Genomic DNA, 72,089 nt, shown 5'->3' on the forward strand with positions numbered 1-72,089 from the left:
AATTAAAAAAAAAGAAACCTCTAGGCTATTTCTCATTTCCAAAACTTAGTTTTAGTAAATAAATGTTATGATTAAAATCAGATTGACCTCCCGGTCAATCTAAACAAGTTTTTGAAAGGGCATGCTTCTCATTTGCAGGGAGCCAGAAAATAGTTCTTTGTAATTGCTTCACAGCAAAAATTAGTTTCTTTTTTTCTTCCAATAAGTTATTTCATCGTTCATAGGAATTGTAATGTAAGGGTAACAAATCTAAACAAAATTATTGCAATATATGTATGCTTTGCTGTACAGTAAATATCATCTGCACTGGTTTAGATTTACCAGTGATTATATGATCATCTCTTTCACTTTACATATAAATTTTAATACTAAATAAATCATTAGAAAATTTGGTATCATATAAAACTGTTATAGAGATCTATATGCTCCATGCACAATATGTACAATGACAATTGAGTGAGCACTTTCAAGAAAATTTTATACATGAACACACGGCTGTACAGAGTTGTGACAGAACCATCTGTAAGAGGTGATTATTGAGTAAAGTGAATCAAGGAGGTATGAAAGATTTATTTTCCAGTACTTACTCTTATTGAAGGACTTACAGGAAGAGGAAACGTATGCTGAACATTGTAAAACATGATTGTTCAAAATGCCATTGGAACTAGCAATACAACAAATTCTACTCCATTGAGAAATTCATCAATTTTATAAAATATTCTGCAGCTTCCTTTTGTTTTCTTTTGATGCTTCTGTATGTGAATTTAGATCCTCACATTTACTTGACAAGTTCTCTACCACTTTCCCTTAATAGGTATGTGTTCAGTCACGACTTCAGCCTCTTTTTCCACTGGTTGTTTTTGAGGTAGATCTCACTCTATACTTTCCTACTTATTTTTGAGAGGATTCTGTTTGCTATCCAAGCACACACGTAGAGACTACAATTTTATATTTTATGGGCATCCTTTTGTGGCTGGGATGACAGGCACAGGTCATCACTTCCAGTTTCCCTTGGTCAAGACAGTGTTTCAAGGACATTTCTGTCTGGAAAGGCATTGAACTTTGATTCTTCCATTCTATGCCTTCAATCAAACTTGAATTATAGGTAACAGTCAGGGGTATTCAGTTATAACTTTGGGGTAACAATCTCTTCATTTCATATGCCAGGTTCATCTTGAACTTTTCCAGTAGCCCAGATTCACTTAAACCCAATATTCTCCTCCCTAATTCCCAAAAGCTGCGATTATAGAAATCACCACTATGCCTCGTTTCTTAATATTTGTTGTTGTTATTTTAACTTTCACATAACATATCTTTGTATGCCATCATCATCTGGATCTGGATCTCCTTGCTTCTTTTCTTTCTTCCTAACTAATTCCTCCTTTAATTGCGTCCGTCCTTACTTTCTTCTTTCTTTCCTCCCTCCCTCCCTCGCTCCCTCCTTCCCTGCATTCCTTCCTTCCTTCCTTCCTTCCTTCCTTCCTTCCTTCCTTCCTTCCTTCCTTCCTTCCTTCCTTCCTCCCTTCCTTCCTTCTTTCCTTCCTTCCTTCCACCTTCTAACTTTTGATATACTCCAGTCTGTCTCTGAACTTGCAAGCCTCCTGTCACAGCCTGTTTCAGCTAGTGGCAAGGTAACCCATTATACACACCACACTATACAAAAAAATCTGATGTACAAATAGAGTTGCTGAGTATAATTAGCCAAGTACAAATCCCTGTTTCAATTATATGTATATATATAAACATATATATTATAAAAAATCTGTACAGAGAGGTTACGGTTACATGAGTAATGTAATAAGTACACTTCCTATTGACCGTTGTTACCTCCTCCTTGGTTTTCCCCATACAATTCCTCCCTCCCACCACTTGCACAACTCCTTCCTTCTCCCTGAAATTGGAAAGTCCCTTTCAACAGAGTTTCTGTACATCTCATTGTTACAATGGATCAATATGTATCCTTATTGAAGGGAATTGTTATTTGCTTTCTCCGCCCCAAATTATATATATATATATATATATATATATATATATATATATATACATATATATACACATATATATAAAGTTGCAGGGCACCTGCATCAAATTCACTGAAAACTGGACTTATACGCCAGGGGAAGAATATACAAAAGACACAAAAAATCACATAGTATATTATAAATCTATTAGAAAATAGCAAGAAACATTTAAGCATCTTTGTCCCTCTTTTGGGGTTCACTTCTTAACATCATCCTATATTTTCATATGTACTTAGCTTTTGAGATTTTTTTGCATGTCCTAGACATACTGGCTATTGAAAACAAAGGACACCATGGGACCTATGTTTCTTTGTTCCTGGTATAATATAATTTTTTCCCAAGAATTTCCATTTTCTAAGAAATGGAGCATTGCCATTCCTTCTAATAAAGGCAGAAATACATTTTGAGTGTGTGTGTGTGTGTGTGTGTGTGTGTGTAATGTATATTATATATATATATATGTATATACATATACATATATACATATATATATATGTGTATACATATATATATATATATATATATATATATATATATATATAACATTTGCTTGATTGATTCATTTACTTAGGGGAATCTAGGTTGGTTCCATTTCTTAGGTATGGTAAATAGTACTGTGATAACGTAATTTTGTATGCTTAAGTATATCATTGTTTGGGTGCATTTGGTTAAATATCCAAAAGTGTGATTTCAGGGTCATACGGGAACTCTATGTTTAATCTGTTGAGAAATCTCAATAATGTTTTCGTAAGTGGTTGTACAAGCTTACTCAAAACAATAATGCAGTAGGATTCGCTTTTGGCCACATCCCCTCCCGTACCTGTTGTTATTAGACTTTTTTTTTAATTTTTAGAATAACTTACAGAAGAGTTACAATTACATGGGCAAGATAATGAGCATATTTCTTTTTAAGTATTGTTCTCTCCTCTTTGTTTCCCCTTCGCATCCCTTCACATAATCTCCCACTACCCCCACCAGATCCTCCCCCTCCACCAAAGTTGTAAAGTTTGTTTTTCTACATAACGACTTGCACATCTCATTTTGGTAATGGCTCCATCTGTATCCCTAGTTAAATATTTTTTTCCCTTCCCCTCCACAAATGATACTGACATTAAATGGAGTGAAACCATAGGTTATAAAATGTGGGAGGGACATACAAAGCAACCTAGAAATCACCTTTTAAATATATTAGAACGAATTGCATAAGAGTAAAGAAAATACAAAAAACATTTGAATACTTATCTTGGGGTTCATTCCTCTAACATCAACTTATCTGAACTTTTCTGCTTGACTCAGACATATACTAGTTATTGCAAATAAGGGAAACCATGGGACCTATGTTTTCATTGGGTCTGGCTTACTTTACTTATTAAAATTTGTTCAAAATCATTCCATTTCCTAACAAAAGGAGAAATGTCATTTTTCCTGATGGAGGCATAGAATTCCATTGTGTATATATACTACATTTTCTTGATCCATTCAAATACTGAAGGGCATCTGGTTGGTTCTATATATTAGCTATGGTAAGTAATGCTGCAATAAATATAGTTGTGTTGGTAGCTTTAGTATGATCTAGTTTGTGATCATTTGGCCCAAAAGTGGCATTGCTGGGTCATAGGGGAGCTCTATGTGGATTCTTTTGAGAAACCTCCATACAGCTTTCCAAAGTGGTTGAACAAGTTTACACTCCCACCAACAATGTAGTAAGGTTCCTTCTGGCCATATTCCCTCAAGCATCTGTTGTTATTTATGTTCTTGATTATAGCCATTCTAATTGGGGTGAGGTGTTATCTCAATGTTGTTTTGTTTTGCATTTCTTTTATGTCTAGAGAGGTTGAGCATTGCTTCATGTGTCTACTGGCCATCCTTCTTTCCTTTTCAGAGAAGTTTTTCTTTAAGTCTTTAGCCCCCTTATTTATTGGGCAGTTGCTTTTTGAATCTTTGTTTTTGGGGGATTTATTTTTTTAAGTTCCATTATATTTTAGATATGAGACCCTTGTCTGTTGTATGGCTAGTGAAAATCTTCTCCCAATCCGTGGGCTTTCTATTGACCTTGCAATCCCATGCAATTTCATGTAATCCCATTTGTCCAAACTTTGTTTGATTTGTTGTATTTCTGGGTCTCTATTAAGAAAATTTAACCCTGTGTCAAGGAGACCTAGGGTTTCTCTGTTCCATCCTGTAATGTTTTAAGAGAGACTGCTTTGACCCCGAGGTCTTTGATCCATTTGGAGTTGCTTCTGGTGCAAGGGAATATATAAGGATTTAGTTTTAGTGTTCTATAAGTAGTTAACCAATTTTGACAGCACCATTTACTGAAGAGGTTGTCTGTCTTCGATTCTATTCTTTTAGCTCCCTTATTGAAGATTAGATGGGTATATGTTGAATTCTATTCCATTGGTCCTGAGGTCTGTTCTTGTGCCATTACCAAGCTGTTTTGAATACTATGGCTTTATATTAGACTTTGAAATTTGATATTGATCTTCCTCCAGCACTGTTCTTTCTGTTAAGGAACTCTTTTGCTATTCGGGGTCTTTTATTTTTCCATGTGAAGTTTTGCATTGCCTCTTCTATTTCCTTGAAAAATGAGGTTGGAATATTAATAGGATCACATTGAACATGTAGATACCTTGGGAAGTATTGCCATTTTCACCAAGTTATTCTTTCCAATCCAGGAGCATGGGAGTTTTCTCCACTTTCTAAGTTCTGTTTTAATTTTCTTTTTCAGGTTTTTAAAGTTTTCATCATAGAGGTCCTTCACTTCTTTGTTTAAGTTAATTCTTAGGTATTTGATTTTTTGTGAGGCTATTAGGAATGGAGTTGCTTTCCTAATTTCAACCACTCTTTTCTCATTGTAGGCATACAGAAAAGCCATTGATTTTGGGGGATTAATTTTATACCCTGCTATTTTGCCAAAGTTTTGAACTGCCTTGAGTAATTTGGGAGCTGAGTCCATGGGATTCTTTAAATACAAGATCATGCCATCTGCAAAGAGGAAGAGTTTTAATTCTTCTTTCCCTCTTTGGATCCCTTTTATGTTTGTATATTGTGTTATTGCTGTAGCTAGGCATTCTAATACTACATTGAAGAGCAGTGTTGAGGGTGGGCATCCGTGTCTCATTACTGAGTTAAGGGGGAAGGGCTTTAATTTGTCACCATTGAGAATAATGCTGGCTATAGTTTTTTCATATACAGCCTTTACTGTATTGAGGAAGGTTCCATAGATTTCTTGGTTATAGAAAGTCTATGTAGGATGAGGTGAATTCTTAATTTTGTCTTGATTTGTATTTCTTTTATAGTTAGAGAATTTGAGCATTTATTCCTCTATCTATTGGACATTCTTATTTCTGTTTTAGAGATTCTTCTCTTTCAGACTTTACTCCACTTTTTTATTGAGCAGTTGTTTCTTTGAGGATATTCTTTTGGGGTTTTAATTTTCTGAATTCTAATATATTTCATTTATTTCTGAATTTTTTAATTTGTCGTCAAGAGTCTTAATCTCTAGGCTTGGACTCTATCTCTGCCCTTTTCAGCTCAAGGTGGGCTGCATGAGCCACAGGGCCACTGCCGGGTTTTATACTGTTTTTTGAGATGAAAATCACACAGACTTTGTTGTCCAGGCTGGCTTTGAGCTGTGATCCTAAAATCACAGCCTCCTAAGTAGATAGGATTAAAGGCTGAGTCATGGACGCCTGGCTTTGAGACACCTGTCCGTTGTATAGCTAGTGAAGATCTTCCAGTTAGTGGGCTTTCTATTGGTCTTTCTATGTCCTTGGCATTGCAGAAGCTCTGTAGTTTCATGTCCAAACTTCCTTTGAGGTTTTGAGTTACTGGGTTTTTATTAAAAAACATTTCGACCTGTGGCAAAGAGCCCTGGAGTTTCTCCTAGTCCTTACTCCAATGTTTTCAGAGTATTTGCTTTGACTTCGAGGTCTTTGACAATTTGCAGTTGTTTCCATTACTGGATGATATATGGGCATCTATCTTTAGTTCTCTACAGGTGATTTGTCAGCACCATTTACAGAAGAGACTGTCTTTCTTCTATTCTATTTTTTCTCCCTTAGGGAAATTTAGTTGGAAATAGATCTCTGAGTTTATTTCTGGGTCTTTAGGTCTATTGCATTTGCCCGAGGTTGGTCCTTGTGCCAGTACCACGCTGTTTTCATTACTATGGCATTGTGGTAAAGTTTGAAATTTGGTGTTATTATTCCTCTAGCACTGTTGTTTCTTCTAAGGAGTGTTTTTGTTATTCAGCATCTTTTATTATTCCACATATGAATTTTTGGGTTGCTTCTTCTATTTCATTGAAGAATGAAGTGAAGTTGGAACATTGAGCAGTATTGCATTTAACTTGTAAATAGCCTTTGACAATATTGTCATTTCACATTAACCTTCACAATCCTGGGACATGGGAGGCTTTTTTCCACTTCCTTACTTCTGTTTAATTTTCTTTTTCAGTTTTTAAAGTTTTTATCATAGAGGTCCTTCACTACATTTAACTCAACACCTTTGTACTTTATTTTTATGGGGCTCCTCAAAAGGAGTTTTTTTTAATCCTGATTTCAGCCGGATTCTTCTCATTGTTGCATATGGAAAGGTCATTGATTTTGAGGGTTAATTTTGTATCCTGCTACTTTGCCAAAACTTCTGATCAGCTCAAGTAATTTCTGAGTAGATACTAGAGAATTCTTTAAATACAAGATCATGTAATCGGGCTGGGAAGGTGGCTAAGTGGTAGAGCACTTGCCTTGCATGCTCGAGACCCTGGGGTCGATTCCTCAGCACCACATAAGCAAAAAGAAAAAAGCCGGAAGTGGCGCTGTAACTCAAGTGGTTGAGTGCTAGCCTTGAGCTGAAGAGCTGAGGGACAGCGCCCAGGCCCAGAGTTCAGGCCACAGGACCGGACCCCCCCCCCCGCCAAAAAAAAGATCATGTCATCTGGAAAGAATGAGAGTGTTTCCTCATTTATCCCTGCATAGATCCCTTTTATACTTCCATCTTTCTATGCCTTGTAATTAAAGAGAAGTGGAGCACATCCTTGTCTCATTTGTGAGTGTACAGGAAATTAACTTTTTGTTATTAAGTATAATCATTGCTGTAGGTAATCATACACAGGCTTTATTATATTGAGGAATGTTCAATGAATTCCTAGTTTTTCCAGAACTTTCATCATAAAGAAGTGTTGGACTGTGTCAAATGCTTTTCTGCATCCATTGACATAATCCATTTGTTCTTATATTTTCTCTTGTTATTTGATGTATTACATTAATTATTTTGCATATATTGAACCAGCTTTGGATCCCTGAAATTAATCCTGTTGATAGTTGTGTATTATCATTCTTGGATGAATTGTAGAAGCCGATTATCCAAAATTTTGTTGAGGAATTTGTCACCGATAGACATCAAAGTAATGGTTCTATATTTCTTTTTCTTTGTTGAGTCCGTGCTTGGTTTGGGGATGAGGTTTTTGATGGTTTCATATAGTTTGGCGCTGAACTTTCACTTTCAATATCATTGAACAGTTGGAGTATTCATGTGAGTTATATTTTGAAGGCATTGTAAATTCATCTGGTCCAGTGCTTTCCTTGGGTGGGAGGACTGTTACTGCTCTTTCTACTTCAATGCTTGTTATGAGTCGATTATGTTGGTTTAAATAAACTTGTTGAGTTGGGTCAGGTCAATATTAGGTACAAATGTGTTCATTTCATCCAGATTCCCAAACTTATTAGCATAAAGTTATAAGAAGTATTTCTTATAATATTCTGAATCTTGGTTCTTTAGGTGTTGATGTTTCCATTTTCATCTCTGAATATGTTTACATGACTGTATTCTCTTCTGTTTCTGATAAGATTTGCTAAGGGTCTCAATTTTGTTAATTTTTTTCAAAGGACCAACTCTTTGCTGTCTTGATTCTTTCTAGGGTATTTTTGGAATTGAATATATTTAATTCGAATTAAATTTTAATAATTTCTTTCCATCTAGTGGATTGGAGTTTAGCTTGTTGCTCTTTTTCAAAAAGCTTTATGTGCCTCGTTAAATTGTTGATTTCAGGTCTCTCCAGTTTGTTGATGTAGAAACTCACAGCTATATACTTGCTTCTGACTAATGCCTTTGATGTATTCCAGAGGACCTTATGATTTTTGTATTCATTTTTGTTAAATATCCTGAATATTTGAATTTACTTTCTTATCTCTACCATGACCCACTTGTGGTTCAAGAGTGTGTTGTTCTGCTTCCATCTTTTCTGCTTCCGTATTTTCTTTGGAGTTATTTGGTGTTGAGTTCTAATTTTGTTCCCTTGTGGTCTGGGAGAATGCAGGGCATAAATTCAATGTTTCTGAATTTGAATAAATTTGCTTTGTGACCTAAAATGTGGGTTATTATTGAGCATGTTCCATGTGCTACTGAGAAGAATGTGTATTCTGGTGCTGCTGGGTGAATTATGTGGTAGATATGTATTGTCTATTTGATCTATGCAGTTGTGTAGATATGAGATTTCTCAGTTGACTTTTGCTGGGCTGATCTATCCAGTAGGGATTGTGATGTGTTAAATTCTTCAGGAATTAATGTCTTTGGAGCTATATGAGACTTGAGGGAAAGTAGAGTTTCTCAGATTAATTTCGGTACTCTGTTTTTTGGTCAAGAGATATTAAGAATTGTAATATCCCTCTGAAGGGCTGATTCATTAATTCTTTGTCACTTCTTGCTTATTTTAATTTGAAATCTATTTTATCTGCTATTTAGTATTGCAACTCTGTCCTTTTTATTCCAGTCTTTTACTTTCTGAATATGTCCGTTTTTGTGGAAGGGAGTGTCTCTTGAAGGCAGCAGATAGAAGTATCTTGTTTTTTGATCTAACTAGACAATCGATGTTCTTACTTTGACAGTTCAGTCACTAATATTGAGAATTAGAACTGGGAGGTTTTTGGTAGTTCCTGCCATGTTATTCATTGTCTTGTGACCTGTGCCAACTGGGGCCTTCTTATGATTTTTAGATGCCCTCTTTCGAAGCTATTTCATTCCTTTATCCTGTTCTTCTTGGATTTCTAGATGTGGGATATTTCAAGTATCGTTTGTAGGGCTGGATTGGTAGAAATATATTGTTTGAATGTTTCTTTGCAGTGGAAGATAGTTTATTTGACCTTTTCTTTGAAGGAGACTTAGTTGGATCCAGTATTCCTGGTTCATAGATGTTGGTTTGTAGGATATTACATATATCATTCCAGACTCTTCTTGCTTTAATTAACTCTGGCTAGAAATCTGAAGTTATTCTTATTGATTTCCCTTTATAGTGATTAATCTTTATTCTTTAACAGCTTTATGGATCGTTTCCTGGGTCTCATTTGATCCTGATCCTGTGCATATTATAATGTGATATCAGGATGGTCTGTTCTGGACCAGTCTCTATTTGTGATTCTAAAAGCTTCTTGTATTAGATTGGCCCTATGTTTTAGCAAATTTGGGAAGTTCACTGTAAAAGTTCTGTTAAATAAACTTCCTAGACCTTTCACTTTTTTTATAAACATTTGTTTATACATATAAGCCATAAATAAGATCTTTTGATGCTGTCTTCTCAATATGAAATAGATCTATCACTTTTCTTGGATTTGTCTTGAATAGTTGTCACTTTGTAATGGCTAGGCTCTTTCAATCCCAGAAATCCGGTCTTTTGCATTAGCTAACCTACTGAAAAGGCTTTTTCTTTTTATTTATTTATGTTTTAATTTTCATTCCTTGTAAACGTTCTGATTCTGTCATTTTATTTCTTTGCTGGAGCATTGTTTAAGATTTTTTTTTATTCCTTTATTTGAGTTTTAGTGTTCATTCTCCAATTCCTTAGTTCAGTTCTTATAGTTTCATTGGACTTCCTTTCCTTCTATTGGACATCATTCAGCATTCCCTTTGTGGCCTCTATGGATTTCCCCTGCCTTCTGTTTGTGGATTCCAGGAATGCCTCTATTAATCTTTGCTTATTCTCATCCTTCTCATGCAATTCCTGTATTTATCTGAAATTCATTTATTAATATTTAGGTAGACATCACGCTCCCATAATTCCTGTAATAATCTATGGGTAAGCCCATTATGCTCAGATTCTGTCCAAGCTTTCATTCCTTTCATTCAGCATGTTTACCAGTAGAGTTTGTAGAGCATTTTTGGAACTCTTGTCTGGATGACTCATTTACACTTCTGTTGCTGATTATCATGAGGGGAGGTGAGTTCCTGGATGATATTTTCCTTGTGTTCCTCTGAGTCGTTCTTCATCTTTGGGTATGAAAAGAAAATCAATTCGGTGCTAGTACACTATTTTAAGACAAGTATAAACCATAGACCTGTAGTTGCCCAGATTTTTTGTGTAGTCAATGTAAGTATACATATAATGTAGTTCAACACATACAATCTAGTTCAACAAAAAGCAAGCTAGCAAATAAACAAACCTGAATAAATTATCTAAGTCAAAAAGCAAGTCAAAAAAGGAATCAGAAGATCAGAAATGAATAGGTGTATGGAGAATTAAGGTGAGAAAGTAAAATTTGAGGTATGTGGGAGGGAAAAGGAGTGAGAGATTCAGAGAGCAGAAAGCATATAAGGAAAGGAAGAGTAAAAGAATAAAGGAAACCAAAAATAAAAAAATAAAAATGAGACAGCTAAAAATTATATAAGTATAAAGTAATAATAGTATAATTAAAGAAGTTAAATCAGAGTTTGTGAATTGAGGGATTTATATCTGAATTAAGGAAAAACACAATAAAGGATTTCATTTCTGGACAAAGTCAGTGTACTCGCATGGCACACTTGTTATGACTCTGTAGACTTGGACTTTTCACTAGAAACCTTAACCTACTTTCTATGCGAGAGCTTGTTAATCCCCAGCTGATCATCCAACATCTTCCTCCACACCTGTAATTTCATGATTTTTCTCCTCACTTTTCAAACCAGAATGTATTTGACAAGAATTTTTTCTGACACTAATAAGTCATTGTAGATATCACTTAACATGTGGTAAACATTAAAATTTTATTTCAGTTTAATTGCTGTTCACTTTTCTGCATGAATCAATGCAAGTCCAGCCTTCACACAAGAAAAATGGTGAAAATTCTTTAACACAGTGTGTTTGATTTAGCATTTAGGAAGTATCACTGGCTAATTTCCAATGGCATAGTCTGTATATCGACCTGTACATCCTGCTCTCATTTTAGTACTTAAGGCAGCAAATAATTTTCAATGGAAAATTGTTATTATATGATAAATCTATATCTACCATCTACAGAATTATCAGACATGTGTACACAATTGTCAGTTCTTATAGGTCATTTACTAAAAAGGAACAATCACATAAAACTTAGAGGAGAGATGGACATGATTTTATAACTTCCTACTTGAGTTATACTTGAAGGGTTAAAACTTGCCTCAAGAAACATGTTCAGCAGATCCTGCTGAAGCATAGTTACTGCATATAAATTTACTACCTGCCCAGATACAACCGTCATGCAATTTTCTTGAAGACAGTAAGTCACTCATTTTGATATATTTTCATATCATTTCTTTCCTGTATGTTGGATGAATAATATTGAAGACATGAAATTTCACTTAATATGTTTGATTCAAAACCAAATGACTAAAAGGACACAAATATTGCTTGAATGATTGATAGTAGTTTGAGGTAATGAATTCTACAGTGTAAAAACAGGCATGAATTTGAATTGAAAGATATTTATTAATAGTTGAAATTCTTCCTTCAAATATTCTTTGTTATGCTTAATTTCAGATGACAGTTATCATGACCAATATTTTGAGATTTTCACCCATAGTAATGAGAGTATGAAAAATGAATGGTAATTGCCAACAAACAAAATACACAAAATATGAAGACGAAAGGTCATAAAGGAAGGCTCTGTAACTTTCTAATTCTTTCACACAGCAAAGGGAACCATAAACATTTGTCGTAGCTTTAAGATCAGTGTAATGATAGTTCTTTAAAAATGCTCCTTCATGATAATTTTAGAATTATGTTTTTGATCTTTCTACCCTGTGTCAAAGACAAATTACAATCTTCTAATATACAATTGGGATAAATGGTAAGAATTCTATTAATGCACATTTTGAAAGTACTGATGTGGCATAAGCACTTCCCAATTAATTTCCAATTAATCGATTTTACAAATGAGGGAAGTCATAAATTCTTGTGTTTTTCCCATAAAGTATTTCATTGCTCATACATACCAGTGTTATGCATATGTTTTTTTCTGAAAATACAATTCATTTCTAGCCTGTATTGCACAGGAAGGAATAATACACTGTAAACATTCAGGCTGCTGCATATACTGGTTAATGGGTAAAATTTCTGAAGATCTAACGTGTGAAAGAAAGTTGGGAAGTATAATTGCAATATAAGTTAGACCTTTGAATTCAGAATGTGACCATCAGATACGATCGTTTATGATCGTTTATGTTTATGATGATGTGCATATATAGGCAGTGGTATTTTTGCTGTTGAATTCTATAAAATATTCGGTGTAAACTTGCAGAAATATTTGAACATGATTACAATTCTTGAGGTTAAGTCAACACTAATATTTACATGAAATCCCAGACACGAAGAAACATGGAGTGGTCCTAAGAATTTTCTATACCTGCTGGATTATGTAGAGTTTATAGGAGCCTTAATGAAACAATGAAAGGAGAAACCTGTCACATGGCATATTAAAAGGGAAATATGTGACTATATAAAGATTGATTATTTCTACCTTCCAGACAGCGACCTACACAAATAAAGAACATATCTTTCGTTTCAACTTTGAATTTTTCCATAAGTGTTCATGTTTGGAAAATAGAATCTTGGATGTGGTGAGTAGAGCAATTATAAATAACATTTTATCAAAGTGCTAGGCTTTTTTCTAGGAACAAACTAATGGACAAGACACTGAAAGTCAGTATAATTACTGAGAAATATATGTACTAATAGATTTTTGAGAGTTCATGAATTTTCTATTGCAAATCAATACTTACTTCAGAAAACTGATTGGTGAGAATCCATTTTCAGACATATTCAGCTAGTTTCCTGTCCTTTTGACTCTATTATTTCCACAAAAGCAAAGGTTCATTACATCAATTTTTCTGTCATTAACCCTGTGTGCACATTTTGCTCAAATTTTCTTAGCACATATTTTAAATGTTCATAAATCGTTGAAGGTCACTGTCTAGAATACAACTCAGTGATTTTTTTTTCTGTTTCTTCATGACTCACCCTGTCATATCAAGTACTAATTTTCCAATGCATACAACGTGCACTATTTGTAGTTGTCGTTATCACTAGGCAGCAACTATGAAGAAAAGCAATTGAAGTATCTGGCCTATGTGCTTAATTCTTTCAAACCTGGTATCTATATTTATCTCTATTATTGAAATATGTTGTTAATAAAAGTCATTTGCATGCCATAGAATACTGGAAAACAATGCAAGAAATAGAAAACGCCAGTGGTTTAACAGGAAGGATGGGAATAAGGATGAAGTTGCATGTTGTTCAGTAACAGGGAATACCATCTAGAGATCAAATGTACTGAATTCTAGTAAACTTGAAATGAAATATAGTTCATTTAAATTTAGTTAGTTGGATACTGTCCTCCAGTTTGACTTAATTGAGAGAAAAAAAATTTGGGCTGAAAGTCCGAAGATTATGATTGTTACAAGAGCTCTATTTGTGCAATCAAAGAAATGATGATCACTCTCACACAAGACCTGATCATTGCTTCTGAGAAGCCTTCTGATGGCCATCATTTGTGTGTACTGCATAAAGGGTTCCAGCTCTGCTTTGGTGTGTCTGATTAACTTCTTGAGACATCAAATACTCCCATAACATCCTCTCTTTTTCTCATTACCTAAGTGTCCAAATTCTTTGTAAGACTGAGATGTTGTCAGTTTTTCCATTCATAGACAATTCATGGCTTCTAATTCTTCACTCCCATGTTAGTCTTGTTAAAATTGTCTCAAAACATGTCTGCTTTTTCTACCCAGAGCATTATTGTGTGCTTCAACTCGTCCTTAATACTAACAAGGGAAATTTGAGAACTCACCTTTCCTTCACCTTATGAATGTGATATCTCCTTATTAATGTGATATCCCATACGTTGTTCATATGCATGAGATATTTCAACAAAGCAACTTCCACTGAATATTACACAAATCCAATCTCAATATTGAAATCTCCATACACCCAAAGATGCTTCTATAAGTTTCTATAAATTACCCTTACGTGTGAATTAGAGATGTCAATGTATTTCCATTCTTGTGTCTACGTACAAAAAAAGTTAGAGATTAATATGTTCTACATGGTTGCTTTTCTTTTCATTGGAAAAATCACAACATTTAAGATGTCTAATTTTGAAATGCTTAATAATCTTTTCTCTAAGAAAGTTTTTCTCCAAACAGGAATACTGACATTTACTTGCCTGTCACAAGGAAAAGAAATACACATATTTCCATCTTTGTTTTGAGAAATTATTTCAACTGGTCTTATTTCATATTGACAAGAGCACTTGTTTCTGTTGTTCTGGTGGTGGTGGTGGTATATGTTTTTCAGTCCTAAAATCTGGGACTGGTGCTTTCTTAAGCCAGGGCTTAAGAGTCACAGAGACTCTTATCTCCATTAGCAAATAAAAAGGTATAAGATGTAGTAGGGCCAAATTCTTAGAAGACTAGCCCACAGAAAAACTATGCACAAGCACTGAACACAAACTCCTGTATCACTCTTACATTGGTCAATCTTCCTGTTTTTTTTTTTTTAATCCATGTATAAGGTTATTGCCACTCTAATCTAGCACATCAACCAAGCATGTATTTCTCCCTTTGTCAAAATCTTTAGAACATCCTAACCTAAGTTTTGTTTGGGACACAATCAAACCTCTGGCAACATGTAAAGAAATGCTGTTTTCCAATGACATGTTATTATCTTTCAAAATTGAAAGTAAAAAATATGATACATGAACAACCAAATTTCTGGTCTACATAACCATATATGTTGCCCACTACAAAGGAGGGTTGGAATGGCTTTCTGACCTAGCAACACTGATTGGTGTGGCTTCACTTGGTAAAAATAAGAAACTTCCTCACCCAAAATATGTCAAATTAGAATTATCTTATCTGAATGTTCTCATTCTCTTATTCTCAATTTCAATTCTGGGAAGGAATAAATGACACTGTTATTTTGGATAAAAATGTTTATGCCCATTTCATCATTTCACATTCACTCATCTCATAAATAGTGAAATGTGAATTGAAGAATCTTTCCCTGGTAATTGATCAATATATACACTTGCGATGGGTACCATCATTCTCAAAGTGGTTAATGAAATATTGCATATATAACTAGTTGGCTGAATTCTATCATGGCATTTTTATAAAAATATTTGATGAAGCCAGGCACTGTTGGCTCCTGCCTGTAATCCTACCTACTCAGGCTTTCGAACTGAGGATCACGGTTCAAAGACAGCATGGGCAAGAATATCTATGAGATTCTGACCTCCAATTAACACTAGAAAACCGGAAGTGGTACTATGGATCAAGTGATACTGTGCTCGCCTTGCGTTGAAGAGAATAGGGACAGTGACAAAGTCCAGAATTCAAGCCCCACACCAGCAAAAACAAAATATTTGGTGAAATAAATCTTTGACTATCTCCATTAATGAAATGCATTTAGAGTTATATTTAACCAGCTATACATACATAGATTGCAATTTACACATTTCTGAATGAAATATGAAATGCATTTAATTAGATGAAGATAGAAAATTCTAAAGAAGATATAAAACTGCAAAAATTACTGCATCTCAATTAGAGTACTTAGGAAATTATTCAAAGGATTGTAATTGCAATAATGTACATGTACATCTAGGCTCACAAAATTAATTGTACTTTTTAGTTAATGCAATGACCAAACAAAAGTCTCTCTTACTGAAATAGGAAGATGGCAAATACAACAACAATGAACAGCAAATTGGACTTCCTAGGAATTTCTTGTAAGCATTTACACCATTTGTAATCATGAAATTTGTGTTGCTTGTCAATATTGCCCTCAACTTTCTTCTGAGCAAGACAACCCATTCTAGATTCATTTATTATTCATTCAATTATTTTCTTTTCAGATCAATGCTGAAAACCACAAGCTTTTTCTACTTCAGACTATGATGTACTTATGTTAGACTGTCGCTGCAATGGGCTTGATGTATACTCTCCCTGAAAAGTAATATACATACTAGAAAAATTGAATTCAATTCTCTGTTTCATGTCAAAAGTATTTCAATGCTATGTGAATGATGAATTTTCCATTTATATAATGAAGAATGTGCTTACTGAGGAGGACTAATGGGAATGGGAACATCACCTTTCCATCCTATAACTAATTTTCTCATTCATGAAGATGATAAGGATGACTAAAACTCATACTGCTTTCAAATTATAAGGTCAATACAAAATTCAATCAATATTATATGTTTATCCCTGTGGTTAGGAGTTTCTCAACCTCCATGCAGAAGAAAATGAATAGGACATGGGATTTTTGAGTTTGAAAACCCCACTTGAGCCAGGCCAGATGATCTTGATGGTAATCCTAGTATCTCAAGCATTTAACCTCTGAGGATCTACATACAGATTCATAAACTGGAGGTTTTTCTCTGAAATTCATTTCTAGAATGAATCCCCACAAAATTCAACACTATACAGTCTTATCCTTGAGAAAAATCATAGATACATCATAGAACTGTGGTGTGGATGAATGTCCTAAAAAACAAACACAAAAATCTATCAACACACCAAGGAAAAACAGAAAGAAAAGCCTAGTGCGGGTGGCTTAGAAACCTGCAATCCTACCAACTCAGGAGGCTGAGGTCTGAGGATCAGGTTTCAAGGAAGCCCGGCAGGAGTCTCTATGAGTCCCTCATGGCCAATTAAGAACCTCAGAATTCAAAGTGGCCCTGTTCGTCAAGTGGTAGAGAATTATACTTCAGCTGAAGAACTCAGGGACTGCACCAACCTCTGAGATTTAGGCCAATGACCAAAACAACTGGAAAAATAGTCGCAAAAACAGTGTAATGTTCATCAACAATGCACAATACTCACTGGTATACTTACTTTAGAAAAAGTGTCTCAATTATTTCTGCCCACAAAGAGGCTTTAAGATGTTATTCCCTCCCTATATGGAACTTCTTGCATTTTCTCTTTGACATCTACAGAGTAATGTGATATGTGATATTTCCCTAATTCCAAAAGTTGTTAAATCACTTAATAAGACCCCATGGTGATATGAATCCTGATCCCTTTTGCTAATATGTCTTACTTATGAAATCATGATATTCTGTCTTCTAAGTAGAGGATGGTACTAGTGAACTTGTGAATTGATTAGATAATTGTGGCACACTCTAACCTTTCCTGATTTGTCTCTTATATTTGGCTAATATTTTGCAAAACGTATCTTTATCATTATACATATGTGAGCAGTTTTGTATGTCTATATTTCTGTTATCAATCCATTTGTGGAGGCAATAATTGTTTGTGTGTGTGTGAACAAACTGAAATTATGTTACAATTTTTCCCTACTCTGTTTCAACATCCATACAGTGCGTCAGGGCACATTACTATGTTTTTCGATTCAAAATTGAGGTAATTTTTTGCCTTTCTTAAATTCCTGATTTAAATCAATTTTGATAATTTTTTATCACTGGTTTTTCAGGATTTTATTTCTTAGAATTTTTTTCCTTGGTCAGGAGGGTTGATACCATGATGGTGCCATTCGTATTCGAGCCTTTTAGGCTGGGCTTCATCTCAGTCATGTTCCCAATGTTGGTAGGCCTATTGAACAGAATTCTCCAAGGCATGTATATTTGTGAAATTAGTATTAACAAAGAAATTCTACCTACATTAATGGTAATCTTTTCAATGTTGCTATCAAAATCCAATATTTCAGTGTTTATACAGAGAGTGACATGCATGTATCTTAAATGTTAATTTTATTTCCTGATCCCTGAATATATTGACTAGATATCACTTCATAATGTAATTGTCACTTCATTATGGCATTTGTTTTGTCCACACTTAAGAATGGATAAGCAGTTTTTTTTTGTAGCTTATGCACATAAAGGGTCATGGCACATTCTTCTTAATTGTACCTATCCCTTCAACCCTTTTTCATGCATAATATTATGCATGTATCCTTTAGTAGGATACCTCTCATGACATAATCAATGGTTGTGTCTTGCTTTGATGCATCCTTTCACAAACTGAAATGGAGATTAAAACTATGTTCTTTTATGTTAATAACAATAACATGTAGTAAATCCGTTATAGTTTTTTTTTTTTTTAAATAACCACGTGAAAAATATCTTTTTTATTTTCCTGGATATATATAGCTATATATCTATATACCTATATATAGGTTTATCTATAGTTATATATGTATATCTATGTATACATAGATATACGTATATATGTATATAGATATATGTATAGATATATACCTATATATAGATATATATTTATATAGAGATAGATAGATAGATAGATATCCATGAATATTGTGTAATACATTATGGTTTGAATAATAGGGCCATTATCCTTAAATTAATAGAGTGACTAGGGTAAGATTTCAAATGTTCAATGCATTTAATGTGATGAGAGTGTCCAAGCATAATTTGTGAAAAGGTCTGTAGACAATCAGCAAGGTTCAATGGATGATAAAGTCGAAGCAGGAATGAAATTTCTTCAAAATTTCTTGCCATAGCTAATATTAATTTTTGATTATCTCTTGGGCAACCAGTAAAGTTTCTTGTTGATCATAGGCAGAATTCAGAAATATAGTTCCACATCTTTTCCACAATATATACATATATATACTATTGTTTCCTCTTATTTCTTTACAGGAGCCATTCAGGCGTCACAACATTTGTTCAAAGTATTTGTCATCATTTCAATTATATCTTACATTAATAAATACATTGTGACATTGGCTAAACCAAATGAATTTATTTTTATTTCTACTGTCAAACGATCCTATCTGATTTTATTATGTTATACATGGTTTTCTTTGAATGCAGAAATAAACTCATGTTTTATATCTTTGTTGGAATTCACCATGTACTTTTCCATATACATGTAGTAAGTTGGAGTATAGAAACCTCAATCATCAAATCGAAATGTACTTATATTTCCCTATAGAGAACCAATCACACTACATATATCATTGTACTAGTCTTCCTGTGAATATCATATTCCATTTCATTTCTTCTTATATTTGTAGAGCGTAATAAATGTGTAACAAAAGTGCAATGATATTGGATTCCTAACAAATTTTACATCAACTTATTTGTTCCATAAAGAATGGCCATGCAAATTTTGATGGTTTGTTTCAACCAAAGATTCTGATCTATGTTTCATACTAAGCAAGTTTCTCACCCATCTCAATAATGTTCATGTGTAACCTCATCTGTCTAAGGACACTGACTTCTTTGCTACACTGCTGGCAGGGAAATAACAGGTTTTGTATGTAGAAAGAAAATAGTATCAAAAAGTATTTTTGGAAAACATGCACTTTGTGAAGACAGCATAGTTTTCTCCTGAGAATCTGATATTTATAGGGTAAGAGGATATGCATCGTTTAATAACTTCTCAGTGTCTATTCTGTAATGTTTAAAGAAGAGTGTACTGTAACTGTCAAGTGTAACAAAACACACTTTCAGGAAATTATATTAGATTATTCTATCTTTGTTTACGGTTGTGTGTAATTTGCCTCACATATAAATGCCCCACATATTAATAGTTGATTTGGCAATGTGGTGCACAATAATCCTAATGAAAATTGGAAAAGGCTTTGAAGCATATTTGACATAAATCCAACATATCCAAAATTATTGGTAAAATTTCTAAGCATTCAAATATTTTGAATTATTTGGGTACAGGTGAGGAAGTTAAGGATGTGAGAATGTTACTCATATTTATTAATAGTGTATATATATCCATATATATGTGTGTATATATACATATATATATACATATATATACATATATATATATATATATATAGGGAAGATTAGGCTAAGCAAAAAGAACTCAAAGATATAGAAACAATAGGCATCTCCTTGTTGCTTCTTTTTAAAATATGCTATGTGAAGCTCTTCCTTGTGTTTTTCCTTTATTTTCCCATGGCGTATGCCTGGTTGTCACTGTATTTGATTTTCTTATCTGGTGTATTAAATGTACATTAATCTAAGTTAGGGAAGGGAAAAGAATAACAATATCTCAGAAAAAGGACCAAGATTCAACCAATGCAACTTCAATCCTCACAAAACAACCTCTTGTAATAAACTTTATACCTTGTGGAGGGGATGGAAATTTGAGGCAGAAGAAAAAAATATGAGGAAATGAGGAGTGGGTAAGAACATATGACCAGAAATGTACTCACAGCCTTTCATATGTAACTAATCCCTTTATGCATCATATTGATAATAAGATTCTATAAATAAGAAGAGGATTCATAAATATACTCTCTGAAAGTATGTTTTTCACAATGATATTATGTTGATGGGTTTGTAGTACTTATACTGACCTGTGTATATAATTCTCTTTTCTTTACATCCCTACATCAATCGAAAGACACAGATTTTCTTCAGTCTCCAGGTTCCAAGCCATCATTTATAAATCAATGTTGAAATCATTTTTTTCAGATATTTTTGTCGAATTCTTCACAATGAATGAAATTATAAAATAGGAAAATCTTTGTGCCCAAATATGTCCAAAATTAGAAACCCTCAGCTTTCCACACCTATCCTAAATATGAGCAAGATTCTCACTTGTGAAACTTCCTTTTCTTTGGTCAAATACTTCAACTCGACTGTTTAAATTGGAATACAGACCTCTAATGTAGTTTTTGCAAAGTGTATTTTTGTAAAATATCCTGCAAAAACTATCTTATTTAGAGTAGGAATGTTGTAGACAAGGAATGTAAAATCATCCAAAAAATGACATTTCATGACTTAAATATGTGTGGTAAATTACACACAAGTTGAAAACAACATTAGATTCATTGGATATGGTTTCATGAAGTGTTATAAATTATAGTCAAAAATTACAGCTTAATCTTCTTTGAACATTTCAGAAATATAATGGGAAATTCTGAAATGATGCATGTGTTCTTGCCTTATAAATGGCAGATTCTCTGTGTAAAAGTATGATGTCTCCCTAATGTGTATATTTACCTGCCAAACTAATAAATTTTGGCTGATATTTGAGGGATACATGAAAGAGACTATTTTTTGCCATGCCACAGACCTTGTGAAAAAGTCACAGAACGCTTCTGCAAATTAGATAACATATGAAAAATATTGAGATATATTAGCCTCTTCTAGTTTGAAAAATACGTCACAAAATTATTTGATTTACACAACCCAAAAAATTTTCCTCTCTATTCTTCTGTTTGGAACATAGAAGTTGATAGGAAATTTATATGAGGGTAAAGCATCACTATATTTTTCTCATATTTTATTATGTTCTGCAGAAATAATAAATAATAAGGAAGATATTATTCCCAGGCAAATGTACCTTTTTTGATGGGCCCACTTACACTTAGAAATATCCTTTTCCTCAGTTTTCTTTTTTCTTTGAGCAACCTAGGCCTGTTAGGAATGGATACTAAGTATTTTCAGAAGAGAGAGATTTTCTGAGTCCATCTGCGAGTCTCAATATTCACAAAGATTTCTTTGTGCTATAGTAAATATCTGTGGTCAGTAAGTCATTCATGGAAGTCTCTTGATAATATATTGCAAACTGGTTAGAATCTAGATATATGTAGGCAAAGGACATTGATTTCACACATTCTCCTTCATAGGGCAACAAATCTGTGATATGTCTTTGGAAATTTTTGAAGGAAAATATTGAATTGATTGATTTTGAACTCTAACTGGGTATAACTATATGATGCCGTCAAGAAATGGCTTCTCATCATAAGCCAGTGAGTATGTTGAAGCATTTATGCCTAATACAAAGTTTGTAGACTTTCAATGTTACAGAGAAATATGGTGAATGCTTTATTCTTGCTATTTTTATTCATAACATGCCTGTCATAGGGTTTGTCTTCTGGGTTTGGAGGCTGTCCTTTCCTCTTCAGGTCAAAGTCTGAACTTTGCCAAATGAGTCACAGGGCTACTTTCAGCTATTTGGTTTTGAGGATCATTTGGACATAAGACTCCCATGTACTTTCCTGCTCAGGTTGGCTTTGAATCACAATCCTCAGATCTCAGCCTCCTGAGTAGCTAGGATTACAGGCAAACGCCACCAGCCATCAACACTTGGCTCTTCTTACTTTGAAAATATAATACCAAATAGAAAGTTTAAAATCATGCTGAAGTGTTTAAATAATATTGAAGTAATTTTGCATCATTTCCAAAGAGAAGACTTTCATGGAAGTTTTCCTTCCAACTTTCATGTTGCTTCCACCTGAAGAGCAAACGCAGATATCAGTTAGGAAGGGAAATGAAAATTTTCAGAAATCCATAGAGCAAAAATTCATGTAGAAAATTCTTCCTTTGTATTGGATCGGATTCATTCATGGAAGTAAGATTGTTTTCTAAGTCAGTAATATTCTTTTTTAATGATTGCATTAAAAGAACCTCTAAATTTATTTACCTGTAACTGTATGGTATCATTTGCCTCTTTTTTATTAGGTTAAACACACTTTCTACTTTGTACAGTTTCCTTTGTACACTGTAAAATATTTCTGAACTAATATTCTCTTTTTGAAGATAATTTCTTGTAAGCATGTACTTTTACTCACGGCGTCTGGAAAACTTACTAATTCAGATCATTTCTTCAATAGGCAGTTGTGAATATTGAAAGGTCATTTGAGGAAGGTTCTTCTACTGCCCTAGAATCACCCTGATTGAAACCTAATATATAATGTCCAGATTTATGATTTCTATTTATATGAACACTGGTATCAAAAAGAATGGAAAGTTCACATGAAATGAGTGTACCTATCGAACTTAGATGATGGTTAGGCAAGGGTAAATAAATATAAGTAGTAGGATATTTTTATATGTGAGTTAAAAAGGGTAAGAATTCCACCCAGAGTTCAATTCTACTGAACCACAGCACAACTCTCAGCAAGTCTGAAAGGGCAAAGTTAGGGCGTGCTGTGGTATCTTCGCTTTTGAAATTAGTTCTTTTTGGTAGTCATTCACATGCCATAATGTTGGGTGTCGTTCAATAAATTGAGTAATGTTGACAAAGAAATTATGGTTATGGAGGCAGAGATTGGAAGGGATGGGAATGGGAAAGAAAGGAGTCAAAAATGCTTGATAAGGAATGTACTCATTAACTTGTCAATATAATTGTAACCCCTCCGTCTGGTATTTTCAAAATAGAAAAAGAAATTATGATTATATAAATAATAGAATACATAGATCCCCATCCCCAAGGCACACTGGAAGAAAGGGACAACAGCAGTTAACATAATTTCTTAATGTACGCTTCTTTCTTTAGAGGGTAAGATGTTTGCTCTCGTTGGTGAAACTGGTTTATATTGTCACATGTATGATAGGTTCAGTTAATTTTCAATCTTGTAGCATGTACTAGTTTATTTTCTTCACTTCTCTCTTAGCTCTAAATAACATACATTTTCCTTCGTTTCTCTAAATTTTAGTGGTTTGGCTTTTGACAAATTAATTGTCCTAAACTTTACTGTATTTATTGTAACTCCAAGCAACTATATAAGCAAGTACATACTTGTTAAGATATTTCTACCTCTGCAAGTGAAGTTGAAATCTTGTAACATGAGCCTCTATATTTCCTCACTTTCCTCATATTTTTATATTAAATCTTTCTTAAGGACTTGTTAAGTTATATTTACGAGCTGTTAACCAAGTTGCAAGACCATGGTGTATTTTCATTAAATGACATGGAACTGGTAAAGGAATCTTTATAGTTTATAGGTCTACTGGGCCACAGTGGGTTATTGATAACTTTGTGGTAATTTTCAATTCTTTAATGCTCATATCCATATTCTAGAAATATTCTACAATGTTCATTCAGAATATAAAATGCTCATAAGAGATCTTCCAGCTAAGAAAAGTCCAAGACCAGATGGTTTTACAGCGGAATTCTACAAGGCCTTCAAAGCAGAGCTCACACCAATACTCCTCCAACTCTTCAATGAAATTGAAAGAGAAAGTTCACTACCGAACACATTCTATGAAGCCATCATAACCCCCATCCCAAAACCAGGCAGGTACTCATCAAAGAAAGAGAACTATAGACTCATTTCTTTGATGAACATTGATGCAAAACTTCTCAACAAAATATTGGCAAACCGACTTCAACAATTCATCCAAAAAATCATACACCATGATCAAACAGGATTCATTTCAGGGATGCAAAGCTGGTTTAATATACGCAAATCAATTAATATTATTCATCACATCAACAGGAGCAAGAATAAGAATCACATGGTTATCTCAATAGATGCAGAAAAAGCATTCGACAAGATCCAACACCCCTGTATGATGAAGATTTTGGAAAAATTAGGAATCCATGGAACATTCCTCAATACAATAAAGGCTGTATATGACAAACCTACAGCCAGCATTATACTTAAGGGTGAAAAACTAAAGCCATTTCCTCTTAACTCAGGAACAAGACAAGTATGTCCACTCTCTCCACTTCTCTTCAATCTAGTATTAGAATGCCTAGCTACAGCAATAAGACAAGATGCAGACATAAAGGGGATCCAAATAGGGAAAGAAGAAATAAAACACTCCCTCTTTGCAGACGACATGATCTTGTATTTAAAGAATCCCATAGACTCCACTCCCAAATTACTCAAGGTGATTCAAAACTTTGGCAAAGTAGCAGGGTATAAAATTAATCCCCAAAATCAATGGCCTTTCCGTATGCCAACAATGAGAAAAGTGTGGCTGAAATTAGGAAAGCAACTCCATTTGTAATAGCCCCACAAAAAATAAAATTCTAGGAGTTAACTTAACCAAAGAAGTGAAGGACCTCTATGGTGAAAACTTTAAAATCTTGAAAAAGGAAATCAACACAGAACTTAAAAAATGGCAAAACCTCCCATGCTCCTGGACAAGAAAGATTAACATCGTGAAAATGGCAATACTTCCCAAGGATATCTATAAATTCAATGCAATACCTATCAAAATTCCCAGCTCATTCTTCAAGGAAATAGAAGAGGCAATCCAAAAATTCATATGGAACAATAAAAGACCCTAAATAGCAAAAACGATCCTCAACGGAAATAACACTGCTGGAGGAATATCAATACCAAATTTGAAACTCTACTATAAAGCCATAGTAATCAAAACAGATTGGTATTGGAATAAGAACAGAACTCAGGACCAATGGAATAGAATTGAAAACTCAAAAATGAACCTACAGACCTATGGCCAACTAAACTTCGAGAAGGGAGCTAAAACAATAGGATGGAACAAAGACAGCCTCTTCAGTAAATGTTGCTGGCAAAATTGGTTAACTACTTGTAGAAAACTAAATCTAGATCCTTATATATCACCCTGCACCAGAATCAACTCCAAATGGATCAAAGACCTACAAGTAAAAGCAGACACTCTGAAAACATTACAGAATGGAATAGGAGAAACCCTAGGTCTCCTTGGCTCAGGCCGAAATTTTCTGAATAGAGACCCGGAAACACAAAAAAATCAAAGAAAGGTTGGACAAATGGGATTTCATAAAGTTGCAGAGCTTCTGCCTGGCAAAGGACATAGCTAGCAAGATCAATAGAAAGCCTACAGATTGGGAGAAGATCTTTACTAGCCATACAACGGACGAGGGTCTCATACCTAAAATATAATTCGAACTCAAAAAATTAAACCACCCAACAACAAATCCTCAAAGAAACAACTGCCCAATAAACAAGTGGGCGAAAGACTTAAAGAGAAACTTCTCTGAAGAAGAAAGAAGGATGGTCAATAGACACATGAAGAAATGCTCAATCTCCCTAGCCATAAAAGAAATGCAAATCAAAACAACATTGAGATACCACCTCACTCCGGTTAGAAAGGCAAAAATTAAGAACTCTAACAACAACAGATGCTGGAGGGGATGTGGACAGAAGGGAACTTTACTTCATTGTTGGTGGGAGTGTAAACTTGTTCAACCACTTTGGAAAGCAGTATGGAGGTTCCTCAAAAGACTCCACATAGAACTCCCCTATGACCCAGCAATCCCACTTTTGGGCATTTACCCAAATGTTTACAAACAAGACCACACTAAAGCTACCAGCCCAACTATGTTTATTGCAGCATTATTTACCATAGCTAAGATATGGAACCAACCCAGATGCCCCTCAGTAGATGAATGGATCAAGAAAATGTGGTATATATACACAATGGAATTCTATGCCTCCTTCAGAAAGAATGACATTGCCCCATTTGTTAGGAAATGGAAAGACTTGGAAAAAATTATATTAAGCGAAGGAAGCCAGGCCCAAAGAAACATAGGCCCCATGGTTTCCCCTATTTGCAATATCTAGTATATGTATGAGTCAAGTGGAAAAGGTCAGATAATGTGATGTTAGGAAAATGAATCCTTAGATATGTATTTTAATGTTTTTTTTTCTTTCATGCATGTGTTTCTAACGCATTTATAAGATTATTTCTTTGTTGCTTTGTATGTCCCTCCCCAACACTATAACCCCTGCTATCACTATATTTGATGTCAGTATAACTTGTGGAGGAGATGGGGAAAAACAAGTCGTTTAAGGATACAGGTGGACCTGTTGCAACAATGAGAAGTACAAATTGTAATGTCGAAAACGAGCTTTATGTGTTGGTGCGGGGGGGGGGGGGGGAAGGATTGAGACTGGGGGCGGAAGAGGGAGGCTGGGAAGGGATGTGAAGGATAAACAAAGGAGGAGGCTGCAATGCTTGGTAAGAAATGTACGCATTATCCTGCCCATGTAATTTTAACCCCTCTGTACAGTATGTTCACAAATATAATAAAATAAATTAAAAAACATAAATAAATGGAGAAGAGAAAACAAACAAACAAACAAAAAAAGGAATATAAAATGCTCAAGTATTTTTTTTTCTGTATGAGACATTGATTGCGTAGAATCAATCCTATCTTTCTGTCAATTTGGCTGTGTGTCCTCAAAATATTCATGAATGTGTTCCATGGAATCAAACCAATAAGCCTATACTAATTTTGATGGAACCAAATCTAATTAGGAAGTTGTAGCTAAGCTTCATTTCTAGCACAAGTCCTACAATAACGTCAAACTTTTAGTCCATTACTATGCTAGATGTATTATCTCTCTGATGGTGTATTCGACATTTGTGGTAACATGGCATTGTCTTTTCTCTTAGAATGACTTAGTTTAGTAAATAGAACTCCTATAGTTTTGCATTCTATCAGGCATAATTCTATCATCAATGATGACACCTTTTTTTGTCATGTTTATACACCAAATAATTTGGTCAATCCTTTCTTCTTTTTAAGTGCAAATCTTTAAAATCCTATCTATCCTTTTACATGAATTATGGCAATTGAACTGACCTGAACAAAACATGTCAAAAAGTGGCATAATTACTTTCTCCTTGAGGCTGCACAACCACTTATGTAATTCTTTTTATTTGTTAATTGTTTTATGGAAATAGATTAGTGTCTTCAATATACTTCCTTATACCTGGCTCAAAGTAATATATGCTGTCCTAGGGCCTATACTCAAATCTCATCTTTCACCTAAAATGAATATCTGTATTTCTCCTAGTAATTATGATTGAGAATATATTAGCCCCCAAATTTGTGGACACAATCAAGTACTGTCATAACAGGCAACAGAAAATACCGTTTTCATTTGGAACTCATTTACTTATTTGAAATGAAAAAGGAAATATACAATGACTAAAAAGCGAACTTCTTCTTTCCTAAACACAAGCAATAACTTGGATTGAACTGTGACTAAATACTTGCATAAAAATCATACATGAGGTGATAATCTCTTCTCATTAATCAAATATTTTAAATAGAATGTCTAGACCACAAAATGACAATCTGTGAGAAAAGAATTTTAGTGTAATTAGTCAAGTGCTATTTACAAATTCTGGTATCCATAGCAACCCCTATGATTAACCTTGATATTTATTTCCAGATTACAGAATGTGTGTTAAGTTATTTTTCAAACATCTTTTCCTTTGTAAAAGATGCTCCAGTCCAAAGGGTACTGTTGATTTGAAACATTTCTCCTTTGCAAAACCAAGTTTTAATAGATGATGAGTAAGATCAGAAAAGTTTTATACTTATTATGCAATAAGTCTGAACAATTCTCTGAATGGGTACACTGCTTATTTTCAGGAACTCACACAATTGGTCTTCATTATTACTTTAATGCTAAAACGAAATTACTTCTGTGAAGAGCAAATGAGAGTAGTCAATAGACACTTGAAGATATGCTCAACTTCTCTGTGTTGAGAGCCCTGCAGGGAGTCTCTCTGCATGATAAGCTTGGCTATCTCGCTGGAACATCTCTCAAGGCTATTTACAGAATCTGGTCTTTGCATCCTGCCCCAAACAAAGACCAGGTTGCTGCTATTGACCACCTTTTCACATTGCCCTAAGCAAGCATCCTGCAGCTGCTACGCCCAATGAAAAAGCTTCCTTATTCTAAGCATATAAATATCCCTGTGTGAAAAATAAAATTTGGCAGCTTGATCAGAATCCTTGTCTTGCTGTCCTTCTTCGTGTCTCTTGTCCCTTCATTCCTTCTCGCTTAGGTTCATTGCCCTGGTTGAAGTCCTGCGGGTCGGGACACTCTGGCCATAAAAGAACTGTAAATCAAAACAGTATTAATATTCCACTTTTTACAAATTAGAATGGCTATAATAAATAGTCTAATAATGACAGATACTTGGGCTGGAGATGTGGCTCCAAAAGAACCCTACCATACTGTTTGTGAGAGAGTAAACTTGTTCAAACACTCTGAAAATCAGTATACATGTTCCTTAAAAGATTATGCATAGAGCTCTCATATGATTCAACAATCCTAATTTTGGACATTTAACTACATGATCACTAACAGGGCCTTCATAAAGCTACCAGCACAACTATATTTATTTCAGCAATATTCACAATAACTAAGGTATAGAACCAATCCCAATGACCCTCAATAAATGAGTTAGATGAGTGTATCAAAAATATAGTAAATATAAACATTTTTATGTACATATGTATAGAGAAGCAATTCTATGTTTCCAACAGAAAGCATGGCACTGTCCCTTTGGTTAGGAAATGGAATGACTTGGAAAAATAATATTTAGTTGGGTAACACAGTCACAAAGAATTTAGGTCCCATGATGTCCTTTATTTGCAACAATAATATACATATAAAATAATCTTGTTAGATGAACTGAAAAGATCAAAAGTGATCTATATATGATCATAAAAAATAATGCTAATTGAAATGAATTACAATACATGAAAACAAGAGATCTCTCTTTATTGTTATTGTTTCAAATATGTTCCGTGATTTTATTTTATTGTTTCCTATAGCATATCCCCTGTTGACACTGTACTTAATTTTGGTACCATGCATCTTGTATATATATTTGTCTGATCTGGGAAGGGAAAGGGTGTAATAAATCCCTGAAATAAGGACACAATGCAAGTAGGATAATGATAAGACAGTATATTAGAAATGAACATTACAACTTCGGAAGGGGTATGCGGAGGAGTGAAGATGTTGAGTTGGGAAGGGATAGTGGGCCATCAACAAGTGAAAGTGTAATATTGGTCAAAAAGAACTACTGTTCTCATTGCCTTATTCATGTAAATGGAATTCCTCTGTACAGCAACTTTACAATAAAACTTAAAAAAAATATGCTGAGTATTTTAAGATTGTGGATTTTTTTCCCTCTTGGACCTAGAAGTACATAAAATTACACTGTCTAGTTAAATTTGTGAAATCACAAATTTTAGAAAATATTCCACAACCTGTTGCCCCACCCAACACGCATTCCCCCATCCCTTCAAAGAAATGTCGTACAAAGCAAAATTGCTGACAAGTTGTTTACTGTGTTAATGTGTAAATATTCAATCCTTTCTTTTTTTTTTGGGGGGGGGGGGTGTGCGGTCCAGTCGTGGGGCCTGAACTCTGGCCCTGTGCCCTGTCTCTCAGCTCTTCAGCTCAAGGCGACCGCTCGACTATTTGAGCTACAGTGATAACTCCGGCTTTTTTCTTTTTGCTTATGTGGTGCTGAGGAATCGAACTCAGAGCCTCAGGCATGCAAGGCAAGCGCTGTACCTCTGAGCCAACTTCCTAGCCCCTTATATTCAAATCTTTCTATATGTCAGTTTCTTCATATAATTCTCTCATGCATATTTCTGAAGCCTTTGGTTGGACATGGTGCAATCTTGTTTCAACTTATGCCTCCTGGGTTGTAAAAGCAGGATTTTTGTTACATTAGTTTGGGAAGCATGCATGTTCCTGTTATTTTAATGTGATCAACCCAAACGTACATATATGCAATTTGGCACCTTGCCATAAAGTTAAAAGTAAATCATTATTTCCATGACTTCTGCCTATACTCCTCACTTCTTATCATGCAATTAGAATAACTAATAATTTCTCTAACACATAGAGAGCTTACACATATTGATATTCCCTTTCACCAGAGTTCTGATGATACGGGTAAGTTAAAAACAATTGTTAACAAGAGCCAGTCTTTAGAAACTCGTAATATTTCACTGTCCAATTGCAATACTCACATCGACAGATATTAATATATTTATGGAAATAAAACTAATTCTACATCGTTCTATATCTCTCCCTATTATCACTATGTATGTGATATTAATACTTTAAAATTTTGCATGTTTCACATGTATAATGATTAAACATAGGGGCATCGTTATGCATGACACATCTGTTGTTATTATGTTAAAGACTTTGGATCATATCACTTCACTTCAAAATTTTTTGAATATTGATATAATTCTTGATGAATTCATCTTAGTATTCTCATCCAAGTGCACAGATGGCTTCACATTGTGATGTGCAAGAGCTTAGGAAATGAGCAAATAAGTACAGTAGTCACATAAAATCATGAATAAAGTACTTCCAAAGCTAGTAAATTTATTTCTTCATCACATCCTGATTTTTGAAAGTCTGTAATTCCTGAGAATACACTCAGTTTTGTCAATGTGATGTATTTCCAAAAGTTTTATAAAACTCTGTGGAGGGTTGTGTATTCACCATGATGCTAGTGTGAAAAGTTAGACCTAAAACATAGAACTTATGTAATGACTAGTGTGAAAATAATATTGTATGACAAATAAAAACTGGGGATCCTGTGTAACAGCAATACTCACAAGACAATGTGTTGGATAGGATCTGTAATGAGAAAGGGGGTAAAAATTTTAACAAGGATTGGACTCATTACTTCTGTAACTATACCCCAATTTAGGTCACTATGAGAATAAAATTTAAATAAAAAGAAAAAATCGATGTAAATAATAGAATTGATGGAAACATTAGTGTTAGATATCACATCTTCACACTTTGATACAGATGATTATAACAATATATATATCAGTTCTTTGAATTCTAATTTTGCAATTAGCTTCTTTTGGCATATACAATATGAACAGAGGAAAAAAGAATTTTAGGCTAATTAAACAACTGTTATTTTTAGAATTTTTGTATCTATAACAATCTCTATGAATATCCTTATCAGTTATTTGCTGATTACAGAAGTCATGGTAATGTCTTTTACACATATAAAAATATGGTTTTGTTAACAGTGAATAGAAGAATACTCTGTGGAGTATTCTTTAGTACCAAATTACCCATTAAAAAATTTGAAGTTGTACAGAAATTTCATATGCATACGTATGCTCCACTCTCAATGCACACTGATAATGGAACGAGAAGTTTTAAACGTGAATAAACTTCCAGGGTTTTTACAGAATTATTCTATCCCAGTTGATCACTGAGTAAATTGTGAAAGTTGTATGATGGCTTTAGATTGCAGTAATTACTCGTAGTAAAATACTAGCTACAAATAAACTACATGTCAAATATTTTAATAAGTTGATTTGTGAAAACCTCTATTGAACCAACAATATATATATGTATATATATATATACCAAAAGGTTCTTGAATAGTTCTTTAGTCAAGTATGAATCACAATTTTAACACTATATCTGTTACTGTCACTTGAATGAATTACTGCTTATATTAAAGATGATTATATCAACTTTTGGATGAACATTCCACCCTAATCAAAGTGTATTGTTGTTGTTAGTATTATTATTGTTTTTATTTTTTTTCTTTTTGTCTTATGCCACTTTTGTTTCCAAACAACATTGTAATCTTCTCAATCATAACATTTGTTTTTTATTTCAAATCAAAATGTATTCGACAAGAAATTTTTAGGGGATTAAGTCATTCTGAATGTTAATACAGGAGAAGTTAACATATTTGACTTAATTGCTTTTCACTTTTCTTCATAAATCAAATTCCACCCTTGAGGATATAAAAAAAAATGATCATCATTCTTTAACAGAGTTTGGTCAATTTAGCATTTAGTAAGTAATATAATATAATTTCAAATAGTATAAGTATGTCAAATTTACTTCCTGCTTATATTTTCAGTATCCTTCGGGAAATGCTAATTTCCTTGGGGAACTTAAAAAGAACAAAAATCTCACAAAGCAATGATAGTCATATGTGATAAAGCTACTTCAACCTCATACAGATAATAGGGCATTTGAATACCATAATCAATTTGTTTTTTGGTTTCTGTTGCTATTTTTTTTGCCTTGTATTTTTAAAATCATTTTCTTCAAAAGAAGCTTTATAGAAAAACTACATTCATGTCAGTAATGAGTGCATTTCTTGTCAAGCACTATTATCCCTTCTTTCTTTTTTCTTCTATAATTTACTTCATTCACCTTCACAACCCTTCCTCCACCCCAAAGCTGCAAAGTTTATTTTCGATATAGTGTATTGTGAATATCTTTATTCCAATGGGTTGGTGGTTACAATTACATCGGAAAGGGAATGACTACATTTCTTATCAAACATAGTGGCCTTCTCCTTTGTTTCCTTTTCCCATCTCCCCCGCTAATCCCAACAGACACCCCCCAACACATCACCCCAACCCCTGACCAAAGAAGAAAATAAAGTTTAATTTTGCACAATGGCTTGCACCTCTCATAGATGCAAAAGGTCCACATGTATCCTTATTTAAACGATTTGTTTTTTCCCTTCCCCTCTACAAATTGTAACAAAATCAAATACAGTGAGAAGAAGGGTTATAAGGAGGGGAGCGACATACAAAGCAGCAAAGAAATCATCCTATAAATATGTTAGAAACAATTACGTGAAAGAAAAATATATTTGAATGCTTTCTTACCTTAGGGTTCATTTCACCTAACATCAACTTATCTGAACTTTTCTGCTTGTCTCAAACATATACTAGGGAAAACAAGGGACCTATGTTTCTTTGAGCCTGGCTTATTTCACTTAACACACTTTTTTCCAAGTCTTTACCTTTCTTAACAAATGGGGAAATGTCATTCTTTCTGATGGAGGCAAAGAAATCCATTGTATTTATACACCACATTTTCTTGACCCATTCATCCACTGAGGGGCATCTGGGATGATTCCATATCTTAGCTATGGTATATAATGCTGGGATAAACATAGTTGTTCTGGTAGCTTTAGTAGAGTCTTGTTAGTGATCATTTGGGTAAATGTCCGAAAGTGGGATTGCTGGGTCCTAGAGAAGCTGTATGTGGAGTTTGTTAGGAACCTCAATACTACTTTCCAAAGTGGTTGAACAAGTTTACATTCCCACCTACATTATGATGGCTTCATAGAATGTGCTCGGTAGTGAACTTTCTCTTTCAACTTCATTGAAGAGTTGGAGGAGTATTGGTGTGAGCTCTGCTTTGAAGGCCTTGTAGAATTCCACTGTAAAACCATCTGGTCCTGGACTTTTCTTAGCTGGGAGGTCTCTTATTGATGTTTCTATTTGAATGCTTGATATGGGCCTGTTAAGATGGTTTAACTCATCTTGCTTTAGTTTTGGCATGTCAATATTTGCTAGGAAAAGTTCCATTTCTGCCAAGTTCTCAAACTTATTAGCATAAAGTTTTGAGAAGTATTCCCTTTTAATGATCTGAATGTTGGTTGTTTCTGTGGTGATGTTTCCATTCTCATCTCTGAGTTTATTTACTTGGGTGTGTTCTCTTCTTTTTCTGATATGATTTGCTAAGGGTCTGTATATTTTGTTAAGTTTTTCGAAGAACCAACACTTGGTTTTGTTGATTGTTTCTGTGTATTTTTTTAAAATTCTAGTTCATGTAATTCTGATTGATTTTTAATTATTTTTTTGTGGGTACTGCATTGGGGTTTATTTTTCTACTCTTTTTCAAGGAGGTTCAGATGTCTCATTAAATTGTTGGTTTTAGAAATCTCCAATTTGTTGATGTAGGAACTCAGAGCGATAATATTGCCTCTGAATTCTGCCTTTGTTGTGTCCCAGAGGAGTTGGTAATTTGTGTGTTTTTTTATTGAATATCATGAACAGTTGAATTTCTTTCTAATCTCTTCTATGACCCACTCGTGATTTAGCAGTGTGTTGTTCAGCCTCTATATGTTACAAAACTTTCTTTGTTGGCTTTTTCTCTTGAGTCAAACTTTATTTCCTTGTGGTGTGAGAGAATGCAAGATATAACTTCAACGTTTCTTAATTTGGACAAGATTGCTTTCTGACCTAAAATGTGGTATATTTTGGAAAATGTTCCCTGTGCTGTTGAGAAAAACGTGTATTTTGATGCTGCTGGGTGAAATATTCGTTAAAAGTCGGTTAAATCTAGTTGATCTATGCATTTGTTTAGATCTGCGGTTTTTCTGTTTAATTTTTGAAGAGTTGATCTAGCTAGTGGCGATAGTGGTGTGTTAAATTCCCCAACAATTAATGTTTTTGGATCTATGTGAGGTTTGAGGGAACATCGTGTTTCTTGTATCAATTTCAGTGCGCCAGTGTTTGGCAAATAGAAATATAGAATTGTAATATCCTCCTTAAGGACAGATCCCTTAATTTGTATATAGCTACCTTCTTTATCTCTTCTCACTAATTTTCATTTGAAGTCTATTTTATCTAATATTAGGATTGCAACCCCTGCCTGTTCATGTGGGCGATTTCCTTCATTGATTTTGTTCCTACCTTTCACTTTCAAAATGTGTTTGTTTTTATGGGCAAGGTGTGACTCCTGAATGCAGTAGATAGAAGGATCTGGTTTTTAATCCAACTAGACAGTCTATGTGGTTTAATTGGAGAGTTAAATCTGTTTATATTGAGAGATAGGACTGAGAGGTATTTGGAAGTTCCAGCCATTTTATCCACCTTCTTGGGGCTTTGGCAGATGGCTTCTTCCTATGTTCTTGGATTCTCAGTTTGAGTGTGATTTCTTGGCATTTATTGTGGTATTGTTGGTTTTCTGTGTGTAGGAGATCTGTATATCTTTTGTAGGATGTTTGCTTGAGATATGTGGTTTCACTTTTTCTTTGCTATGGAAGGTTTTATTTTACCTTTGGTTATGAAGGAGAGGTTAACTGGGTACATTATTCTTGGTTTATAGTTGTTTGTCTGTAGGGCATTCTATACATCATTCCAGGCACTTAATTGTCTCTGCTGAGAAATCTGAGGTGATTATAATTGGTTTCCCTTTCTATGTGATTGATCTTTTCTCACTGATAACTTTAAGCATCTTTTCCTTGGTCTGAATTGATCTTTATAATGTGACAGTGGGATGTCCTCTTCTGGTCTGGTCTCTTTTGGTTTCCAAAAGCTTCTTGTATCTGAATAGGCCTATCTTTTTGCATGTTTGGGAAGTTCTCTACTAGAATCCTGCTAAACAAACTTCCTAGAAAATTGACTTCCATCTCTAGGTGCTCCTCTACACTAATTATCCTCAGATTATGCCTGCTGATGGTGTCTTCCAAATGTTGAATAAATCTATCATATTTCTCGGATTTGTCTTGGGTAGCAGTATGTTCTTCCACTATAATATCTAGACTGTCTTCAATCCCCAACATTTGGTCATCTGCATGGTCTAACCTACTGTCAAGACTTCATACTTTGTTGTTGTTTTTTTAATTTTTTTTTCCTTCAAATTGGTCAGCTTTAATGTCTTCATTTTTTTTTTTGTAACTTTGTTTTAGATCTTGTGTGAACTTCTATACTTCCTTAATTTGGTGTTCAATGTTTATTCCAAAATCACTTAATTGATTGGATATGGTTTCCTTGGACTCCCATTTCTTCTGTAGGGCTCCATTCAGAATTCCGTTTGTGTTCTCCCTGGATTCTTTCGTCTGTCTGTTTATGGATCCCATGAATGCCTCTATTGATCTTTGCCTACTCTCATCCTGCTCTTGTAGATCCTGTATTACTCTTTGATTAGCTTCCTCATGTTCACCCTATTCCTATAGTTCTCCTTGACTGTTCTCAGCCTGCTGACGCCATTCCTGACTTTCTCTATGGCTGTTCTCAGGCTGCTCACGAAATTCCTTTAGTTCTCTTTGAGTCTTCTTAACCTTCTCAAACAATTCCTGTATCAAACTTTGAGAAGCTTCCTCACACTCATGATATTCTTGTATTGACCTTCAGTTTGCCTCCTCTCTCCCCCTATCACGCTCACACTGATTCCTTTATGGGTTTTCAATCTTTTCACTCACCATGTTTACCATTAATGTTTGTAGAGCTTTTTGGGAACTCTCCTCTCTGGTATTCATTATCTGTTCTGTTCCCTGATTATCATGAATTGGAGTTGAGATACCCTTACTTGCCATTTTTCTTGTATTTTTCCAGCTTGTTCTGTCCATTTGGTATGAAACTAACACCAGTTTTTGCTAGCAAACTATTTTAAGTCAAGTTTCAACCAAAGTCCTGTAGTTACACAATTAAAGGGCTGCAGATACAATCTAGTTCAACAGATACCAATCTATTCAACATCAGACAACTATGTATTAATGGACTAAGAAAAACAAAGAAGAATTTAGCAAACCAGATATTATTAGGTTAGGGAGAAATCGGAAAAATAGGATTAGAGGAATGTGGAAAGGTAAAAGAAGAGTGAAATTAACCAAGTCCTAATCTCAAAGAGGGAAATGGATTGGACAGAATGATAAAGAGAGAAGAAAAGAGACAAGAAAAAACGAAAAAAACAAAAATTTAAATTTAAAAAGTGAAAAAGTGAAAAATTATCTAATTTCAAAGATGAAATTGAGAGAAGAGCAGGGATTGGAAGAGAGTAGGGAGGGATACAAAGAGATATGAAAAACTAAAAAAAAAAGGAAAAATTCTTAAAAAAATGGTACTGAGGTCGGTTCTTGTGCCAGTACCAAGCTCTTTTGATTACTATGGCTTTACAGTAGAGTTTGAAATTTGGTATAGATATTCCTCCAGGACTGTTCTTCCCGTTAAGGATCGTTTTTTGCTATTTGGGGGCATTTATTTTTCCATATAAATCGCTAAATGAACATAAAGTCTTATAGCCATCAAATCTTCAATAAGGAAGCTAAAAAATAGAAATGGTGCTGGCAAAATTAGTTAACTACTTGTAGGAAACTAAAGCTAGATTCTTATGCATCACCCTACATCAGAATCAATTCCAAATGGATGAAAGACTTCACAGTCAAAGCAGACATTCTGAAAACATTACAGAATGGAATAGGAGAAACCCTAGGTCTCCTTGGCACAGGCCAAAATTTTCTTAATAGAGACCCAGAAATGCAACAAATCAAAGAAATTTGTAAAAATGGATTGCATGAAATTTCAGAGCTTCTTCATGACAAAAGACATAGCTAGAAAGATCAATAGAAAGCCCACGGATTCGGAGAAGATCTTCACTAAACATACAACAAACAAGGGTCTCATATTTAAACTATACCTGGGACCCAAAAATTAAATCCCCCCAACAACAAATCTTCAAAAAAAACAAGTGCCCAATAAATAAGTGGTCTAAAGACTTACAGAGAAAATTCTCTGAAGAGGAAAGAAGGATGGCCAATAGACACATGAAGAAATGCTCAACCTCTCGAGCCATAAAAGAAATGCATATCAAAACAAACAGTTAGAATGGCTAAAATCAAGAACTCTAAGAATAACAGCGGCTGGAGGGGATATGGAGAGAAGAGAACTTTACTGCATTGTTAGTGGGAGTGTAAACTTGTTCAACCCCTTTGGAAAGCAGTATGGATTTTCCTCAAAAGACACATAGAGCTCCCCTGTGATGCAACAATCCCAATTTTGGATATTTACCCAAATGTTCAAAAACAAGACCACACTAAATCTAACAGCACAACTATGTTCATTGCAGCTAAGATTTGGCCAACCCAGATGCCCATCAGTAGATGACTGATTCAAGAAATGTGCTATATATACACAATGGAATTCTAATGACTTCTATGATATTGCTCCTTTCGTTAGGAAAGGGAAAGATTTGGGGAAAAAAAAACTTTTACGTCATTTATTTTATTTTTATGTTTTCTTTTATTTTGGGAAAACGAAGTAAATATTTCACATGTTGCTAAATTAAGGGGGACATTATATTGATCTCTTTTTAGCCTGGAAGCTATAGATTATGTTTGTTTGTTTTTCATACTCTAATTAGGGACAATGATCTGCTGTCAGTTGTTTCCTTCTCCTCCCTTTCTTTTGCCCTTTCATGTACATGAATTTATTTAAAGAGATGTAGTTGAGCTTTCATTTTTAAATTCTTAAATATTATATGAACTTTATCCTTCTGGAAGCCTCCTATATCTTTATCAAGTGAATATTTTATCACTTCAATTTTTATCCTATATTATATTGGATATCTTCTTATGTAATTCAGTGCAACATATACATTAGTGGTGCTTCTACCACCACATAATCCTATCTTACTTAGAAATCATGTTTTTAGAATGTCTGTGAAGTTGGCATTTTCATTTTTGAATGTTCCTAAGTGATACTTTCAAGTAAGCATCTTTAAAGTTCATCTGCCTCTCAATGGATGAATCGACAAAATGTGGAATATATATTCACAGTGGAATACAATGTTTCCATCAGAAAGAATGATATCACACCATTCATAAGGAAATGGAAAGACATGGAAAAATCCTATTGAATAAAACAAGCAAGACAGAAAGAAACAGATTGCATGGTTTTCCTCATATGTATTAATTAGGAAATGTTTAACAGAGTCTAGCAGATGAACAGAATGGCTCCATACCTATGTATATATGATGCGATAACATGATGCTGAGCAAAATGAACTCCAAGATATGTTAACCGAGGTTTTTCTTTGCAGTTGTTTTTGGTATATTATGTGATTGCACGCGCGCGTGCCCCCTCGTGTGTGTGTGTGTGTGTGTGTGTGTGTGTGTGTATGTGTGTGTGTGTGTGTGTGTGTTTCCCCCCTTTGTTTTATCCTCTGCTGAATTTGATTTTGGTACACTATGTATGGTATATACATTGATCTTACTTAGAGAAGGGAAGAAGAACAACAAAATCGTGGAAAAAGGCAAAAGGGGAAAGCAATACAATGGCAATATTCAGAAGACAATATGTTGGAAATTTACTGTAGAAATTGTGAGGGGTCTTAGGATGAAGGAAAAGTGTGAAAAATGAGGATAGGGTAACAAATTTGAAAAGTTATATATTCACAAAGTATCTTACTGTAACCACTGTGTACATCACCTTGACAATAAAATTAAAGTCACTCTATTGATTTAGTAAATATTATTCTAAGTGTATTACCTATTAAAAATTAATACTATTTGCAATCTAATTTGAATTAATCACCCTTCTTTATCAGAGGCTCATCAACTTGAATTGTATTAAACTATACATTATTTTCACAATATTTTCACATTTGACATTATTTTGAAAAAAAAAAGATTATTTCAGTATTGTCTCATTGTAAACCACAAAACAATTTAATTCTTTGGAAATTCATCTTTAAAAAGTAGATAAGTTGTTAAGAGGACAGAATATATGTTTTCTTCAAAATTCCTTTAACTATTACTTATTTTCAAATTCTCCACATTCGATTCCAGAAAGATACAAAACATCACCGGTTTGCATTTTATGTAATTCTGCAATAGCTGCTGTTTCCCATCAGGTGTTACATATTGAGAATTCGATGGAAAAATAGTCACATTCTGGTAGAAGATAAAACTCTGAAACGTGTAATAATTCCTCAAGAGTAAGCTCTTGTTCATTAGAATAAGCTATTATTTATCTTTTTTTTAATTGTGAAAATCCCTACATAAGAGTTACAATTACATGGGAAAAATAACAAGTACATTTCATATCCAGCATTGTTGCCTCCTCCTTTGTTTCTCCTTCACATCCCTTCCCATTATCCCTCCCCCCCAGCCATCATACTTGATCATCTCCCCCACCAAAGTTGTAAAGTCATTTTTTGGAAATAACGACTTGTACATTTCATTGTTGCAATAGGTCCACCATCATCCCTATGTAAACGAATTGTTTTTTCCCTTCAGCTCCACAAATTATGCCAACATCAAATAAAGTGAAAGCAGGGGTTATACAATGGGGGAGGGACATAAAAAGCAACAAAGAAATCATCTTAAAAAACATGTTAGAGACAATTGAATGAAAGAAAAAAGATTGAATACTTATTTGGGGTTCATTTCCCTAACATCAACTTATCTGACCTTTTCTGCTTGACTCATACACTGGTTATTGCAAATAAGGGAATCCATGAGACCTATCTTTCTTTGGGCCTGGCTCACTTCTCTTAACATAATGTTTTCCAAGTATTTCCACTACTTAACAAATGGGGTAATGCCATTTTTTCTGATGGAGGCATAGAATTGCACTGTTTATATATATATATATATATATATATATATATATATATATATATATATATATATATATATATGTATATATACCGTATTTTCTTGATCCATTCACCTACTGAGGGGCATCTGGGTTGGTTCCATATCTTAGCTATGGTATATAATGCTACAATAAACATAGTTGTGCTGGAAGCTTTAGTATAGTCTTGTTTGTGATCATTTGGGTAAATGCCCCCAAGTGGGATTGCTGGGTCATAGGGGAGCTCTATGTGCAGATTTTTGAGGAACCTCCTTATATTTTCCAAAGTGGTTGAACAAGTTTACACTCCTACCAACAATGCATTATGGTTTCTTTCTGTCCACATCCCCACTAGCAACTTTTGTTATTAGATTTCTTCATTATAGACATTCTTACGGGGTGAGGTGATATCTCAATGTTGTGTTGATTTCAATTTCTTTTATAGTTAGAGAGGTGAGCATTTCTTCATATGTCTATTGGCCATCCTTCTTTCCTCTTCAGAGAAGTTTCTCTTAAAGTGTTTAGACCGCTTATTTATTGGGAAGTGGTTTCTTGGAGGATTTGTTGTTGGGCTATTTAATTTTTTGAGTTACAGGTATATTTTGGATATAAGATCCTTGCCCGTTGTATGGCTAGTGAAAGAATAAGCTATTATTTCTACTAAAATCAATCTCAAGCTTTTATGCCATAATGTCATCTTAGCTCATCAATTTCCAACTTGTAAACTGCACCTTTAAATTCCTTTAATTCACATCATTACTAGCTTATCACTATTGTTAAAAAATACTACACCTCTGCTAATGTGATGACCTTCCAATTATGGAAAGAATACTGCACTAACTTTGCTGCACCATTTTTCCCCTGTGGTATTCTTGAGATGAGAACAATTGCAAAATATTTATAGGTATAGTTTTAAATATCTTAGATATTCTGGGGACTAAGGTCTGAAGATTACGGATCAAAGCCCATCCAGGAAAGAAGATTTCTGAGGCTCTTATCTCCAATAACTGCTCAGAAAAAGCTAGAACAAAGTAGCACTGCCATTCCTGTGGTAGATCATTAGAATTGAACACAAAAAACTCAAGGACAGCGTCTAAGCCGAGCTGAAGCCTTAGGACCAAACAAAACACAAAAACAAAAATAAAGACAAACCCCATACCTAGCATGTTTCTAATTGTATATAGAGTCACGTAATTAAGGAAATTTCTTCCTGTGTTACATATTGGCAGAAGAACTACGATTTTACACAAATACTCCCTTCATACCATGTTATAACAAACCCTGAAATATTACTCTTTTTCTAAATTTATAAATTAATATCTACGTGTTGGAAACTCTGTCTAGATTCTTCACATTATCAAATCTTACATGAACTATTTAAATTATCTATTAAGTAAATTCTAATTTCTCCTTTCATGAAAGAATATTCTAGGCAAATAGCATGCCAGAATCATTTTTGAATTTGTAAATTAAATCTGCTACTTGAAAAAATTTTGTAGTGTCTTATAATTACAAACAAAATCAAAATATTTACTTAAGTGTATATTCTAATTTAGAAAGCTCTACAGAGTCCTACATTAGATGAACTTTGCGATTTCACCAGGCTTCAGCTTCTGTAATCCATCCTTTATTGAAATACAACAGAAGGGTGCTTAAGTTTTCCCAATTTGGTTGGTAACCACGAGCGATATTACATCTACAAATATTCGCTAAAGAGAGCATTTAAACACAAAAGAGCATTACATATGAATTGCATTTCAATAGGAAACTTGACTTCCCAAAACATAATGACAAAATTAACCCAAACTTCCAACTCTGTATCCCTTTCTTGTTGTTTGGTTTATTTTATTGAGACAAAATTATACTACCTTTTCCAGGGAAAGTGTCACTATGTAATTCCAATCTCTAATCTCTTGTCTCAGACTGACTGCTAGAATTCCAGGTTTGTATTACATTGCCCTGCCATAGTTTGTTGTTATTTAATCTAGATACCGAGTAGCAATTCTGAACTTCTTCTATGATCTAATGCACTAGAATGATGGTTCAGGCTGTATGTTTTATTTTCAAAGATGTTTTAACATTGGACACAGCATATGAATATTTTCAGAGGCACTGGCAGTGGTCTCTGATTGATTCCTCCATGGATCTGATACCTTTAATAACCATTACTCGAATTTCTGACTATCTCTGCTCCCTACCTATGAATTATTCTCAAACTTTTTGGAAGACAGTTCACATGAGGACTTTCTAGTATCAAAAATTATCAATTGATTCGAGTCTTACTCAGGATGTATTTTCTACTGTTTTCTAAAATTTCTAAACATTCTGTGTTGTATCATTTGTCTATGTGTGTTTGCACATATAAGGTCCCTCTGTGTGTATGTGTATGTTTGTATTATGTAAGCAAAGGCCTCAAGCTCTTATTAAGCAATCTTGCTCATGACTAGTTTTCCATCGTTTGAGCCATTCATCCAAAGCAACTTTTGACTGGTTAATTATAGGTAGTGTCTCAAAGACTGTTCTGACAACGCTGCCTGCAAACTGCATTTCCCATCCCCCTTTACATACTTAGGTTTAATTTTTGCAGGAATGTCAATTTTTAAACTGTGAGTGTGAAGTGTAAGTTGTAGCCCCTGATTTTAAACCTCAGAATTCATACAAATAAATATGTTCATACACATTACATATCTTGCGTGTACACTGTTCAAAAAGAGATCTTAAATCGGGTGTCAGTGGCTCATGCTTGTAATCTTATCAATGCAAAAAGACTGACTTTTGAGAGTTGGAGTTCAAAGCCATTTCAGAGAGAAAAGTCCTTGAGACTTGTTTGTGTTTTATTATTTTTTTATTTTTGTTTTTGTTTTTTACTTCCATTGTCAGTCGTGGGACTAGAACTCTGGGCTTGGGCACTGCCCCTCAGCTCTTCAGTTTGAGGCATCACTCTACCTCGTGAGCCTCAGTGCTACTTCCGGTTTTCTAAGTGGTTTATTGGAGATAAGAGTTTCACAGACTTTCCAGCCTAGAACGGCTTTGGACCGAGATCCTCACTTCTCAGCCTCCTAAGTAGCTAGGATTGGAGGCATGAGCAACCAGTGCCCAGCTCCGTGAGACTCATCTCCAATTAATCACAAGAAACTTGGAAGTGGCACTGTGGCTCAAATGGTAGGACTTTGACCTTGAGCTGCAGAGCTGAGGGACAACATCTAAGCCCAGACTTCAGGCCCCAGAACCAACAAAAGAAAAGAAAAGGAAAGAGAAGTAAAGGAAAGGAAAGGAAAGGAAAGCAAATGTGGTCTTTGCCACCAACTCATTGCTAGTATAATCCCTGCTTTCTCAATATAGCCTTTTTTCCAGTTAAGTCCATGCAATTATATCTGACTTACTTTGGAAGCAGAATTATTCTTCCTTCCTACTTTTTACCAATTTGTGTTATTAGAAACCATGATTTAGAGCCAGGAGATGAAAGAGGCTGGCTTCGTTCTTCATGTTCCACTTAGTAATGCTTTCTCTATATCACTCCCATAGATGAACATACTGGCCTTGGCTTTACTGTTTCAATGTTGTCTTATTTATAGGGTCTTCTATAGTGTCTTGAGCCCTTATACAGTACGTCTCTTTCTTTTATTCCTCTTGTTCCCCTACTGTTAACTCATGCACACTTGGAAAATAATGCACAACACACACTCACTCACACACACACACACACACACACACAATTTTCTGAGAATCTTCTTCCTAGTTAAAATTGGCCTTAATTTACGGAGCATTTACAAAATTTGAACTCAATGTACTCCTGGGTAATGTTTTTATAATCTATTTAAATTTCATATTTTCTTTGTACTAAGTTGTCTCTGAAACACATGTTATCTTATGTACAAAGATATCCTTGTGCTATTTCATTGAAGCAAGAAAACATTCATTGTATATTAACACCATTAAAAGAGCAGCACCATAGATTTTTATTGGAAGTAACTAGAAGGAACTGTTACTGGGAGTGGAAACTGATCAAGGAGAGGAATTGAACATAGAGGATAACAAAGTTAAAGATAGTTTGTGCTCTCCTTTTTACTGCACAAGAAAAGAATCGAAGGCTTAAAGGAAACTTTGTTCCTGATTTTTTCGAGTGTGTTCAATACACATATAAAACTTGTCTGTAGCTCACTTATTTATTGGGCAGTTGTTTCTTTGAAAATCTGTTCTTGGGGGATTTAAGTTTTTGAGTTCCAAGTACATTTTAGATATGAGACCTTTGTCCGTTGTATGGCTAGTGAAAATCTTCTGCCAATCTGTGGGCTTTCTATTGATATTGCTAGCTGTGTCCTTTGCCATGCAGAAGCTCTGCAACTTCATGCAATCCCAACCTTTCTTTGATTTGTTGTGTTTCCGGGTCTCTATTAAGAAAACTTTGGCCTAAGCCAAGGAGGCCTAGTGTTTCTCCTATTCCATACTGTAATGTTTTCAGAGTGTCTGCTTTGACTCCGAGGTCTTTGATCCATTTGGAGTTGATTTTGGTGCAGGGTGATATATAAGGATCTAGCTATAGTTTACTACAAGTAGTTAACCAATTTTGCCAGCACCATTTACTGAAGAGGCTGTCTTTCTTCTATTCTATTATTTTAGCTCCCTTACCGAAGATTAGTTGGATATAGGTTTGTAGGTTCATTTCTGGGTTTTGTATTCTATTCCATTGGTCCTGAGGTCTGTTCTTATGCCAGTACCAAGCTGTTTTGATTACTATGGCTTTATAGTAGAGTTCATGATTTTCCTTATTTGAAATATCTAGTATATGTATGAGTCAAGCAGAAAAGGCCAGGTAATGTGATGTTAGGAAAATGAACCCTTAGATATGTATTTAAATCTTTTTTCTTTCTTACATTTGTTTCTAACTCAATTATAAGATCATTTCTTTGTTCCTGTGTATGTCACTCCCCCACAGTATAATCCCTGCTGTCATTATATTTGATGTCAGTATAGTTTGTGGAGGAGATGGGGAAATACAAGTAATTTAAGGATACAGGTGGCCTCGTTGCAACTATGAGAAGTACAAGTTGTCATGTCGAAAACGAACTTTACAACTTTGGTGCGGGGGAGGGGAGATTGGTGAGTGAGAGGGGGAGGCAGGGAAGGGATGTGAAGGGTAAACAAAGGAGGAGGCTGCAATGCTTGATTAGAAATGTACTCATTGTCTTGCCCATGTAATTATAATCCATCTGTACAATATGTTCACAAAAAATAAAAAATAAAAATTTAAAATAAAAACTTGTCTGTAATCTTCTAGTGGAGAGTATTACAAAAGGAAACTTTATGCAATGTGAAGGACAACATAGAAGAAAAGGAAATAACTTGGTTTTCAAAGTGTTCTACTGCAGAGAAACAAAAACATGGAAGTTTTAAAATGCCTTTTGGGTGGATATTTCACTCCTGAAATGAATCTCTTGTGGCAGGAAACAGTTAATTCCTAGTCTGGCCCTGGGTTCTCCTTAGCAACAAGGATTCCAAAAAAGCAGGATCCAGTGAATGTAATTAGCAAAAGGAGACTCTTCTCACACCAGTGCTGCTTTAAGAAGGGTCACAAAGATATATCTGGTGAGTTTTATTTTTTTTTTGTTTGATTGTTTACTTTGTGCTCGTTCTGGGGCTTAAACTCAGACTCTGGACCCTGTCCCGAAAGAATTGACTTCTCTGTCTACCTGCCCCCAAAGATAGTAGTCTACTGCTTGAGCCACAACTCCACTTACGGTTTTTTGGTTTTAATTTCAAGTTTGAGTTTGACAGGCTCTCCATCCTGAGTTGGCTGTGAAATGCGATAATAACTAAGACAAGTGGCACCAATTGTATCAAGAGTTCTGTTTTGAACTGAGAAATATTAGTAGATATTTATTATAAAGCTAATATTTGATAATTTTTGAAAGAGATTATGTCCAGGAAAGAAGCCATAGCTTTAACTCAGCAAAAGTAGGTGCACTAAATTATTTATTTCCGCTTGAGAAGATTACTATTGACATCATAGTTTCTGTTGGGGATATGCAAAGTCATATTTTCTTTTTTAAATTTTTGGTCTTGGGGCTTGAACTCTGGTCCTGGGGATTATCCCTCAAATCTTCAGCTTAAGATGTTTGCTCTCTCACTTTATGTACCTCACTGCTTCCAGTTTTCTGGTGCTTACATAATTAAAGATAAATTTCTCATGGACTTTCCTTCCCAGGGGGACTTTGAAGCTCTATCCTCTCGTCTAAGCCTCCTGATTAGCTAGGATTAGACATGATTCACTGGCACCCAGCTCATATTTGCATTTGTGTGCAGTTGATGACACTATGTAGACAAATCACGGAAATTTGAATGAAATAATGACATTGCATCTACTCAGAATAATTAAAATAGAAATAAATATATCCTCTTTTTCCTTGTTACCTTAATGACTGATTAGCTATGGGACCCATACATTATCATCCTCTGCCTACTAGATAGATGGACTTTATATCAGAAAATGCTCATAGACAAATAGAGAAAGACTGAGATTTTTTTATAAATCAAAGGAGATCGGCTATGAAAGATCAGCATAGAAGGAGATATAACTTGGTACACAGAGGTTAAGATCTAGCATAAGAGATTTAGAATGCTAAATGCAATGAGGAATAAACCTAGATAATGAAGACTAATTCTTCAATATCCAAAAATGGCTCCATAGAACAGTATATTGTATACCTTACTTACTATCATTTATTCCTTCCATCTGGAATTATTCCTTCCCTTTTGTCATAATTATTAACTACCCTCTGAGTTTTTGGTGCTGTGCCTGTCCAAAAAGATTTCTAAATCTCATTGCAATTTACTTTTTCATTGTAATTTGAAGTGACCACTCAAATACCTGGACACTTTGGATTTCTAGGATTAATCTTCACCTATTCTCTAAGTACATTCCTGGCATGAATTGCCATGACCTAATGAACAATAACTTTTTTTCAACACAGTATCCTAATATAGGTAAGCACATGAATTAGGGACTCTTGTCAGGTATCAGTATGGATGGAGCAATTATATATTCCACGTATGGCTTCTTTATTTTGCATTTACTAATGAAATGACCTTTTTCTGCTAGTCCTGGGGTTTGAATTCAAGGCTTTTTATCACCTAAAGGCTAGCAATCTACCACTTGAGGCACAGCACCACTTCCAGTGTTTCTTTTTCTGTTTATGTGGTACTGAGGAATTGAACTCAGGGTTCCATGCATGCTAGGCAATCACTGTACCATGAAGCCACATTTCCAGAGCCCTAAATGACTTTCTTAAGATGGTATTATATTTTCATTCCATTACAGGGTATCACAATTTTGTCCAGGTGCTGGAAAGGAAGTAGAAAACAATACTTAGTCCAGTCACATCACTAAGAAAGTACAGTTAAGACCTGCAGGACTCATAGAACTGTTGTATGTAGCATTATTATGTAAAACAGCATAAACAGGCAGCTCCAACATCCATACCATTCTGCTTCCACTTTCAAGGTCAACAGCCAAATACTTAAGCCTTTTTTTTTTGGTTGAGAGTGTTTTCTAGGAAGGAAGGAAGGAGGAGGTGGAAGGCGATAGTGGAAAAATATGTGTATTAGCTTACTCTCCACTTATTTCGCATTTTAAAAAGTGCTACTGATTAACTCCCATTTTAGCTAATTGACTATGCTCTGTGCACAAGACGCAGATAAATGTGGAAATTTATTCTTGTGGATAGTCACATATAGTTAACAAAAAATATTTATATAAAAAGAAAAGATACTATATTACAAAGTATAAAGTTCTTCTCCTAGTATTGAAAAGATTGCTCTAGCTTTCTTTGAGATTTAATGAACTCAGTATCACAATATTCTCTAATTCTTGTAACATCCAAGGCATGAAAACATGATTTAAAATTCTAATAGTTTTATAAACAATGGTACGTAATAGCTTCCTTCCTGCAGAAACATGGGATGGAAAATATTGTTGATTGTATTATAATACTCTTCTTTTTTCTCTTTTTCTCAAGTATTACATATCTTTGCAAATAACTGTATGACCTACATCAGCTTCCTGTAAGTGAGATCCCCCTCTAATCTGGAATGTCAAGTTAGGTCATGTGACTTACATCAGCTTACAAAATTGAACCAGAAGCAAGCGCTGAAAAAATATTTCTAGAGGAAGATTTTTATCCCATTGTCTGTTCCTAAGAGATGATTGTTTTCCCATATCTATAAAAGTAACATATTTTGTAGCTCAAGTGGTAGAGTGCTAGCCTTGGGCTGAAGAGCTGAGGGGCAGTGCCCAGGCTCAGAGTTCAAGCCCATGACCGGACCCAAAATAAATAATAAATAAATAAATAAAAGTACCATATTTCTAGAGGAAGTCTTCCTTCAAATTATATTCTGGAATACTAAAGCATGTGAAATAAAGGCAAAATTCAAATGCAGCCTCATATAACACAGCAAAAACTAAGCTAATATTAGAACATAATATTAAGATGTTAGTTTCTTACCAATCTTGTATACCTTCATAAGAATTGACTATAGAACACCAGAATTTAACAAATTCTAAACAAGAAGTAAACAAATAGATAAAATTTCCTGCTTGATGCTATTACATTTTTTCTATCAATAAGCATTCTCCATGTGGTCACTTGCATGTGGGGTTATATTTTCTATAGATGCATTTAATCACTCTTCAGCATGATATCTAATATCCACAACAAAATCCAGACATTGTGATTGAGATGTGGAGAAACTAAATGCCTATATTTCTCCTTCATATTCACCTTCTCCTTTTTCTAATATGAATTATCATCCTTTCTCCAAAATCTCCCATTAATAAAGAATGAATGACTCATTCTGGATATTAAGCAAAAGGCATCCAAGCAAGAATTTCGTTCTTTTAGAAATAGCTTAAATAAATCCCAGTGGCTCACAGAAGAATAAAAATATGATTTTCTTTCCTTCTCTGGTTTCCACCATAGCGTATGAACATGACTATAAATATCTAATAAACCATTTGCTTTGGCTAAGCTTTTAAAAGGAACAAATAGGAATTTTTTATTTGCTTTTGAGAGACCTGAAATAATGTTGCAATAACATTTTGTGTTGAGAGACTAAAATTTATCAGAATCTAAACATAATGAAAAATAGCTGATTTCAAGATAAATAGCTTGTAGGTACATTTTGAAGGTGACATATACGAAGAGACATTTTTTTTCTTTTCCTCTCCATAGTGATTCAACTTCAATAAGCAGTTCAAATAATTCAAATAGTTACATTTCTTTCAGAAATAGATTAGGCAAAAGAAAGGTAGAAAAAGAGAACAAGTATTGGGTGATGCATTCTTTAAAAATAGCAGTCAAATAAATATAAACCATATTACCAAAAAGAGCAGTCGAATGCTCTTGAAAAGAGAAAAATTTTAAACTGAATGTATAAAAAGTGCCAGTGCCAGAATTGTTTCAGGAGCTGCTTTCTGGGATTTAAAGTTTCTAGGAGGTGACAATGCTTTAATCAGCATTACTTTCAGGGAATAATTTTAATTTTTTTAGTTAGATTTCATTGAAGAAATAGGTTGTTCAAATCTAATGAAAGTATAACAGGACATAGTAGAAAGAATGCTACACATTCATTGTGGTAGGCATAAAAATACCTTCCCCAAGTATCTATTGTCCCCAAATATGTAATACCTCATTTGTAGATTTGGGTTATTAGTAAAACAATCACCTTTTCTTACCCAAGGAATGCAAATTTGAATAATAATCACATGGAGGAACTATACTCCAATGGGCACTTAAATGTCCCAGATTTAGTTGCCAAGGGCAATGATTGGGGCCTAACCATCAGAAAGGTGTAAAGATGGTACATTTGAAAATAAAGGAAAAGAGAACAACCAGATTGTGAAATCAAAAATAAAGGAAAAGACAACAACCATATTGTGAAAATTCTGGAAAGTGGAACAGAAAGTAAATGCCTTGTAAAGTACGTTTTTCGACATTACGATTTGTACATGTCACTGTTGCAATCAGTCCACCTCTATCCCTAGTTAAATGATTTGTTTTTGCCCTTCCCCTCCACAAATTATACCAACATAAACTTCAACTTTGGTGTCAGGGTTACAACCAAGTGTGGGGACCCAGGGAGAGTATGGGAAGGGATGTGAAGGGGAAACAAAGAGGAGGCAACAATGCTTGATAAGAAATCTACTCGTTATCTTGCCCATGTAATTGTAACTCCTCTGTGTGGAATTCTCACAATTAAAAAATGAAAAGTAAATGCCTTTTCTCCTAGAATCTCTGAAAATATTTCAGCTCTGTTTATGGCTAGATTTTAATCTAATGAGACTTTTTTTACATATCTGTTCTTTAGAACTGTAAAATTATAAATATGGATAATGCAATCCATTAAGCTTGAAGACATTTGTTACGGCAGTCTTGGTTTAGTAAACTAAACTCAACTGCACAGTTTTCCTGATGCAACTACAGGGAGACCACATATCCTAGTTTTTGAGAATAAGTAAAAATTGCCACAAGATTTGTACACAGGTATGATGTACATACTAAGGGCTTTGCATTAATGAAGTCTTGAAATTATAAAGCAGCTCCCTATCTTTATTTTCACATTTGGGGATCACTAAGTACCAAAGACTAGGGTAGGAATATGGAAATGAAAACTGTCTCCTGATATTATATGTCATTTTAAGTGACAGTTCCTAAAATAATAATAAAAAAAAGGTAAAACCAACACAAATTCAATTTTTTATTCTTCCGACCCTTCCAACAGAAATGAGAGAAACCAGTAAAGATACAATTCCAAGATGTTATTAGATATTATAGGATCACCACATGGAGAAAAGGAAGATAACAAAAATGGGCCCCCTGAAACAATGGGAAACAAAATCTACACCTACAGACTGATATTGCTGGAAAATAGTTTCCAATATGCTTTCCTTTTTTTATTTTTTAGTTTTCTTTACACCACAACTTTCCTTCCTAAGGAAATGACTCTTTTTTAATATGCAAGTGTTTGCACCCTGTACTCCAGCAACAAATAATGTTTCTAGATGTAAACAAGCATGATAGTAAGACTAACCAAGACTACTTCTGTTGCTATAGCTGATAAATAAGAATGATCTTGGGAAATAGTAAAAAAAAAATACTGAACTTTTTCATATCTTTCCTCTCCTCCAACATGAGAAATCCTAGTCAAGATAGGTGAAACATTAATAAATGATTTTTATATTTTGTTGTTTACATTAAAGCAAATACACTTTTCCTCTTTGTAAGCCTGATCTTTGAAAGAGTCACACCCTCACATTTATTTTATAGACAAAATTTTACTGCTGTCGTTTAGGTGCTTTCCTACCTTTGGGTATTGCTCTCTATTATGTTGGCAACTACATAGAAAAACAAGATAAATTTATTATGCTTATGTTAAAATTTTCAAAGTCATACTGTCTTCAAATGTTTTCTTTTCACTTCTTCATTGCTAATTACATTTTATTTGTTGTTCTTTAAATGATAACTAAAAAGTCATATTTTACTGTATATTGACAGTGAAATCAGGTGGGTCTGTGATTGCTTTTTAATTGGTTTCAAGTATTCCTTGGCTATTTTCATTATTGTCTTTATTCCAGTCTTCTAATCAGGAACCGGTTAAATAAAAAGATTATCCTAAGGTATAGGATGTTAACGAGGATAAAAAAAAAATACATGTATAACTAAAGTGTTTCATCTCTTAAGAGATTGAAAGGCTCAGAAAACATTTTGCGATTACTATTATGGTTAATTTGTCTTCAATATTTTAGATCTTAAACGAAGTGAAAAGCATGTAAAATGTGACAGTTGTTCCAAACAATGATTTTGGCTTATACTTTCCTACTCCAATGATATGAGTGACTACTGTCAATGGAAACCCTGACAAGGTTGGAAGGGCATATCGATTTTAGCTTAGAAGGGTTAATGTTAGAAAGCCAAGGGAGATTCCTAAAACAGCACTGCCTATCACTTAACAATTATACTTATGGCCTATAAACATATAACTGTGAATTGAGTGAGAATTTTTTGATTTACACAATTCACTGAGAACTAAATCCGGAAAACACATTTCTAAATTTATATAAACAAGTATATCTAGTGAGGATTTAATTTTTTTTAGAATATATATTTGAACTTCATGTCAAAATATTAGTTTATTTTTAATTGTTTAATTTTAATTTTTTTAGTCATGGGGCTTGAAATCTGCAAGTGGATGCTCTCCCTCAGCTTTTGAGCTCAAGGCTAGTGCTCTACCACTTAAGCCACTGCCAGTTTTTTGGTGGTTCTTTGGAGATAAGAGTCTCATGGACTTTCCAGCCTGGGCCTTTCCAGATCTGAGCCTCTATAATAGGTAAGTTTACAAGCATTAGCCAATGGCCCCTAGCTACATAATTATTTTTTTACATAGTTATGAAGAATTTAGTGGTAGTCCCATACAATTATATGTTGTGTAATGATCAAACTTTATCATATCCATTAGTTGCTTTAAGTAATATTACATTTTTAGGAGACTGCTCAAAAATACTTGTCTTTTGGATGTGTTGAAATATCTATTCTTAAATATAATCACTTTGCTTATTGTGGTATAAAATTAATATATTTATTTTATTCATTGATGTCTGCTAATTAAAGTATAAAACATGAATGTAAAGTGATAGAAATTCATGGTCCAATACTTGTTTTAAGAAAACAAATATACCTTTTGTTTTCAATTATATTTCTGTGGGAATGTGGAAAATTAATTGGTTTAACAGCTAAAATTGATAACAGTTATATTATAACAAGTTGATTCAAACTTGTTTTTGCAAATTACATACTTAACACAAATATAAGTCCACATTCTTCTATTACATAATTTAAATAACAGTAACACAAAGCTTGATGTTAGTGGCCTCTTGTGTAGAATCCTAGAAAATTAGGAGGATTAGACCTGAAGATTTTGGTTCAATGTCAGCCTAAACAGACAAAATGTGAAAACATCTTCAATTATCCCGCAAGAAGAAGAATGTGAGGATATGGTTCAAAGAATAGAATGTCATTATTCATTAGCAAAAAAAAAAATCTAAGGAGACCATGAAACACTGAGTTTAAGCCCCACAAATGTGGCTCAGTGGTAGAGCACTTGCCTTGCATGCATGAGGCCCTGGGTTCGATTTCTCAGCACCACATAAGCAGGAAGAAAAAAAGCCAGAAGTGGCGATGTGGTTAAAGGTGTAGAGCTCTAGCCTTGAGCTGAAGAGCTGAGGTAAATGGCCTTGGCCTAGTTCAGGCCCTATGATTATACCCCCCCCCCCATTAAAGAAAGGTACTAGGAACATCAGTAATCAAGCCAAAATAGTAGAAAAGATCATGAGAAATGTTTTGGAATATGGAAGATATATGGAAGATAAATTATTTCCCAGAATTTTCATTCAGGGGAGGGAAAAGTCAAAGTTTCATTTGTGCAATCTCATTGTACTGATTTGTGTTGAAACCTGGCTATTAGGTTACACAAGAATGAGTAGATTGGATTAGCTGACATAGAAGAGATTGCCTGTGACTATGCACCATCCCATACTGCAAAAATCTAAAATCAGGATTCTTAGAATGTTCAGTCCACATAGACAGAGGTCCTCATTTTGAGGCTTCCGGCCAGTGCTTTTGTTGAAAAACACGCCTGATTTACTGCCCTTCCCTTGTGTAAATATACCTTCCTTAGCTGGCACCTAGCAAGGCTTCGAGCTTCACCCCCTGCCTTAATCTCTCCTTTCTCGTGCTTCAAATAATTTCACATGTTATCTATGTCTTACCATCAGTTATTTTCTTAATAATCCCCGCCGGAAAACTCTTATGTTCATGTAAACCCACTATAAATATCCTAGTTATAAAAGCGAGTAAAGGTTTAGCATTGGCCGAGGCTCTCATGTGTAGGTTTGCTCTCTAGTAAATCTGTGCTACACAATCACTTTTTTTTTCTCCTTGGCTTTAGAGTCTAAACACTGATTGATTTGGTTTGAGGTAATCCCATTTATCCAGATTTACTTCGAGTTGTTGTGATTCAGGATTTTTGGAAGTTTTGACATATTAGGGGAAGCCCTCGTGCATTCCCTAACAATTCCTGTAATATTGTCAAGGCTGACATTAAAGTCTTTGATCCATTAGGAATTTTCTGGTGTAGGGGGATGATTAAGATTCTAACGCCAGTTTTCTGCATGAAGCCAATTTCACCAACACAATTTTTGAAGAGGCTGTTTCTTCCATCCTGTGTTTTTGGCTCCCTTTTCAGGAGTGAATTCATTTCTGGGTCTTCAGTTCTGTTTTATTGGTAGAATTCTGTGCTTCCATCACAAAGAATGACATTACCCTATTCCTGAGGAAATGGAAAGACTTGAAAAAAATATTAACTGAATAAGCTACAGCCCAAGAAATGTATACTGCATGGTCTTCCTCATTTGTAATAACTAGAATATGCTCATAAATCTACAACTTAATCCAATAGTTAGTAAAAGACAAATAAATACAATTGGGCATGATTAACTACAGCACTCTAAGCATTCACATATTGAGAACAAGGAAATCTATTCTTAGGAGAGGCTCACAATGGCTCAATAGCTATCTGCATTGGACCGTATAAAATCATAGTTATTGCAATGAACTCTAAGAATCAATCATACATGTAAAATACATATATCAATATATAATTTTTAAAGAGTTAATGAAAATAAGCAGATTCTATATTGATTCAAAAGCAAACTTCTATGTTTAATAGATAAAATTGAGGAAACTTGTCAACACATGAACTAAAATACCTAGAAGAAATTGTGGGAGAGAAATGATGAAAGATAGAAGTACTAACTATTGACGAATTCATTATCAATTTCCAAAACTATACCAAGAGCTGGGTTGAAGCTTAGTTGTAGAATTATATAATATGTACAAAGCCATGGGTTCAATCCCCCAAAAAACCAAATAATCAGTTAATAAATAGTAAGAATAAATAAAATAAAATAATTACTTGTAATAAATGCTTTCATATTAGAGAGGCCTATATCCTCAAACAGTAAACAAAATAATATCAACTCGTACCCAATGACATGAATCTGCAAGAATGTAGAGGAAAGAGTTTGCCTTTTCTATTCTTTCTTTTCCTTTTCTGTTTCCTTCTTTCTTTCTTTCCTTTGTCATTACTGCTGCTTGAAATTGCTAGGGCTCTGACTACTTTAGACTATTTTTCAGATGAGGTCTTATGTTTTGGCCAAGCCTTCCTTAATAATCTCTTACCTGTGGCTTCCACAAATGTGAGATAACAGGGAGATTACATGAAATCTAGCTTTCTCTGTTGCTATAGTTTCTCACTATTTTTGCCAGAACTGGCCCTGGATCCCAGCCTTCTAAGTCTCTGCCTTCTAATTAGAAAGGCATATTTCATCTCAAGCTTGGACCCAGACTATTTTTCAATGAAACATTCAATATTGACTTCTGTTTTCTAGATATCTTTAAATTCTATTGAGGTTACTCTGTATTTTTCTGATGTTAGCAGAAGAGCATAGAGAAATCCCTTGAATACTTTTTTCCAGATTCTTTAAATGTTTATAGTATGACGTCACAAAGAGGACATTAATATTTCACAAGTACCTATGCAGACTTCAGTTGTTTTATTTTGTGCACATATTAAGTCCTATATAATTTTGTATCAACTCTATATTTTCAGAAACTTTATTTTTCCCAAAAATAAGTCTCTCTCATGCTCCCCTTTTATAAGTAAACCCATTTCTTTTCTTGGTTCCATCTAAAACTTATTTTGTCCTGGCAACTGATAGCTTTTTTCCAACTTCTAGGTCATGCAGTAAATAAGTTTTTAGGATTGCCTTCAAATCTATGATAGATTATTCTCAGTTGTATGCCTTAAGGCAACTCGAGTTGCTTTTTGGTTCTGTTATTAGGGAATGTAGCACAATTCTCTTCCCATTCACCTGAAGAAAGCTTGAATTGATTTCCATTTCTTTGTCTAGAGGAAATAATGCTATATAAACCTGTTTATAAACCTGTTTTGGCCTTTTGCTGAATGTTACATTTCATTTATATGAGAGAAAGCCTGAAGAGCTCAATTCCTGTGGTATACAGTGGTTGCATATTTCATATTCTAGGACCCTGTCAAACTGTTTTCACAAGTGGGTTTCCTATTTGACATTCCTGCCAGCATCCATTTTGTCTGTTGCTTGCATTTAACAATGTCATTGTTATATTATGTGAAGTAATTATCATACATGATTTGTGATATTTTATTTTTAATGTACATTTATTTGGTTACTGACGATGCTTTTCTTGTAAATAACTATACTATGAAGATTAAAGGAGATATTTTTTAAATTACTTTGAAACAGGGATTGAGCTGAGAAAACTTCATAGAGGTATATTTGGTAGGAATTGATGAAACAGTTACAAATACACAGATGTGCCTTCCAGCAAGTTGTAGATACAAGTGTGAGAATGTGGGGGAATATCTAAATTGAGAAAAAAAGAACAAACAAACTAAACTAAAATTCATCCTTTCAGAGATGCAGCCTTGATAGTTCAGGAGGCTATCATGGAAAATAAGACTACACATGAGTGGAAGCTGCTAGGAAGGAAATGGAGGTATTAGAGTTAAAATGGAAACTTCCTGTCACAAAGAGTAAAAGCAAATAATGATTGCGGGAAGACAGAAGAGTATGATTCATGAAGTCTGGAGAAAAATTGAAAGTAGAAAAATATTCCCAAATAACAACATACATTTTCTGGAAGACATTTCCATCTGAACTCTTTATATCATATCCTTTAAATACACAATCAACAGAGATACACTGTTTTTGTCTTTTCTCCCTCCCTCCCTCCTTCCTGTCTATTGTCGTTTCTTCATCTCTCTCCCCCCTCTCTCTTTTTTCTCTCTTTTTTCCTTCTTTTTTGTGTCTAAGGAGAGCATGGTAGAGGGCCTGAGCTAAGCTATACTATAGTGCTTGCAGGGTGAGTTCTTTATGGTGGCTCAATCAAAAAGTTTTAAAATAGTTAGTTTTATATTTTTTACATTGTCTTATTTCTTTTCAATAATAGCATAACTAAGACAATTTTTTAATATAAACTCATGATTTTGGTATTTTACATAATACATTTACCATGACTTGACATTTCCATTCCGTGTAAGGAAAAAGTAAGAAATAAGTGACATGCCTTTCTGGCATCTCACAAATTTCCCTCATAAGTCTCTACTAACCAGAAGATGCTTTTAAGTACTGACTCCAATAGTAAGGATGTTTGGTGTCAGACTCCTTCGGACATGAGTTTGAATTAGCCAGTGTTGATTTCCAAGGCAAGATATCCCAGCTAGTGATTTCTTTCCCTCATCTTTAGATTGACTGGGCTTCCTAATTTTTCATTTGCTGAATCACATATATAGACTGAATGCCGATTCCTTCTTAGGAACTTTCATACAGTGAGAAAACTGAGAAGCCATATTTTGAGATGTTAAATCTTAGTCTCTATTAAGAGGCCAGTGATTGAATGGTGGACTAATGTCTCAAAGAACAGCAGGAAGCAAATGTATTAACACTGAACTTTGAAGGGTGGAGAGGAACAAAAGAACAAAAACAATACCGTCAAACCAATTCAGGATCCAACTGGGAGCTGATTTGGGACTCCAGGGTGACAAGAAAATGCAGAGAGCCAGGAATCAGGACACAGGACACAAACACAGAAGCACATGGAATGACATAAAGGCACCTGAGCTGGTCCAGGTCAAGGACCAGAGTCACAGGAAGCTCCCAGTCCCAGGGACTGGGCCTGACATGTTTAGGAGTCAGCAGACCAGAAATTGATAGGTTTAGGATTAATTGTTTGAAGAAAATAAGATTAGACGAATGTGGAGAATGGGAGAAAGGGACTATAACCAAGATCTATGCAGAAAGGGGCAAAGGATAGAAAGAAAGAAGAGAGATAGAGACAAAGGAAAATGAAAAAATAGAAAATTTAAAAGTGAAAAAAAAATTACAAAAATGAGTTAAGCAATAGCAAGAAAGGAAAACATGAGTCCTTAACTTGTTCATGTAATTGTAACCCCTCTGTATTTTACAATTAAAAAAATCTTATTAATAAAAACACAAATAAATAACGACATTGGAACATGAAAAAATTATATAAATATAAGGAAATAATACTACAGTTAAAGGAGTCACGGCTGAGGGTTTGTGAATTGAGTAATTGATATCTGAATTAAGCATGCATACACAATGAAGGAAATTGTCTTATATAAGATGTGTGTTTACTTTGAATGAATAGAACAGAATTATGTAAAGCCAAAAAACAAAAAGTACCAATAGGAAATAAAGTAAAAAGAATTCAAAAGTTCAATAAAAATATTGAAAAACTTGAAAGCAATTTAATTTTAAAAATTTAGGGGCTGGGAAGGTGGCTCAGTGGTAGAGCGCTTTCCTTTCATGCCTGAGGCCCTGTGTTCAAGTCCTCAGCAACATATAAGCAAAGAGAAAAAAGCTCGAAGTGGGGCTGTGGATCAAGTGGTAGAGTGCTAGCCTTGAACTGAAGAGCTGAGGGACAGGCCCAGGCCCAGAGTTCAGGCCCCATGACCGGAACCCCCCCCAAAAAAATAACATAGATCTTTTTGGGGAGATATTGTGTCTCTAAGAGTTCATACCAGGTTTAGGATGTCACACTGTGCTTCTGCTATAACATTGGCGATGTGATGTCACAATGGGTTTGTCATACCACAGTGATGATGCAGTGATAATGTCTGTGAGGTCACAATGTATATGTAGTATCAATAAGTATATGAATTCACATAGGGAAAATGATGTTTTAAAATACATGTGTTGTCACAACTGTGATGAAGTCCTATGAGGTTTGTGATGTCACAATGTGATACAATGTTCATTAAATCTGGCAGTGTAATGTCAGTGTGGTCATGACATCTCAGTGGAGTTCTGATATCACATAGGCAGCATGTCATAAAAGTTATGAGGAGAGACAGGTTTATCATATCACAATGTGTTAGTTGTAACACATTTGCACTGTGATACCACAATAGTTCTGATGTCTCATTGCATTTCTATCAAAACATATGCCACATTTGAAATAGAATGAAATCACAGAATAGGCATGCCCAATGTGTCTATGGGATCATAATGACACTGTGATGTGAGAATGCAATGATTTCACTGTAGTTTTTTTATGTCCAAATGAGCTGATTTTGTCATAACAAAAATGTGATGTTATACTGGTGATGATGACACAAAAGGGTTGTGATGTTACCATGGCATGACAAGACATCTCAATTATCATTAGATCCCAAAGAGGATAATGATAAATACAGGGATTGTGATGTCACAAAGGCAATGTGTTTCTTCAAAAAAGCTAACAGTTCATAGTAGGTTTGCAATGTCACAATGTGATGGTGAAAGCACAATGGCAATATGATTTCACAATGTGTTTGAAATGTTACAGTGCTGATGCAATGGGGATATCAAAAAAAATTGTGATGTGACAATGATTATGGGGACACAATGCGTTTCTATCAATCAACATGGAAATGTGATATGGAATGAAATATCAGAATATGCATTCACAATGTGCCTATCATATCTCAACACAAAAATATGATGTGATAATGCTGTCACAATAGTTCAGTGATGTCACAGTGACTTGATAGCATATTCACAATTTGATGTCCCTCTGGAGATGATGTCACAAAGGGTTTGTGATGATACATTTAAAAATGTGATCTTAATTCTGGTCAAAATGAAGATATGGATACACAGACCATGAAGTCACAAAGAAAATGTGTTTTTTCATAAGTGCTAGGAGATCAAAATAAATTTGGGGTGTCACAATGTGATCATGAGGTCACAATATCAGTGTGATTTTACAGTGGGTTTGTGAATGACAATGAGCTCACATTGGGTTAGTGATGTCTCCATGAATTTGTAATATCATGTTGATATTTCCAATATCAATATCACAAGCAATGTTATAACTGAAACATTATAAGAGGTAAAACAGGTATTCCGATTATGAGCTGACAAAAATCCTAAGATATCACAGTGATGGCTTCTCAAGGAACAATGGATGACCTCCACAGGAGGTCAGAGATAACATGACAAATAAATTCTCTAGGAGGACCCAGATCTCTTCCCAAGGAAGCCCAAATGACCTCTCGACAAGGTCCCAGATGGCATCTCAAGGAAGCCACAAATGACCTCCAGAAAATGTTGCAAAACAGGCTATCATGCTTACCAAGACTCAACACAAGAGGATTTCTAAATGAGTCTCAACTTTCTTAGTCCTTGGGAAACAGGTACTCAAGGGAGACTTTCAGTTCTGAGGCCTGAGAAACTTACCTAAGAGGGGTTTCCTTGAGTCCAGGCCCACAGCCATCTCACTGGAGCTTCCAAAAATAATCGCTAAAGCACAAAACAGTGCATAGAGGCACATTTAAGAGAATAAACAAATTTATTTGCAAATAAAAGGGCCTCTGACCTCCAATGGGCAGCCCCATCCTTTGTTTATTGGTCTGCAAATCACCCCTCCCCACTATTATGGTCTCCAAATCTCCATACTTCAAAAGGCAAGGCTTTGTACTTCTCTCTTCCTCCCTCCCTCTCTACTGAATTGTCCTTCCTTCCAAGGTCTTTCGGTTTTTCCTATCTACCACTTCCTTCTTCTCCTTAGGACTTTCCACATTCTACAGGATTGCACTTCTGCCCCAGTGGCCAGGCCTTTTTTGCCCTATGGCTTTCCCTCAATTCCTCTCCTCCCAGGTCTTTCCCCTCCTGCTGTCTCCCCATGTCTTTCCTTGCAGGTATTTCCCCGCATTTACTTCTATTCAGTTGCACAGAACACATAGCCTGTACCCCTACCCAAAACCAACCTGTCTCCTTTCTAAGATATTTCAATGGTCACTTCCCAAACTGCCCACTGCCCAATCACTACTTGATTGCTAAACATGTGGAGCTTGGTATCCCACCCCCTCCTGCAGAATGCCCATCTGCTGTAGCAACATGTCCTGCCCCCTCCAGACAGCTAGAGCAAAGAGCCATGATGATTTTCAGTTTCGGCAGAATTTAGATACTCCCTTGGTTATCATGGTGGCCTCATTTTGAACTAGAAAGTATTGAATTTGGACATGTCATTGTGATATTACAAACTTGTCATAAAAAGTTTGTAATATCACTAGTTGTAACTAACCCATTAACACCTCACCAAAACTTACCTCATAAACCCATTTTGAAATCACATTGCCTTTGTGACACCACGACCAAGTTGTGACACTCCAAACTTTGTATGACCTCTGAGCAACTTTGAAAAAACACACGTTCTTTGTGGTATCTTAGTAACTTTGTTTACCCATATATTCATGGTGAACTAAGGCCATGCCATTGTAATATCACAAAACTTTTGTGACATCATTATCAGTGCCGAATTGCATTGTCATTAGGACATCATCAACTCATTGTGACATCGTCAAACTGTAATGAGATCATGCCATTATGACATCTAGTTGTCATTGTGAGATCATAGAATAATTGTGAATACCTATTCTGTAATTTCATTCTGTTTTAAATGTAATGCATATTGGTTGATATTAGAAACCCATTGTGACCTCATAACCATTGTGACATCAAAATCTCTTTGTGATATTACAAGCCATTGTGATATCACTAACTCACTATGATGTCATAAATCTGTCCTTTCCCCATATATTTGTTGACATGGTTCCATTATGATATCTTAGGCCTTTGTGAGCTCATAATCTGTTTTCAGCCTCATAATATTCCTGCTATGATATGTGATTTCAGAAATCCACTGTAACATCATGCCCACTGTGACTCCACACTGTCAGACATCATCACTGTGCCACCTAGTGCATCACACACTTGTTAGGACTTCATCATATTTGTAACAAAATATGTCTTTAGAGACATCAATGTCCATTTTTGAACCCATATACTAATTGTGAATTAATGAAAATTGAGATCCAGAAGGCCATTGTGACATCAACACATTGTTACATCACAAGCCTATTGTAACTTCATCACCATTAGGGCATTACCAACTCATTGTGACATAAAAACATTATTATAAAATGATATTTTGACAACTTGCCATCATGATATCTGTCCCTTTGTGATTTCATGAATTATGACCTTATAATCTTTTAGAAAATTCGCCATTGGGACTTCAAGGTCCTTCTGTGAACTTGTATCCTCATAGCAATTGAATTTGGACATGTAATTGTGATATTTCAAAGTTATTTGTGACATCACAAACCCATTGTGACATCACATTGCTGTTATGTCATCATGATCCCATTGTGATATCCTCAACCTATTATGACATATTAGCACCTGTAAATACACAAATATCCATTGTGACATCACAGTCTCTTTGCATTTCCTTAGTCTAAATGTAAACTATTGAAATGAGATTATACATTCCATTGTAAACTCACCTTTCCTTTGTGACAACACCATTTTGAGATCATATTGTTATTTTTACACCGTCAACTCATTATTACATCACTAAAATAAAATGACATCATACATTAGGAATTCCTATTCTGTTAGTTCATTTCATTTCAAATGTGGCATGTGTGTTGAAATGAGAAACCCATTATGATTTCATAACCATTGTGAAATTACAATGCTTTGTGACATCATTTTGCCATTATGATATCACTGTGATATCACAAACCTGCCCTGTCCTTATGACTTTTGTGACATGCTGCCATTGTGATTTCTTATGCCATTTTTGAACCCATGATCTGTTTTTGACCTTGTCATATGTTAGGTATGACGTGATAGGAGAAATCCACAGTGACATTATGACCAATATGATATCACATTGCCAGACATTATGACCATTTTGTCACTTTGTGACATCACAAACATGTTAGGACTTCCTCTCATTTGTGACAACACATGCCTTTGGGACATAACCATCCCTTTTTGAACACATGTACTCATTTAGAGTTAAGGATAATTGATATACACCATGCCATTGTGACATCAACAACTCATTGTGATCTCCCAAAATTACTGTGACAGTATCATCATTATGGATCATAAATTCTGTCATCAAAACATTTCTATGACATGATATTGTGACATCACATGTCCATTAGGACATTATTGTCCTAATGTGTTTTCACAATTCTATTTTGACTTCATAACATTTTACAAAATCCATGGTTCTTGGACATCAAACTCTTTCTATGAACTAGTATCCTCACTGTGAAAAATTCTCAAATGATATCAGACATGAGATGATCATATTCCAAACTCATGGTGACATCACTCTCACATCGTGACTTCATTACTACTGTGAGATTACAAACCAACTGTGACATCACATTGTCATTGTGATATCACTATCACGTTGTGATATCCCAAACCTAGTTTTACCTCTTAGCACCTTCGACAAAACTCAGAGACTTTGTGACATCACAATCCCTTTGTGTACCATATCGTGATGTGATCCTAGGACAATTTATATCAGACATGCCTTTTAACATCACATACACTTTGGGTCATCACCAGTGTGACATCACATTGTCATTATGAACCTATCAGCCTACAGTGATATCACCAAACTATAATGAATTCATAGCATCTTGACATCACATTATCATATTGATACCTATATTTCAGGCTTTACCTCTATAAATCCACTTCTCCAAATTAACCATGTGAGGTAACTTGCATAAAAACCCTCTCCATGAGTTCAAGCTTTACAGAATTTACCTGTTGGGAAATTTCTCCGTACATTACATATGCTTGTAAGGCTGAGGACCAACTCTTTTAGGCATTGGCCTGGGACAATTTACCAGGGTGCCTGATAACCAGATATAAACAGACAGAAGGCTTGAGCCTATAACCATTTTATAGAAATTTAGTGTCCACATTTGCACACTTGATATCACTATTTTTCCTCCTTTCAATCGTAATGATTAGTAGCTGTAGACACTCCTCTGTGTTTAGAGTGGTCTCCTGAGCTACCTGATAATCTCAATTGTTTCTCTGAACTTCAGGGATCTCTATTTTTTTTTAGTACTCAGACCTCAGTCTGGAATTGGAATCTTCTTCCCTTTTATCCTCCTCCTTTTCTTTGAAGCTAGCTTTCATGATCCCAATCTCCATGTCAAAGTCCTCCTTATCCTGCAAGTGTTCTTCCAGGTGCACACAATACCTTCCACTCTCCAACTGCTGCTCCTTCTCACAACACCTCTAAGTGGTCTTCAGCTCCTACATTAAGTTTGAAATGGTGCTATTAAGAGGGTTTTTTTTTTTTCTACTTCCAACTGTTCCATTGAGACCTGCTACTTCTGCATTATATTTTTGGTGAGATATCAAAAGTCTCTTTGGCCTTTTCCTCTAATAGCTTCTATTTCTTTTCCCTTTAGTGTATTTTGTGACAGAACTTTTAACTGTTTAACTGTTCTGTTTTTCTGCCTAATGTTCTTTCCCTTTCCTGGACATTTCCCATCAGAGCATGCCTGTCCTTTAACTCTTTCTGAAGAATAACAATCTCTTTCTTGATTCTGATATTTTGCTGTTAGTTTTCATGGCCTCTTCTTCTATGACATGGCACCTCTGGTCATCCCCATCAGCTGCTCCTTCTATTCTTTCTTTGTTGAATTTCAGCTCACATGATTCATAGTTTATAATTACTATGCACTTCATCCTTATACATTTTTGCATCATGTCCAGTTCCTTTCTCTGGGCCTTGATTTCCATGTAGAGTGTCAAGATATTCTCCTGCCCTATTTGTAGTCAGCAAGGATGGCAGCATTGCATTCTGTGCCTTCTTCAGCCTCTGATCTGTGGTCCCCCTTTGTTCATAAACTTGGGAAAGCTATATCAACAGAAATTTCTAACAATCTGTACAATCCCTGAAGTCTTTGCTACATGTTCTTAGGCTTATCTGCTGGCCTCCTGAGAAAAACTTCACCCACTACTTCTTGCCTGGAGAGCTGGCCTGGTAAAAAGGCATCGTGCTCCTAAATTTGAGCCCATTTGGAAAGAAACTTACTTGGTGTTGCTAATTATATTCTCGTCTATTAATGCTGCAGGGAAACAGCATTGGATCCATCATTCTCAAGTGGAACAATATCCAAAGAAGGCTGCACGATGTACAGTTCAGGGAATCTCAAAGAATCCATTCAGGAAAGATTTACCAAGTGTTAGTTAGTGCTAACTTGTGTGTTTTTATGGTTTATTCATTATTTGTTATAATTGTATTTTAAATCTGTTGAGGGCAAGGGAGAGAAGGGAAAGTTTAGGATTTGTTCCAGAAGGAATCAATGATTTGATTGTACATGAAAACCAATGGGGAATATACTAACCAGTGGGGTCCAAATGGTCACCACAGCCCAATAATCAGTGTATTCCCTTGGCTTGATATGCTGGAGTGTACAAGGCTTTCCAGCAAATGAGACAGACCATGCTGCTGGAGTGGATAGTGTGTCAAGCCCGACATGGTGAGCTGTCACATAGTGACTGGGTAGGGTGCAGTTTGAGATGGTTTAAAATTATACCACAGGAGAGCCATTGATGTGATAGAGGGGTACAAGCTCTCTATAGGCTGTGTGTTCAGAACAATAGACCAGGAGAGAAAGAGGAGAAAGTTCTGTAGGAAAGATAGTCGTGAGACAGTAGGATGGGAAAGCCCTGGGAGGAGACCGACTTGAGGAAGAGTAGGAGGTGAAGCATGACAATTGGCCACTAGGGTAGAGCAGGTCAATCGTGTGGAGTGTGGAGGGGCCTGAAGAGAAGGAAGTGGTGGAAGGGGATAGGGAAAAACCTGGAAGATAGGAGAGGTGTGTAGAAAAGTTGGGAGGAAGGGAAAAGAAAAAAGCCTTGCCCTTTGAATTTTGGAGCTTTGGAGATTTTAATTTGGAGGGCTCTTGTTTTGCAGACCTATTAATAAAGGACAGGGCTGCCCATTTGTGGTCTGTGGTGGTCGAGGCTGCTCATGTCTCTGGGTATCTAGTCCAGTACAAGGTAGCTGCAGTTCCTTTTCTATTGTAAATAAATTTGTTTGTTATCTTAAATGTGTCTCAAAGGATTGTCTTGATTTTATGGATCATAATATACAAGTTCATATGGAGCTTAAACTCCCAAAACCTATAAATTTTCTAAAATGTTATAAAGTCGTAATGTTTGTGAAAATCCAATGGAACAGAAATATCACAATTGCAATGTGATATGTCATGATTAATTAATGTTGTCACATACATTTACATATATACATATATATGAATATATTTATTAACATGTATATATATGTTTACATATTTGAAATATATATTCAATAAAATATATTCTCCCTCTCTCTATATCAATCTATCCATCACACTTTTTTAATGTGATGGATGGGGGTTGTTACTAAATCTTAGTTATGGTGAATAATGCTGTGATAAATATTCTTATGCTGATAGCTGTTTTATGGCCTTGTTTGTGATCATTTGTGCCAATGGCCAAACATGGGATTGCTGGATGATGCATGAGCTCTATGCATTGTACTTTGAGTAGCTTCAATACTCCTGTCAAAGGTGGTTGAACAAGTTAATGCTCCCATCAAAAATGAACTAGGATGTACATTTGAACACATCCATTCCAGGATCTTTTATTAGATTTCTTGATCATAGTCATTTTAACTGAGGTGATGTGGAATCTCAATGTTGTGTTGATTTGCATGTCTTTTGTGGCTAAAGAAGTTGAGCATTTCGTCATGCGTCTGTTGGCCATTCTATTTCCTCTTCAGAGAAGTCTCTCTTGAAGTCATTTTAAATAACTCTTTTTATTGTAAGAATCCTGTATATATATCAGCTATGGTAAATAATGCTGCAGTAAACATAGTTGTGCTGATAGGTTTAGTATTGTCTTGATTGTGATCATTTGCGTAAATGCCGAAAAGTGGGACTGCTGGGTCATAGAGCAGTTCTATGTGGAGTCTTTTTAGAAAACTCCATCCTCAGTAGATGAATGGATCAAGAAAATGTGGTATATATATATATATATACACACACACACACAATGGAATTTAATGCCTCCATCAGAAAAAAATGACATTGCCCCATTTGCTAGGAAATGCAAAGACTTGGAAAAAATTATATTAACTGAATTAAGCCAGGCCCAAAGAAAAATAGGTCCCATTGTTTCATATATTTGTAGTACCTAGTATATCTAAAACAAGCAGAAACGTTAAGGCAAGTTGATGTTCGGCGAAATGAACCCCAAGATAAGGACCTAAATGTTTTTTTTCTTGCTTGCTATTGTTTCTATAATTGTTTATAGATATTTCTTTATTGTTTTCTTGTACCGTTGCAGATGGTATCATCACTGTTTTCACTGTATTTGATGTTAGTATAATTTGTGGAGGGAATGGGAAAAACAAATTGTTTAAATTGGAATATACATAGACCCATTGCAACAACGAGATGTACAAGATATGTCACGAAACGAACTTTTCAACTTTGTGAATGGGTATTGTGGGAGGAAATGGGAAAGGATAGTACGGGGAAACAAAGAAGAATGCAACAATGCTTAAGTAGAAATGTACTCATGTCATTGCCCATGTAATTGTAACCCCTCTGTACGGTATTTTCACAATAAAAAAAGAATACAGTACAGAAGGGTAACAGTTACCTGAGCAAGGTAATGAGTACATTTCGTATCAAGCATTGCCTCTTCCTTTGTTTTTCCCCTACCATCTCTTCTGCGTTCACAACTACATTCTCCCCTCCCCAACACCTATTGTAAAGTTCCTTTTTCAACAAAGTGTCTTGTAGATGTCATTGTTAAAATGGGCAACCTGTATCCCTATATAATTATTTTCTCTTTCTCTCTTCAAATAAGAGAAGTGTATATACAAGATGCAAAGCACCGACATTATATACAGTGAAAACAGGGATTATACTGTAGGGGAGGAACATACAAAGCAAAAAGAAACAAGTTATTTGCTATTATTAGTATATGTCTGGGCAAGCAGAAAAAGTCAAATGCTATGTACATATTGACCAAATAAGATGATGTTAAGTGAAATCAACACCAAGGTAGTGAAACAATTGTTTTTTCTTTCTTGCTATTGTTTCTCTGTAATTCTTTAACCCATTTATTAGTGGGCCGTCTGTTTCTTTGAGAATTTGTTGGTGTTCGGTTCAATTTTGTGAGTTCTAATTATATTTTAGGTAAGAGACCCTTGTTTGTTGGATGGTTAATGAAGATTTTTTCCCCAATCTCTGGGCTTTACTTTGATCTTGGTAGCTATATACTTTCCGCTGCAGAGGTATGCTATATACTTTCCACTGCAGAGGTATGTTGATGCACGAAATCCCTTGTATCAAACCTTTTCTTTGAGTTTTGTGTTTCTGGGTCTTTCTTCAGAAAAATTTGTCCATTGTCAAGGAACCCTAGAATAACTCCTATTCCTTCCTATAATGTTTCCATGTGTCTGCTTTCATAGTGAAGTCTTTGATCCATTTGGAGTTGATTCTTGTACAGTGTGATATATAAGAATTGAGGTTTAGTTTTTTTATTTACTAATTTTGGAAAGCAGCATTTACAGAAGATGCTGTCTTTCATTGTTTTAGCTCCCTAACATAAGTTTAGGCAGCTACAGGTCTGTGGGTTCATTTCTGGGTCTTCAGTTCAATTCCATTGTACCTCAGGTCTATTCTTGGGCCAGTATAAAGCTGCTTTGCTTACTATATCTTTGTATTGGAGTTTGAAAATTTATATTGATATTCTCCCAGCACTATTCTTTCTGTTAAAGATTGCTTTTGTTATTCAGTGTTGCATGTGAATTTGGGGGTTGATTCTTGTATTTCATTGATGAATGAGGTTGAAATGTTGATAGGCATTGCAATAAATTTGTAGATAGCACTTGGCAGAATTGTCAAATTATTGCTTTTCAAATCTCTCCAATATATTGGTATATGGACTCAGCTATAAACTTGCACCTGAGTACTACCTTTGCTGTGTCCCAGAGGAGCTGGTAATTTGTGTGTTCATTTTTGTTAAATATCATGAGCATTTGAATGTCCATTCTAATGTGTTCCATGACCCACTGGTGGTTCAACAAGGTGTTGTTCAGCCTCCATGTATGTGTTACAGGATTTTCTTGGGTGGCTTTTGGTGTTGAATTCTCCTTTTATTCCCTTGTGGTTTGAGAGAATGTAGGGATAATTTCAATGTCTCTGAATTGGAACAAATTTCCTTTGTGACCTAAAAGGTGATGTATTTTGGAGAATGTTCCCTGAGCTGCTGAGAAGAATATGTATTCAGATGCTGATGGGTGTTTTATTCTGTACATGTCTGTTAAGTCTAGTTGTTCTATGCAGTCTTTATATCTGAGTTTTTGCTCTTGAGTTTTGCTGTGTTGTTGTATCCAGCTAGGATAGTGGTGATTTAAAGTCCCCAACAATTAATGTCTTTCAATCTATATGAGATTTTAGGGCAAGTAGTGTTCTTTGTATTTATTTGGGTCCTCTGTTTTTGGGGAACAGATATTTAAAACTGTAATATACTTCTGAAGGAGAAATGCCTTAATAAATATGTAATGATATTCTTTATCTCTTCTTGCTAATTTTAACTTGAAGTTCATTGTACCTGACATTTGGATTTCAACTCCCACCTATTTATTGTGGCTGTTCGCTTGCTAGACTTTACTCCATTCTTCCATTTTCACAAGACGTTTGTTTTTGTGGACAAGGTATGTTTCTTGAAGGCAGATTTTGTATCCAAGTAGACATTCTATGTCCCTTAATTGGAGAATTGATTCCATTTAAAACAGAATTAGGACTGAGGTGTTTGGTAATTGCTGGCATGGTATCCATCTTGTTTGGGGCTGTGTCCACTGGATTCTTCCTATGATTCTTAGACTCTCTGTTCGGGGGCTGCTTCTTGACTTTTATCGTGCTCTTGCTGCTTTTCTATGTGTAAGATACATTTACATGTCTTTTATAATGCTATTTGGTGGAGATATACGGTTTCAGTGTTTGTTTTTTCTGAAAGATTTTTATTTGTCCTGATGTTGTGAAGGAGAATTTAGATGAGTGGAGTATTCTTAGTTAATAGTTGTTTGTCTTTAAGATATGGCATGCATCATTCCAGGCCCTTTTTTGTGGGGGTCCAGTTGTGGGGCCTGAACTCTGGGCCTTGGCACTGTTCCTCATCTTTTCATCTCAAGGCTAGTGCTCTACCGCTTGAGCCACAGAGCCACTTCCGGCTTTTACATTTTTGCTTATGTGGTGCTAGGAATCTAACCCAGGGCCTGAGCCAACTTCCCAGTCTATTCCAGGACCTTTTACTTTCATTGACTCTGCTGAGAATTCTGAAATTATTCTGATTGGTTTCCCTTTATAGGTGATTAATTTTTCTCCCTGTAAGCTTTAATCAGCCTTTCCTTTCTCTCAATTGATCCTGTGTGGATTACGATGTGAGAGTGGGATGCCCTATTCTGATTTGTTCTATCTGGTCTTCTAAAGTCTTCTTGTGTCTGAATGGACCTATCATTTTTCATGTTTGGGAAGTTCTCTGCTAGAATCCTGTTAAATAAATGTCCAAGACGTTTCATTTCTCTTAGCATTCCTCTACAACCATTAGACTTAAATTATGTCTTTTGGTGGTCTCTTCTAACTATTGAATAGATCTATCATATTTCTTAGATTTGTACTTTTTTTATAGTGTCAAGGCTGTCTTCAGTCCCAGAGACTGGATCCCCTGCACAGACTAACCTACTCTCAAGGCTTTCTATTGTGTTCTTATTTCCTTTCCTTCTAATTGGTCAGATTTGATGGCTTCAGATTCTTTGTTGGAGCTTTGTTTTACGTCTTGTATGGACTTCTTTACCTTCTTAATATGGATTTCAGTATGTATTCTAAAAAATCTTGATTGGTTATAAGTTAATTGGACAAACTTTCCTTTCATTGGGCTTCACCCAGCATTTCCTTGGTAGCCTGTAGGGATTGCCCAAGCTTTCTGTTTATGGATTCCATTAATGCATCTATTGATCATTTTTTCCTCATCTTCCTCATGCAATTCCTCAATTACTCTTTGATCAGCTTCTCAGGCTCATTAATTCCTGTATTAATCTTTCTTTCCCCTCA

This window comes from Dipodomys spectabilis, unplaced genomic scaffold (genome assembly GCF_019054845.1).
Source record: "Dipodomys spectabilis isolate Male_0828 unplaced genomic scaffold, ASM1905484v1 ptg000412l, whole genome shotgun sequence".
In the NCBI taxonomy this organism is placed as follows: Eukaryota; Metazoa; Chordata; class Mammalia; order Rodentia; family Heteromyidae; genus Dipodomys; species Dipodomys spectabilis.